Source organism: Nicotiana sylvestris, chromosome 11, assembly GCF_000393655.2.
Source record: "Nicotiana sylvestris chromosome 11, ASM39365v2, whole genome shotgun sequence".
In the NCBI taxonomy this organism is placed as follows: Eukaryota; Viridiplantae; Streptophyta; class Magnoliopsida; order Solanales; family Solanaceae; genus Nicotiana; species Nicotiana sylvestris.
Genome location: NC_091067.1, coordinates 81,519,508 through 81,591,596, shown reverse-complemented (window position 1 = coordinate 81,591,596; position 72,089 = coordinate 81,519,508). Strand labels below are relative to the sequence as shown.

At 39.5% G+C, this 72,089-nt stretch overlaps 2 protein-coding genes across 2 annotated transcripts; both read left to right on the top strand.

Moving 5' to 3' along the window:
• Positions 1 to 5,978: 5,978 nt before the first annotated feature.
• LOC138881233 (uncharacterized) lies at positions 5,979 to 27,503 on the top strand. Its single transcript, XM_070161442.1, has 2 exons — positions 5,979 to 6,080; positions 26,883 to 27,503. Exons 1-2 carry the CDS (start codon positions 5,979 to 5,981, stop codon positions 27,501 to 27,503), a joined length of 723 nt encoding a protein of 240 aa, XP_070017543.1.
• A 37,386-nt stretch (positions 27,504 to 64,889) lies between these two features.
• On the top strand, positions 64,890 to 71,691 carry LOC138881232 (uncharacterized). The gene is made up of 11 exons (XM_070161441.1): positions 64,890 to 64,980; positions 65,272 to 65,298; positions 65,661 to 66,065; positions 66,131 to 66,408; positions 66,481 to 66,660; positions 66,798 to 67,062; positions 68,372 to 68,486; positions 68,969 to 69,022; positions 70,088 to 70,605; positions 70,980 to 71,253; positions 71,478 to 71,691. Exons 1-11 carry the CDS (start codon positions 64,890 to 64,892, stop codon positions 71,689 to 71,691), a joined length of 2,421 nt encoding a protein of 806 aa, XP_070017542.1.
• The last annotated feature ends 398 nt before the right edge of the window (positions 71,692 to 72,089 follow it).

Here is a 72,089-nt window from a genome sequence, read left to right as displayed (position 1 = left end):
GGGCCACCAAAGCTAGTGAAAAGTTGGAATATCTATAATACAGTCTACTGAAATTGGAAGGAAAAGTGAGGAAGAGAGTCACCAACTGCCAGAACGCTGAAGGAAACGAAGGAGAACACCTAGCAAAGGCATTTTTACTGGTGAACCTATGCGAGCTGGAGGATTTGAACAACAAGAGCATTCAACCTGAGGAAGGTCCTTCTGGGACCAAATAGATAGGAATTTACATTTTCACTTTATGAATGTAATAAGGCCAATGGCCATTAGTGACTTTTATTTCTTGTTTATTGTCGTTTTGGGATTCGTCTATTTCTATCAATAAAATGAGGCATTTAGCATTCTAAGTTCTCCAAATCAATTTGTCGCTAGGGCTACCTCGGGAACAAAGAGGTTCCCAAATTAGGACACGTTTTACATTCCCGTACTATGTGTTTAAATATTGTAATACTTCTTATAATCGTCACTGACTTGTGTTTTTATTTTTGTTTTTTTATTCCCCGCCCCAAAGGTTAGTTCATGCACTCTGGCATCATCATCTTACTTCACAAGATCTAGGGGCCTCCACCCACTCCTCCTCTTAGTCCCATTAAAGGCAAGAACAAAGGCAAAATGGAATATTTAAACAACATCAAGAAGGAGAACACAACTGAACGGGTAGAGGCCACTGATGGCTAGGGTATTCGGGTTCCTAACGAGAATGTGTCACAACTTGAACATAAACTGTTGAAATTCTAGGAAGAACTCGATCAGGTTCGGAATCTGGCAAGCCTGTCATTTTCCCTCAGCACCCCAGATATCAACTTCCCCAACACTCAAAACCCTACGCCTCCTCAAAACATCCCAAAACATCAAAATCATCCCGCTCCTCACCATCACATTGCTCCACTAAAGAACTAATGTAACACCTGCCATACCCCAAATAACACTCCACTACTTATCCCAGAACCTCAGAACTCCACAAATGACCATTTACACACCCATACACCAGGCCACCATAACACTCTTATCTACGTGGAGACCAAGCCACACTCCACCCAACCTATCTCATGCACACTTGAGTTCGATGAAAAGGATTTGCTTATCAGGAGCTTTGTTGATGAACTTAAGAAACTGACCAGCCGGACTCAGGGCGTTGAGGGAAGCAAAGGAATTGAGAGGTTGAACTATGAAGACCTTTGCATACAGCCTGATGTCGAACTGCCTGAGGGGTAAAAACCTCCTAAGTTCGAAATGTTTGATGGTATGGGTGATCCAAGGGTCCATCTAAGGACATATTGCGACAAGCTGGTTGGAGTCGGGAAGGATGACAGAATCCACATGAAGCTGTTCATAAGGAGTTTGAAGTGAGATGCATTATCTTGGTACATCAGCCAAGATCCCAAAAAGTGGTCAAGCTAGGTAGGTATGGCATCTAACTTTATGGACAGTTTTAGGTTTAATACAGAGAACGCACCAGACGTGTTCTATATCCAGAATTTGAAGAAGAAGCCCATAGAGATTTTTCGCGAGTATGCTACTCGCTGGAGGTCCGAAGCTGCTAAGGTCAAACCCGCCTTAGAAGAGGAGCAAATGAACAAGTTCTTTGTCCGGGCTCAGGATCCGCAGTACTATGAACGGCTGATGATGATTGAGAACCACAAGTTTTCTGACATTATCAAACTGGGTGAAAGAATTGAAGAAGGTGTTAAAAGCGGTATGGTTACAAATTCAAGGCCTTGCAAGCTACAAACAAGGCTTTACAGTCCGGTGGTGTGTCCAAGAAAAGGGACGTAGGGGCCGTGATAGTTGCACAGAGGACCAAATCTCCCCTCAAATACCAAACTTATCCAACACCTCCATTCACATACCAGCTAACCCCAAATTACCAAGCACCCTCATCTTCATACCAAGCTCTGCCACCAACTTATCAGTCACCTCCACCTCCTACATACCAACCTACCTCACCCAGATACTCCCAACCCACTCATGTCAACCAAACTTATAATGCTCAACCATCCCATTATCAATCACCCCCTGCACGCCAAAATTTTCCTAGACCCCAACCTAATTTTGATCGCAGACCTCCAAAACAATATACCGCCATCGCTGAACCTATCGACCAGCTGTATGAGAGACTCAAAGTTGCTGGTTATATCACCCCCATCCCTATTGCAACCCCTGTGAATCCTTCTTAGTGGGTTAATCCAAACAAGTCCTATGCATACCACTCTGGTATGAAAGGGCACACCATCGATGAGTGTCGCTCCTTGAAAGATAAGATACAGTCTTTGATTGATAACAAGATCATTGTGGCAAAGGAACCCGCTCCAAATGTCCGCAACAACCCTCTGCCAGACCATAAGGGTGGGGATATCCACATGATAGAAATAGAAGATGACTGGGATCCCGAGGGATCAATTGGGCTGATCGCAGAAGGTGATGACCTGAAGAAACCGATAATTACCCTCAATCCGATGATAGTCCAGATCCAATCGTCCGAGGATGCTGAGGTGCATATGTCTATACCCCTTGGGTTTGAAGCAGCACCACCCGCAAAGACACTGGTACCAATTGAGGTTGAATTTGTGTCTCCGGCAAATGCACCTGCACCATTTGAGGTTGCAGTCTTGCCACCCAAGGCACATGTTCCATTCGAAGTGAGGATAGTCTCGCCGGTCCCAGTGGCGATGTCTACCATGACACCATTCTATACAAATGTTATACCATGGGACTATATAGCCGAGGTGAGAAGGAAAAACAAGGTCAGGATTGAAGAAACTGTCGCAGCATAGGGTATAACAAGAATTGGCAGAGTCTATACCCCTGAACATCTAGCTGAATCAAGCAAGCAAGCCTCCAACCAGCCGCCCCTCATTGAGATAGGTCCATATGACCTTTGGAGGAAAATACAGGCCAAGGAATATTCAGTCATCGACCGATTAAACAAGACGCCAGCACAAATATCCATTCTCTCCTTGCTGCAAAATTCTGAGACGCATAAGAATGCTTTGTTAAAGGTACTAAATGAAGTGTACGTACCAGGTAACATCACTAGTGGGGAAGTGGCTTAAATGGTAGGATAGGTGTTGGAAAGCCATATCATCACCTTTCATGAGGACAAGCTGCCACCTGAAGGGCTGGGGAACAACAAAGCACTGCACATCACCGTGCAATGCGAAGATCATTTCATCACCAGAATCCTAATCGATGGAGGTTCCAATCTTAACATTTCTCTGCAAGTAACACTCAAGAAGTTGGGTAAAGGGCTGCATGAGATTAATGATGGAGCAATCAATGTGAAAGCCTTCGATGGTTCTCAGAGGTCCACCATTGGTGAGATTATTCTATGCTTGCAGATGGGGCCAACCTGGTTCGAGGTCGATTTCTAGGTAATAGATGTACCAGTGTCTTACAACTTGCTGTTGGGACGGCCATGTATTCATGCTGCTGGGGCCGTAGCATCAACGCTGCATCAGGCAGTGAAGTTTGAATGGAATCACCAGGAAGTGATCATTCACGGCAATGGAAGCAACCCTATATAGAGTCACCAAACCATTCCGACGATCGAGGGAATAAGGAAGCTAGATGGAGAAACTTACCACCACATTGAGCGGGTCAATACTATCGACAACGACAAATGGTGGGATAGCAAAATCGAGAGTATACCAAGTTGGAGTGGGTACAAACCTGGCAAAGGGCTCGGCAAGAACCTCCAAGGAACCTCTAAACCCATAAAACTCAAGAAACATGGCACTAGAGCAGCCAATACCACATCTGGAGCAGACCTTCCAATATGCCGACATTATTTATGGGTTAGATGATGAAGAAGCACTTGCAATAGTAAAGAACCTATTTTTAGAGGACAATGATATGGAATGTTATATTATTCTTGAAGAGGAGGGGGAGGAAGGCCCTTCCATATAGGCTGTGAACAGAGGGGCACATCTTAAGAATTGGACCGTCAGGACAACCAAAGCCTGACAAGCCTCGGGGTAGCAAGGCTAAAACAAGCATTATTCACTGTTTTATTTACTAAATGATTTTCTTTTCGCACTTTTTAATTCCCGCAATAAGATCTTTGATGTTCAAAACAGTTATTCAATCTATCAAAATCATGTTTAATTTTTCTTATGAACTAATATTTATTGCTATCTCTCCTTACTTTACCTATACATCATTACTATTACTTATCTTGATGAACCAATGACTGTGACGTGCAATGAGACAACACAACAAATGGACATGGATTTAGAGGAAGATGACATACCTGACGAGATTGTCAAAGAAGTTGAGAATTTTGAGAATAGACCTAAGTCCAACCTGGACGAGACCGAAATTGTCAACCTGGGAAATGCAGAAAACATCAAGGAAACACGAATCAACATTTACCTATCGCCATCAGAAAACAAAAAGAATACACAGAATTTCTGAAAGAGTATGAGGACATATTCGCCTGGTCGTATGATGACATGACTAGTCTAAGTATGTCCATTGTGGCTTACAAGCTGCCAACCGATCCAATGTGTCCACCAGTAAAGCAAAAGCTCAGAAAGTTCAAGCCTGATATGGGTCTAAAAATCAAGGAAGAAGTCAACAAGCAGATCAAAGCTAAGGTTCTCAGGGTAGTAGAATACCCGACATGGTCATTGTGCCACTACCAAAGAAGGATGGGAAGGTCAGAGTCTGTGTCGACTATCGGGATCTCAACCGGGCCAGTCCGAAATATGACTTCCCTTTGCCAAATGTATCACATCCTGATTGACAATTGCGCCAAGCATGAGCTACAGTCATTTGTAGATTGCTTCGTTGGTTATCATTAAATCTGGAAGGATGAGCAACATGTTGAGAAAATGGCTTTCATTATGCCGTGGGGAGTGTACTGCTACAAGATGATGTTGTTCAGCCTGAAGAATGCAGGGGCCACCTATGTGAGGGCCATGACTACTATCTTCCATGATATGATACACAAGGAGATAGAGGTATATCTGGATGATGTTATTATCAAATCCAAGAACGTATCTAACCACATGGAAGATCTGAGGAAGTTCTTCAATAGACTGCAGAGATACAACCTGAAACTAAACCCCGCAAAGTGCGCATTTGGGGTTTCTGCTGGGAAATTGCTTGGGTTTATTGTAAGTCGTCGAGGAACAGAACTGGATCTATCGAAAGTCAAAGCTATTCAGGAACCGCCACAGCCAAAGAACAAAAAGGATGTGTTGAGTTTCTTGGGAAGGCTTAACTATATTAGCCAATTCATAGCGCAGTCTACAGTTATCTGTGAGCCAATCTTTAAGATGTTAAAGAAGGACGCTGCCACCGAATGGACCGATGACTGCCAAAAGGCATTCGACAGAATCAAGGAGTACCTGTCAACACCAGCAGTCTTAGTCCCGCCCAAGCTAGGTAGACTCTTATTACTCTACCTTGCAGTGTTAGATGGAGCTTTCGGTTGCTTTCTGGGGCAGCATGATGAAACGGGAAGTAAGGAGCAAGTCATCTATTATCTTAGTAAGAAGTTCACCCCGTATGAGGCCCGGTATTCTCTATTGAAACGCACCTGCAGTGCTTTGACTTGGGTAGTTTAGAAGCTGAGACATTACTTCTGTTCCTATACTACATATCTTATATTAAGGATGGGTCCCTTGAAGTACATCTTTCAGAAGCCCATTACCACCGGCAAGCTAGCCAAGTGGAAAATCCTGTTGAGTGAGTTCAACATTATGTACGTAACTCAGAAAGCGGTCAAGGGACAGGCACTAGCAGACCACCTTGCTAAAAACCTCGTGGATGGAAGATACAAACCCCTGAAAACGTATTTTCCTGATGAAGAGTTATCATTCATAGGATAAGACATTGTGGAATCCTATGACGGTTAGAGAATGTTCTTTGACGGAGCATCAAACTTCAAAGGAGTTGGCATATGAGCAGTCCTAATATCAGAAATCGGTCAGCAAAATCCGGTGTCTACCAAACTCAGGTTCCCCTACACCAACAATATGGCGGAGTATGAAGCCTATATTTTAGGACTCAAAATGGCCATTGACAGGAACATTCAAGAGCTTCTAGTGATTGGAGATTCAAACTTACTTATACATCAGGTACGAGAAGAATGGACGACCAAGAACTCCAAGATACTCCCGTATCTGCATCATGTACAAGAACTAAGAAAGAGGTTCACGAAGACGGAATTCCAGCATGTTCCTAGAATCCAGAATGAGTTCGCCGATGCATTGGCTACCCTATCATCTATGATACAGCATCCCGACAAGAATTTCATTGATCCCATTCCAGTGAAAATCCATAATCAGCCAGCTTACTGTGCCCATGTCAAAGAGGAAGCAGACGGAAAACCTTGGTTTCAAGATATCAAGGAATATTTGGCAAAAGGAGAGTACCCGGAGCTTGCAAATCCTACTCAGAAATGCACACTTCGGAGGTTGTCCAACAACTTCTTTCACAACTGAGGAATCCTGTATAGAAGGACTCCCAATTTGGGATTATTGAGATATGTTGACGCAAAGGAAGTATCCAGGCTACTAGAGGAAATTCATTTTGGGAACTTCGGTCCACATATGAACGGTTTTGTCTTATCAAAAAAGATATTCCGGACTAGTTAATTTTGGATGACTATGGAAATGGACTACATCTAGTAGGTCCGAAAATGCCACCGCTGTTAGATACATGCAGACATGATAAAGGTACCTCCAAGCGAGCTTCACACAACAAGATCACCGTGGTCGTTCGCCGCATGGGGAATGGACGTTATTGGTCTAGTTGAGTCTACCGCTTCTAATGGACAAAAGTTTATCCTGGTAGCCATCGACTATTTCACCAAATGGGTCAAAGTAGCATCTTACAAAACAGTGACTAAGAAAGTCGTGGCAGACTTTGTCTGTGACCGCATTGTTTGTCAATTCGGAATTCCAGAATCCATCATTACTGATAATGGCTCCATTCTCAACAGCGACTTGATGAAAGCCATGTGCGAAACTTTCAAGATCAGACACAAGAATTTCACAGCCTACAAACCTCAGATGAATAGAGCTGTAGAAGCCTCAAACAAGAATATCAAGAAGATATTGAGGAATATGATAGAGAAACATAAACAGTGGCACGAGAAGTTGTCATATGCTCTACAGGGGTATCGCACCACAGTCCGCACATCAACCGGGCCAACCCCATATATGTTGATTTACGGTACAGAGGCTGTCAGTCCCGCTGAGGTAGAAATTCCTTCCCTAAGGATCATATAAGAAGCTAAGCTCGACAATGCTGAATGGGTAAAAAGTCATTATAAGAACCTAGCGCTTATAGACCGAATGAGAATGAATGCAGTTTGCCATGGTCAACTCTATCAGAACAGAATGTCAAGATCCTTCAACAAAAGAGTCAAGCCAAGACATTTCACACCGGGGCAGCTGGTGTTAAAGAAATTTTTTTCTAATCATGATGAAGCCAAAGGGAAGTTCTCTCCCAACTGGTAGGGTCCATGCATAGTTCACCGGGTTTTGACAGGAGGAGCCCTCATACTTGCAGAAATGGACGGATAAGTCTGGCCAAAGCCGATTATTCAGATACAGTCAAGCGTTACTATGTATAATCTTTATGCTTTCCTTATATGATGTAAATTGAACTACGCCTGACTTGATTCCCGTTTAAGAGGGAATACATAGGCAGCCCTATGGGTTCTGTCACAATTCAATAAAAATTTCATTCCCCTCTCCCCCCGCAATTGAAAACTGGGCAGAATTTTGAGGAGGACCCTCAAAATTCCCAAGTAATTTCAGCCAATCGCCACGTGAGCAGTAGTTAGAAACATCAACCCATCAAACTAGGGTAGAATTTTGAGGAGGACCCTCAAAGTCTGTAGCAGGAGAGGTTGCAATGTCCTGAACTATGTCACAGTTGTTGGTTCATCTAAAAGATATTTTTAATTATACATTTATGCCATACTTTTAAAAAATCATGCATGGTTGTTATTGAAACTTCTTTGTTTAGCAACGCTACCCCAGTAATATAGACTGTATCACCAGATCAAAGCCAAACGAGTCAAACAAAGCCAGTGGGGATGCGAACTAACCTTCCCTTTACAAAACTCACAATTTTTATTTGGATGTAGGTACTAGGATTGTGAAATCATTAGACATATTGTACGCCCACAGGACAAACATTGTTCAAAATACGATTCTCAGAACTGTTGCACTTACCAACATTTGCTATCAGCATACACAAGTAATGATCCGTAGTAAAAATGCTCCCAGTAATCACAATGACGTAATCTGTTATCAGCTAAGAAAACTCTATTGTCATTCATTATTTTATTTCTGCATTTGCATCTTTGCATAAGGCTACCATTCTGCCTTCCGAGACTAAACGCTATCTCCATCTGCATTTCTGCATAAGGCTACCATTCTACCTTCCGAGGTTAAGCTCTACATCCATGTGCATTCGCATCTTTGCATAAGGCTACCATTCTACCTTCTGAGACTAAACGTTGTCTCCTTTTGCATTTGCATTGCATAAGACTACCATTCTTCCTTCCGAGGTTAAGCTCTACCTCCATATGCATTCGCATCTTTGCATAAGGCTACCATTCCGCCTTCCGAGGCTGAATGCTATCTCCATCTACATCTGCATTGCATAAGGCTATTATTCTGCCTTCCAATCTTACATAAGGCTACTATTCTGCCTTTCAATCTTGCATAAGGCTACCATTCCGCCTTCCGAGACTAAACACTGTCTCCATCTGCATTTGCATTGCATAAGGCTACTATTCTGCCTTTCAATCTTGCATAAGGCTACTATACTGCCTTCCGAGACTAAACGCTGTCTCCATCTACATCTGCATTGCATAAGGCTATCATTCTGCCTTCCGAGGCTAAGCTCTACCTCTAATTTTCTTCGAAACTAAGCGCTATCTCAACTACTATTCATCTCATTTTTACGGGCTAAGCTCGGCCCTTCAATTCGCAAGACTAAACTCTTTCTTATCTGTATCATATTACTGTATCCTTCATGGGTTGAAATATCGCCAACCTATCCAAAGTCGTATTCCTTCAGAGGCACCATCCTTATAGCCTGAGACCACCATGTCATGGATTGAGGGTCCCTTTCAATCTTTTGCATATCATTATTCAAAGGCGTCATGGTTCGGAGGCACCATCCTCATAGGCCGAGAGCATCATTTCATGGCCTGCGAATCCTTTATCATACACTTCATGGCCCAGGACATCATGGTCTAAAGACGTCATCCTCACCGCCCAAAGACAACATTCATGGTCCAATGGGAATTTGCATCATGTTTAAATTTATGCACAATATGTGCTTGAATTGTTTCTAATTGCAAGTAAACCGGCAAGCAACGACCATCTCGGCAGGAGCGATTCCGCTCCAGTTCCCGCAGCCATATCAAACCTAACCATTCTTGTAAAGATATCACTCACCCGGCCCTAAATATTGCATCCGTTCTTGAAAAGTCTTCATCGGCATACTCCGCCGATGGATCCTGAACTACATACGACCTAGTTCCTGTAAAACTAGGGATATGTAGGCAGCTCATAAGCCAAGGTGTAGGACATCATGGTCTAAGGACATCATCCTCATCTTCCGAAGACAACATTCATGGTCCAACAGGAATTTGCATCATGTTTAAATTTATGCACATTATATGTTTGTATTGCTTATTTGCAGGTAAGCCGGAAAGCAACGGCCACCCCTAACAGGAGTGATTCCACTCTAGTTTCTTCAGCCATATCAAACCTAACCATTCCCGTAAACCGTTCACTCACCCAGCCCTAGATATAACGTCCGCTCTTGAAATATCTTCATTGGCGTACTCCGCAGGTGAATCCTGAACTACATACGACATGATTCCTGTGAAACTAGGGATATGGAGGCAGCTCAGAAGCTAGGGTGCGGCCTAAACCTCTTCAAACCATTTCGCTCGGTTAAAATTGGCCATCATTTCTTTACCCGAAAACACTTTCTTCCTTCCCGGGCAAAGAGGGGCAGCTGTTGATACCCAATTTTTCCCTGTATATTTTCAATATGCAAAATACCTTCAAAATACCATATATGCATATATAAGCATGTCCAAGGTTTTTATTATTTTATCTATAATTTTAAGGTTTTAAATTGATTCATTTTCTCCCTTTTTATCCATAAAATCCCCAATAATTATTTCCAACATTATTGTTTTGATAATTCATCTATTGGATTTCTATATTTATGCCAAAATATGGCTAAGTTAATTTTTACATATTTGTATAATTACATTTAGTATTTTTAAAGCTAAATTGCACATAATTACAATATTAGCCCTTTTAAGATTTAATTATGTTTTATATGCATAAAATTGGATCCGGTTTCTTTAAATTTCTAATTATGTATTATAAATCATTTTAGCATTTTTAAATTAGAAATTATCTACTATTTTCTATAAATTAAATAGGAAAAAACTGGTTATTTAACTTATAGCCAAAATTGGCTTTCAATTTTAGCCTAAATCAAACGGACCCCAACCCAATTGAAAAACCCACCAGACCCAAGCCCAAACCCAAGCCATACCTGACCCACCTACCCCATTCAATCTTGACCATTGATCATTTAGATCAACGGTCCCTATTCCCCTTTCCTAAATTAAACCCAAACGACCCCCCCAAACCTTCTCATTCTTCATTCACTCAACCGACTCTCATATCTCTCTCTCTCTCTATCTATGGCTCTCTATAGAACCTTCTCCCCTCCCCTCCTCTCCTATGAACCTCATCCACCTTCTCCGGTCATCTCCTTGCTTGAATCCATGGTGGTCTCACCACCTACCAGCCTTATGGCTCCCTCTTGAACATGTGTCATCGTTTTGAGGCCTTCAAGTGAACCAAAGGTAGTTCACTTGCCTCCCATGGGTTCCCATGCCATTTTCCGGCCATCCATGGTCGTTCGAGTAATATCTGTGACTTTTCCGGCTAAACCGGTAACTTTTCAAGGTCTTCTCACCTTCTCTGGGTTCTCCGAAACCCTAACTTTAAAGATTTTCCGATTTTGTTTCAGATCTCTCTTAGATCTATGTATATTATGAACCTTTTGGTGTTTTCCTCAAAGGTTTTTCCGATTTTTTCAAAGTGACTCTCTATCTTCAAGATTAGGGTTTATTAACCTCTTTTAAAAGACTTCTCCTCTGATTTACAGTATTGTCATATGATTTTACTATATTTAAACGGTTTATTTATGTTTTCTTCTACCTGCTTCATCACGATGAAAACCCTATCTATTTTGGTTCTATCTGGGGTTTTGGAACTATCTTTGTTTATTTGATTTGTATGTATACCTGTTTCGATTGAGTTCTTTATGGTTAGATCCTTTTATTTGTTTATCTTAACTGATTCTGAGTTCTCACTTCTTTTTAACTCAACTCTGTTAAAACCCTAATTTCTTAAAGATTTTTCCACTTGTTACTGTGAGTTTTAAAGACTCTTTTTACTTGTTTCTGTGTGTTAGCCTGATCTTCTTTACCCGTTAGGTTGGTGTTTCACTCTGGTTCTATGTATTAGCCATGAGTACTTGACTTTGTTGATTTTGATGCTCCAAGTGGGTTCTTTTTACTACTGAGTCCTTAGCCTACTCATGCCACGTCTGTATGTTTGTGTTTATCTAGGTTGCCTCTTTTGTTAATATGGCTGACCTTGAATGTATGATAAGCCTGTTCATTCTTCTCTATTTATATGTCGAAGTGCAGAATCATGACTCCCTCTTGATTGATCCTTCTTTCCATAAGTTACGATTTGATTGCAAGGTTTTGTCATAAACCCCTAAATTTTACTTGTTTGTTTAAGTTGATTGATTCCATTCATTTATTTGTTGTGATGCTTCATTCTTGCTGAATCCTTTTCCGAAATTAGTGTATTATGTACTTAGACTCAATCATATGCCCTATATTTTTACTACCCCTTATATTGTAAAAACCAATCTTTCTCAAAACTGATTTTCTTTCCTTAATTATCCCTGTTAGTATCCATTTGAGCTGTAATTCCTTGATTAAAGAGAAGTACTTGTATTAATTGGATTCTAATTGTGATTACTTCCATAATTGTCTTAAACCTTTACTTGTTACCTTATTTTCTACTTTTTTTAAAAGCTATAAATACCCTAAGTCTTTCATTAACAAGACACAAACTTGGCTTTCAAAAACCCCACTCTCTTACTTAAAAATTCTGTGTTATTTTACCACTACTGGCCGGCTGCAAGCAAAGGCTAATTATTTGTAAGCCTTAGTTCTTTCATTTGTTTACCTCTATCTTCACTGGTATGTCCTAGTTCAATTTAAAGCCTCAACAACAATATGTTTCTATTCCTGCTTTAGTTTCTTTTACTTCTGGCCTGCTTTTACTTGTGGTCTTGTTGTGAAGCATGCTGACATGACTCCCCTCCCTTTAAATTCATATGATTCAAGTATGCCTAGATGATTGCATTTTCTTACCTACTGTGTACTTAGCATCTTGTGAATCCCAAATCCCATATCCATATTCTATATGTTTTATGGCTAGTTTGTGATTATGCTAGTGTCAAACTATCTCTGAGCATGTCCCTACCAGTCCTAATATTCCTGATAAGGTCAAGTGTCTGTAGTCAATATATATGTATCCCCAAATCTCCTTTTACCCCGTATATGATTACTAAATTCATTCATTTGCTGTGTGTGGTCTTACCTTGAAGTGTTTGACCTCTGTCTTATTAATACAACTTCTTTTAACCATTTCTGTTACTGATTGCTTTCAAAATGGAGCTATCAGTCCAGTTTTTAAACAAACTCCTTTCAAACATGTATACTGCACTTTCACTATACTTTTAGACTACTAGGTTCTGCCCCTTTTGTGTGAGCCTTGCCTTGGGACCCTTGAGCGCCCTCTGAATGTGGACACATGAAAGTTGGTCTATCTACACTACACTTACTCTGTCTTAGCTATGAAATCTGGGTGTGAGCATTGCCTAGGATCCCTTGAGGTCCTTAGGGAACTCTGACACACTTAGATGTGAGGAAAAGTTATGAAACAATCTTGGCACTTGGGGTGATTGATTATATAACTCTGAGAGGAAGTCCTAATCAGGCTTCCTATAGTGTAACTTCTTATTTTTATTATGTAATTCATTTCAATGCTGGTCTGTAATAACTTGTTGTAAATCAGTATTGGGGTTTTCTAGTGAAAAAGGATGGGGTAGATATGCATGCTATAGTCGTTAAGGGTAGAAAACATGTTATTAGGTTTATGTTCCTAATTGCACTATAGAAACCATGCTTAGGGCTCATATATTCATTAGAAATCATGCTCTTAGGTCTCTTGTTTATTGTTTCAGTATGTGCACCCTTACAAAATCATGTGCTAAAGTCTGCTAATATTTAGCACTTTACTATTATGTTCTACGCTGCCATGTGCATTTAGAAATCCTGCTCTTAGGAAATTCTGCAATCCTGCCATGTTCATTTAGAAATCCTGCTCTAGGAATTCTACATCATGAGTTTTATACATGCATCTTAAATACCATGTTTTATGATCTCATTCGCACTTGCATTCACACTTAGTGTAAATTGCTGATTATAAAAGAGGTAAAAAAAATAGCTTCACACTTGATTATCTTGTTTAAAATAATTGTGGATAACCTCTACATTCGTATCAACTAGAACCACATGCTCTTAGGGTAAAATAATTTCCACTCTTTTAATAACTCGGAATAACTGATGTACATCACTTTACACCTAGGCAAGCCCTAGGTAACTGCTTATATAAAAACAGAATTGTCCTTGTTTAACTGCCAGTATGTTAAAATCAGTAGGCAATCTTGACTCGGACTTCTTTTCTGAGTCATGTATTAAATCTAGTTCTATTGTAGTCACTTAGATACCATGCTTTAGAATTCTGAATTTAGACCTTATCTGTGTATGAGTCATGTTGTCTATATGCACTATCTGTGGAGGTATACTTGAGCCTTTTGTTTGCCTTCCATGCTCCCTTTAAATACAATCCTATGTGTTCTTGTTTGTCGCCTAGCATTTTGCATTTAAACTTGAGGATCTGCCTAGAACCTCCCTCATAGGATAGAAATCCTAAATTCCTCCAGGACTGATAGGAAGGGACGGGTAACAGCATGCAATAGGGGTCGATACCAACCCTCGCTTTAATCACCTTCACAGGACGGGAAAGGGTAGATATGAATATAATGACCGGTGCGTTAATACCACGTGTATCCCCTCTTTGAGGAGTATCATACTGGGTATTGCATTGACGTGATCCATATTACAAGCAAACATAGGACACCCCTTCACATTCATAAGCATGCTTTAGATTGTAATTCTTTTCAAAAAAATTCCTTTGGCTAATTGTTTTTCAAACACTTGTGTATTTAAACTTAAATCCCCTACTATTTGAGTCATACTTGTTTATTTGCTAATTGCACAAATTCACAAAAAACTGTCTGGCCGGGAACCACACTAGTGGATCCTGAGGGGTGCCTAACACCTTCCCCTTAGGATAATTTCCAGCCCTTACCCTATCTCTAATTACCAAACATAGTTATGAATGAACCACATAGCTGACCTAACGCACCTTAAAAATCATTAGGTGGCGACTCTCCAAAAATGCAAACCCCCTTCCCAAAAGTAAAGAGTTGTCCCATACCAAAATGTCACGAACTCGATTTACGCGGAAGGAAAAAGGGGGACACGATAATTATTATATTCCGTGTTATATAATTAGATTATGTTTCCCGTGACATGTTGGCATATGGAGACTTGAAAAGATTGATGATTGATGTGGGCCATTAATCCATGTTGTGATTTATGTTGGATCGGGTTGCACGCCACAACGCTTATATTAATAATGAGGTGGCATATATGCCAGGTCCCACGTTGGTCTAAGTGTTACCGATTTTGAGGATACGCATGCACTATGCCCAACTATTGGGCTATATGATTATGATTAGCGCTTGGGCAGGATTCGCCCCTTCGAAGTCTGATATACTAGTAGTGGGCACATGCACAGTTTTTTATATACGTGCTTTAGTGATGGGAATTTATGCTAGGTGCCCGTACAATGCTAAGTGTTCCTGTGTGTGATGGTGAGGGCCTTGTGCCAAGAACCGTGAGAGTGCTAAGTGTGGTTATTCTTGATGGTTTCACTCTGATGATATTGAGTTGGCATGAATATTTGTCAAGTAGGCATAGAGATGCATTTTTTATCGTGCTAGATGGTAATATGACATATGATGATTTGACATGTATCTTTGACATATATGCATAGAGATATATATTTCTCATGCTAGACAGTATATGATAATTGATGACTTGACATGTATATTGACATGTAGGCATCCAGATGTACTTTTCTCATGCTAATTGGTAAACAAAAATTCTTATCTGGTGTTGTGAATTGAATAATACAGTTCTTTTGATAAACTCATATTTAGTTGACTTCGGTGGTGAGATTTAGGCTTTGACTATCATACCGGAAAAGCATTTCTATTTCCCCGTAACTATGATCAAGTTCAGCATAATATTTATTTGAGTTGTTTACTATTTTTGGCGTTATCATATCTCATGTTACTATCGACTATTGATGCTGGACTCTGACTATCTTCCGAGCTCATCACTGCTTTTAACCTGAGGTTAAGTTTATTAATATATTGAGTACATAGGGTCAGTTGTACTCATACTACAATTCTGCACCTTGCGTGCAGATCTTAGAGTTGATGTTGTTGTGTATGGCGAGAGATGGAATTGAGGATGTACCAGCTTTTTGAATATAGCTGCCACTTGTCTTTGGTAGCTTTAGATTTTCAAATCTGTTTATGTACACTTTTGAATAGATGATGTATTCATTTCGTACCAATTTTGTAACTTTTAAGTATTAGAAACTCATGATTTGTACTACTAAAGTTTGGAATTTTGTACAGAAGTTCAGTTATTTTATTCATTAACTCCTATATTTCTCATTTGTGTTGTGTTGACTGTTATTTGGCTTACCTAGCCGGTTGTATTAGGTGCAATCACGACTAGCCAAATTTTGGATCATGGCAAGTTGGTATAAGAGCTTTATGTTCATAGGTTCTACGAGTCATGAGGAAGCGTCTAGTAGAGTCTTGCAGATTGCTATGATGAAGTCCATACCTATCTTCGAGAGGGTACATGACATCTAGGATAAACTTCTCATCTTTCTTTCCTTATCGTGCATCATTGATTCAGCTTGAAGCGTATCTCTTTAAATTCCTTCCAGTCACTCATACGTGATATTGAGCACTTAGTATCATCTGTGTGCTAACGGCTTTGGATATCATGGATGAGGTCTGAGATGTGTTATTTATAGAGGGGTTAGGTAGGTCTGGAGGACTTGATACAAGGTTCAGACTGCAGCCTGGGCTTGGTGCTTTTGGTTGAGTGAGTATGTGCTTTTGGACTTATATGTACGATAGTATCCCTAGGAGCGGGATTGATGGCTAAGTGAGTGGTTGGATGGCTTTATGATGAGTATGATGTGACTGAAAACTATGCTTAGGTGATTTTGATGTAATGAGAAGAGTTTTATTTGGATCTTAAAAGGACTATGGATGCATGCTTTCTGTCCTTATGTGTTGTACAACCACGAGTTATGAGTGTGTAGAGGGCTCTTTCATGTTGCTCATTTGTAGAATGAGGTAGATTATTATGCTTTGTTGAAGATCTTTGAATCAGGAGGATTTAGAGATTGCATGATGGATGTGACCAGGATGAGGTCATAGAGAGATGTCGGTTTGAGGCTGAGTAGGTTAATTATCACATGCGGGGTAGTCTACGAATGTGTTATTCACGAGGATGAATGTGAGCTTAACAGATGATTTGAGGTATTTTATGATTTGTGTTACATGAGCTTATGAAGAATTTGGTTGAATTACAATGCGAGATTTTGGCATTAATGGAGTAAGAGTATTGTGGGTTATCGAATGTTGTGTTATGTGGCTTTGAGCCAAGTGGGGGAGTCTGCTATCGACGATCAGGTTGCATGGTTATGTGCAACTTTAGTTTCAGCCTAAGGCATATCTGTAGATCAGTTATGACTTGAAGAGGTTGGTTTTGAGGATGACTTGAGCAAAAATATTTTTGGATGCATGATGTATTACATTTTATAGATATATGGAAATCTTGGAATGATTTAGGTTTGTTATTCGTGATGGATGTAATATGCTAAGAAAAGGGAGTCACTTGATTGCGTTAAGGTGGGGTTACTTCTTTGGGTGTTGTTGTGCGGATGGGGCGCAGGTCGTTCGGCTTGTTTGGGCGGTGAATTTGAGATTAGGATAGGGTGGATGACTCTCGAGAAAGTTCTAGTGAGTTCTAGATTTACATGTGGTATTTGAGGAGTTTTTTTGGATTTCTATATATGGCTAAGATCTGAGATTTGTATTGGGTGGTGTCGAAACTTATGGTATTTTTGCATTGTTATGAATTATACATTTCAGTATCAGAGAGGTTAAGGAAACAACTTCAGATTCACAGAAGATATCTTTAGAGTGGGCATTTTCATTGTGGTACATTTGGGATTCTTAAGAGGGAATACAATAACTTATATGCTTTAGGACAACGTAATTTCATGCTAGGACCTCTTGTGGTGAGCTTTGGGTTAAGGATTATGGTGTACTACTAAAGAGAAAAATTGAAGGCAATTTGGAAAGAACTCTGAGAAATAGGATAGCTTAGTAGTAGGATGGATCAGCATGGTAATGGATATGATCGGTTTTTTTGGTTCTTTTGATGTGGTGAGGCTTTGTAGGTGTTTTATGGAAATACTCTTGGGCTTGGCAACTGCATGACTTGGTTGAGTTAGAGGAATTCAGTTATGATGGCTTGGTTATGTATAAATGGGCTTTGAAGAGCTCTCGATAATTTCTACCATGGCTTGGGATGGATGTCTTCTACAGGAATGAGGAGTATGTTGCGTGTTGTGATCTTCTCCTGGATAGGGTCAAATGGATGTATCTTGCTTGTGATGCAGAGTTGATAATGGGGTTCTCGTGTTTTCGTATGATGGAATGATAGATGCGGTGCGACGTGTGGGGTTGGCATTTGTATGTACAAGTTAGTGGTTTGGTTTTGAAGAGAACGTCATGAGTTCTAGACAGCATGGACGAGTTCAGATGTTTAGAAGAATGCTAGTACTATCTGGTTTCACCTAAGAAGGGTGCGCATTTCAGAAGGCACACCGTGTTTTGACTTGTGAATTCTTGACTAGTATCACGGTAATCGCCTGGTTGGTCAACTATTGATTTTCAGATTTTGCTATGTGGCATGGAATAATTAAGGAAGTATTTATTCTGAGATAATTTTTCTTAAGACATGTGTCAGTTATTTGGGTGGTCGAGTCGGGATCGAATATTGATATTTTTGTATTCTTATGATGTGGAAACTAGGTGTCACGACCCAAAATTCTCACCTTATGATGTTGTGATGGTACCTAGTCTCTAAGACTAGGTAAGCCTAACACACATTGTGAATTTAGCTGAAATAACAACTAAGATATTAAATTAAACTAATAAAATGTCATAATAAGCTAGAACGGAGCAACAGCCAAATAATCCCTAAAACCGGTGGAACTGAGTCATAAGCTCCACTAAAATATACTAAGAATCTCTAATACAATATTATTCGAAAACAAAAGATATAGTAGCATAAAATCTCTAGAAGGTGAGTCCAAGGCCTGCGAGCGTCAAGCAGGAATACCTTAAAGTCTCCACAAAATCTAAGTCAACTCACTAGCATCCAACACGAGCAGAAGTACCTGGATCTACATAAAAATATGCAGAAGCGTAGCATAAGTACACCACAATGGTACCTAGTAAGTGTCAAGTCTAACCTCGGTAGAGTAGTAACGAGGTCAGGTCAAGACACCTACGAGACATAGAAACCCGTACAGAATATTAATATAATCTACCAACGAAAAATTAAAGGCAATTTATCAATACAAGGCCAACAATGGAAATAAAAGTAACAAATGTCAACAAAGAAAGTACAAATGATAATGACAACAAGTAACCAATTACAATAAAAATACAAATGGAATGGGGTAAGGAAACAAAACAATAACCGTTCAAATCAGCAAGCCTTTACAACATAAAATGTACAACAAGAATCACATCGAGGTACCACACCTCATATCCACGTTTCACAAGTCATAATCACAATCTTCCTTATATCGTCGCGTGAGCCTTGCATATATTTTTACTAATATTTTTTCCGAAATAGCTTCACGCGCTTTAGCCCCCTTATATCACCGCGTGGCTTCAATTAATTCCCTTACTAGAAACACCTGTATAAATCCCACCTTATCTTGCCGCATGCGCATCAATACCCACCCTTATACATGCACATAAATATCACAACACAATAATCAATTCGCACCACATGTGCTCATATGCCACAACATTTCCAAAAATGAATATTACCAATGTCACCACAACACATAGCCCACAGCTCAACCACAATGTGGACAAGAATCTCAATAATAACAAATGAACGAGAAATAACTCAACAAGGAAAGGTCCAATAATTTCACCCACAAATGTGTTAATAGCTCTCAACAACTACAACTTCAATAACTTAACAATGAAAGTATTTCCATGAAATGACAACTTCAAATTCTAATACATAGCATAATCTTAATAATGAAAGAGATAGAATGAAATAACAACTACGATTAAATGCATGAGAATAACTCCACAATGGAAAGAATAGCATGTAAAAAGAAATACTAATAAATGTATAATAGAATGACCTCGACAATGGAAATTAGATCATGTAATAACAACTTCAATTAAAGCATGTAAGAATAAACTGGACAAGGAAAGATAGGACAATTAATAACAACTTCAATAAAAAATTTATAAGTAACCTAAGAGTATAAACCAATCAATTTCTATATATAAGCCCGTATACACACTCGTCACCTCATGTACATGTCTTCCACATAGTTGAAATAGTAAAATCAACCCCGAATCCAAAGGGGTAGTACCCCAACACAAAGTTCGACAAGATACTTACCTCAAACAAGCTAAATTAATCCACTAATAAGCCTTTCCTGTGCAAATCCAACATCGGACGGCTCGAATCTAGCCAAAATAACTTAATATCATAAATAAAAGCCATAAGAAGCAATTCTAGATAATAAAGATTCGATCTTTAATGAAATAAAAAACTCAACTCAAAAAGTCAACTCAAAATGCCAACCTTGGGCCCGTACGTCAGAACCCAATCAAACTCACAAATATCGAACACCTATTCCGATACGAGTCCAACCATACCAAAATCATCTATTTCCGACCTTAAATCGGCCCTCAAATCCAATATTTATGTTTTAAAAATATTTTTACAAAAATTCCCATTTTCTCCAATTCAAATCACCAATTAAATGATAAAAACAAAGATGGAATCATGAATAATGGACAAGTCCAAGTAAAAACACTTACCCCAATCCAAATCGTGAAAATTTTCTCCAAAATCGCCCAAAACTGAGCTCTCTAACTCAATATGTGATATAATAACTCAAAGCCTTGAAATAGAGTACTATGTAATCTTCCCAGGTGTTATACACCACGATCGCGAAGAATAAAAAGCCCAGCTACCAAAAACTCTTACGCAAATGCGACATTCAGTCACGAATGCGATGACCAACTGCTCAAAGGTACGTGATCACGGTCTAGCCCTAGCGACTTCGATGAACAAATGTGTTCCACCCCTCAGCCTTACCTTCCTTCTATGTGAATGCGGATCTCCGCTTGCGTTCGCGATGCATAACCTCCCTAAAGCTTGGAAAACGCATCTCTCTATTTGTGAATGCGATGGACAAATCTCACCTGCCACCAAATAGAACTAGACGAACACGGCTTCCTTTTCGTGATCGGGACAAAGGAAAACAGACATCAACTGACAACAATCAAAATATAGAGAAATGGTCTGAAACCCATATGAAACACATCCGAGGACCTCGAGATCCCTTCCAATTACACCAACTAATCCAAAAACACAACACAAACCTAGTCGAGGCCTTAAATCACACCAAACAACATCAAAAGTACGAACCACACCCCAATTCAAGCCTAATGAACTAATGAACACTTTCAAATTCAAAACTTATGCCGAACAAGCCTAAACAACTTTGAATGAACTCAAATTTAGCATGCAAGTCCCAAATGACACAAAGGACCTATACCAACTTTCGGAATCACAATCTGAGCTCGATATCAATAAAGTCAACTCTCGATCAAATCTCTCAACCTTTCAAATCTTCAACTTTCTAACTTTTTCCAAAAGCACAAAATCAACCTACGGACCTCCAAATAAACATCCAGACATATTCCTAAGTCCAAAATCACCATACAAATTCAATTGGAACCATCAAAACTCCATTTCAGAGTCATCTACACATAAGTCAAACTACGATCAACTTTTTCAACTTAAGCTTCCAACCTTGTGACTAAGTATCTCAATTCACTCTGAAACCTTCCCGACACCAATAAAATCATCTTGAAAAGTTACATAACCATAAATAAAAATATAAGAAGCAATAAATAGGTAAACAAGGCTAAAATATACAAAATGATTGGCTGGGTCGTTACACTGGAGTCTTAGAGGTGGAATATTCCTTGGTTGTGGATTATGAAGATATGGCCAGAGTTAGGCAGTTGAAGATATATGTTATAGATAAGTTTAAATGGATCTTTGGTAAGTTGATCTACCTATTTTAGGAGGATTGGAATCGATTCGAAGTCCATTGATAGGCATAATAAGAACGTATATTCTACATTGGGTCAGATTTATTTTCTCAACAAAACTATTGTTGAGGTGTCTATCATCAGTTAGAGTTGATCTTATTCGTGTCTATTATGTTCTTTATGTTATTCTCCTATGCTACGATGGGTTGGGAGACTATTGACTGTTTACGCACATGATGCGTATTTGTTTTGGCCTAGTGACAGAATTCGAGCAAGATGGCTCTTAGGGTGTTGAATGGTTGGTGGCGCTTTGGTTATGGTCTTCCTATTAGTGGTATATTATGCTATCTGTTTCTCCACGGTTATGGTCATATCCTTCTTGTGTTTGTTTTTGATATGTATCTGGTTGTTGATTGTGAACATCATGGCTCAAGGTATTCCATGTGGACTGATGTTTAGATTAGGTCACGCATCGCGATAGAGTTATGTTGGGATATGATCCTTTGTGATTATTTCATTTGTTTTATTCCTCCCTTGTGTGATGGGATCATAGCATTTCTCTTTGCGATAGTATCTGTTGAGCTTGCGGGGCGGTTCTCTCATCTAATTATCTTTCCATCACTAGGTACATTTGGGTTGTTGCCTCTTTGGTGCACGAATTGCATGATATATGGATCAAGGTGGTACTGGTGTGGCATGTCAGTCAAGCATCTTGTACTAGATAAAATGAGGTTATTGGACCTGAAATGAGTGCTATCGGATTTGATTAAGGTATGTTTAGGAGAATAATGTCTCTAGTCCGCTTAGAATTTGGCTATGGTTCTTGTCGGACGAGAGAACTCTATGAATTATTGATCTGATGAGTGGTTATGAGTTTCTGTGTGTTTATTTCATCATTGGTAGTGTACAAAGGGTTAGAATAAGGTTTTATTCTATATGAGGTTTATTACCAATATCGAGTTTGTTATTGAGCAACTATTATGGTTAGAAGCTATTGCTTAGAGTATTGGAGTTACGTTGTATATCATGTGATTATGTTTTGGAATGTGGTTAAGGATTGTTACAGCTTGTTTAAATTTATACAGAGTGTACATATAAGATTTAGGCCTTGTAATGAATTTAGGATGATAAAAATCGGGGTTCTAAGGTTTATAGACTAAGGTTGAAGTAAAGATCTTCAGATATGTTATGCTATCAAGTTATGTAGTTTGGAGTGACGTGGGATCACCCATGGGTATGTTCATGGTGACTTTATATAGTGATTTCATGGCTTTAGAACGACTCTTGGCACATTCGGGGATGAACATATGTTTAAGTGAGGGAGAATATAACGACCCGACCGGTCATTTTTGAGAATTTGCATTCCGTTCAATGGTTTGAGGGCATTAGTAGCTTCGTATGATGTATTATGACTTGTGTGTATCTTCGATTTTGGTTTCGGGTGATTCCTGATTGATTTAGAAGAATGATACTCAACTAGATAACTTTAAATTGGAAGGGTTGACACAGTTTGACTTTGGATCAGAGTTTTGGTTATTCCATTAGGTCCGGATGGTGATTTTGGAATTGGGCATAACTGAATTATCATTCGGATGTTTCTAAGAGGTTTTGGCTCTAATTAGCGAAAGTTGGCAATTTGAAGGTTTGAAAAGTTAATAGATTTGATCGAAAGTTAACTTTGATGTTATCGGGTTCACATTATTGTTCTGAGAGTTGGAATATAGGTTCAGGGTTATTAAAAGCCTGTGTGCAAAATTTGAGGTGATTCTGAGTTGTTTAGACATGATCGGCGTGAGTTTGGAATTTGAAATAGTTAATAAGCTTGACTTCCAGGTACAATTCGTGGTTTTGATGTTGTTTTGCATGATTTGAGGCCTTGAGCAGATCCGCATTATGTTTAGGGACTTTTTGGAATGTTCGGACAGGGTCCCGAGAGGCTCGAGTGAGTTTCAGGCAACTTTTACACCATTTTGGCTCTGTTGATTTCTGCTGATTTCTGGTGCATCATTTGTTCTTCGCAGTCGCGAGGATGGATCCACGATTGTGTAGAGTTAGGAGCTGGTCTTCTTCAAGTTCTCACTGAAGATATCGTGTTCGCGATGGTTGAGGCTTTAATCTTTCGTGTTTGCATTAGGGTTTATGCATCTGCATAGTGTTAACCTAGGTTGGGCAGTCGCGATGGGTTCTTCTTCGTTTTTTTGTTGTTCGAGCAGGTCCGAGTTATATTTTGGGACTTTTTGGAATGTTCGAATAGGGTCCCGAGGGGATCGGGTGAATTTCTGACAGGTTTCAGACCATTTTGGCACTGCTGGTTTTTGTTGATTTCTGCTGCATCATTTGCTCTTCGCGATCGCAAGGATGGAGCCACAATTGCATAGAGTTAGTGGATGGTCTTCTTCAAGTTCTCGCTGAAGGGATCGTGTTTGCAATGGTTGAGGCTTTTATCTTTCGCATTAGTGTTAGGGTTTATGCGTTCGCGTAGTGTTAAGCTATGCTAGGCAGTCACGATGGGTTCTTCTTCGCGTTTGCATTGCTCTGTCTGCGTTCGCGGGGGTCTGGCAGGTGTGTGCATTGCATTCATGAGGGATCTGGCGCGAACACGTAGTGTAAATTGTGGAAATGTGATTTTTGTACATTGGGGTCGCGAGGGTACAACTGCGATCGCGTAGGGTACCACTAGGCAGTGCATATAAGTGCTCTATTTCGGACCTTGAGCTTATTTTATCATATTTTGAATTGGGGTGCTCGGATTTGGGGTGATTTTGGAGAGGATTTTCACACATGGATTGGGATAAGTATTCTTTACTCTGTTTTAACAATACTTCATGATTCCATCTTCGATTTTTGCATTTGATTGATGATTTTAAAAGATAAATTGGGGGATTTTTGCCTAAAACTTTCCTTCAGTGAACTATTAAGTTTTAAACATCGATTCGAAGTTGGATTTGAGTGAAATTAGTATGATTGGACTCGTAATTGAATTAGTTGTAGAATTTATGAGTTTTGTCAGATTCGAGGTGCAGCCCAGGTTTTCTTTGAGTTTTTTATTAAAGGTTCGACCTTTATCACTTGAGTTTGTTTCCTATGGTATTATTTGATGTTTTTGAGTTGCTTTTGACTAGTTTCGAGACGTTCGGAGGTTAATTCACACGAGATAGCATTTCTAGAGTATTGTTTGGCTTACTCGGTATTTTATTTGTCTTGCTTGAGGTAAGTAGCATATATAAACTTTGATTTGAGGGTAATTATCCTTGAGAACTAGCATATTTGAGATGGGTTGGGGGTGACACACGTGCTAGGTGATGGGCATGTATGGCTGCACCAAGGTATTCATGATCCTGTTAGTTCTTAGGCTATTATGTGCCTTGTTTTGTTTTCATGCTTTATTGATATCATGTTTTCTTCATTTATATGACTACGTGAGATATTATTCATGATAGAAATCATATCTAGGTCACTTGCTTAATTGTTTGAGACATGATAAGGCGATTTTTGCCATGTTGAGGTATTTTCCATAACCGTAGTCATATTGTTTAGTAATGATATGTCTGCATGTTATATCTTTGTGTCTATGCACTTTAATATGTTGTCTCATATGTTAGTGGTGTCCTTGTCCGTGACACGAATTTGAGCTGCAATTGTGGTACTTTATGATATTCTGTGCTTTATAACTGAATTATGTTTCCCATAAGATATTAGCATATGGAGACTTGAGCAGATTGATAATTTATGTGGGCCATTGAGCCATGTTATGAGTTATGTTGGATCGGATTGCACACCGCGATGGTTATATTGATATGGAGGTGGCGCGTATTTCAAGCCCCACATTGGGCTAAGTGTTACTGATTTTAAGGCTACGTGTGCACCATGCCCTACTATTGGGCTATGTGATTATGATTAGCGCTTTGGCAGGATCCGTCCCTCCAAAGTCTGACATACCAGCAGTGGGCACTCGCAAATGCACATTATTTTATTAATATGCTTTAGTGATGGGCATTTATGCCAGGAACCCCTACAGTGCGAAGTGTTACTGTGTGTGACGGTGAGGGCCTTGTGCCAGGAACCGTGATCATGCTAAGTGTGGCTATTCTTGATGGTTTCACTATGATGATATTGAGTAGGCATGACTATTTGGGATGAATTTTTCCTCATGCTAGATGGTGATATAAGATTTGGTGATTTGTCATGTATATTTGACATATGTGCATAGAGATGTATATTTCTCATACTAGGCGGTATATGCTAATTAATGACTTGACATGTATATTGACATGTAGGCATATGTACTTTCTCATGCTATTGGTTCTCAAAAATTCTTATCTAGTGTTGTGAATTGGAAAATATAGCTCTTTTGATAAACTCATGTTTATTTTATTTCAGTGGTGAGATTTGGACTTTGACTGTCATACTTGAAAAGCATGTCTATTTCCCGTAACACTAATCAAGCTGAGCATAATATTTTCTTGAGTAGTTCATTATTTTTGGCATTATCATATCTTATGTTACTATCGATTATAGATGTTGGACTTTGACTATCTTCTGAGCTCACTAATGCTTTCAACCTAAGGTTAGGTTTGTTAATTATTGAGTACATGGGGTCAGTTGTACTCATAGTACACTACTACACCTTGTGTGTAGATTTTGGAGTTGATGTTGCTGTGTATAGCGGGAACTGGCGTTGAAGATGTACCTTCTTTTCGGATATAGCTGCCACTTGTCTATGGTAGCTTTAGATTTGAAAATCGATTTATGTATATTTCGAACATATGATGTATTTATTTTGTACCAACTTTGTAAATTCTATGTCTAGAAGATCCTGACTTGTACTACTAATTCTTGGATTTTTTTGTAGAAGTTCGGTTATTTTATTCATTGACTCCTATATTTCCTATTTGTCTTGTGTTGATTGTTATTTGGCTTACCTAGTGGTTGGGGTTAGACGCCATCACGACTAGCCATATTTTGGGTCGTGACAACTTCCTAACTGCTGAGGACTATGAACTATGGATAATAGTAAATCGAGGGCCATTGACTCTCACCAAGAAAAATTGATAAAATGAGATTTTTCCTAAGGTACCTTCAAAATTTGTAGCAGCTGATTTCAGGATGATAGAAAAGAATGCCAAGGCTAAGAAAATTTGATTTGTGGATTTGGTCTTGATAAATACAACAAGATATCTGCTTGTTCAAATGCGAAAGAAATTTGGGATGCTATTCAAATTACTCATGAAGGGACAAATCAGGTAAAGAGATCAAGAATTGAAATGCTAAGGAGAAACTATGAGCTCTTCTCAATAAAGGACTCTGAGCCTATTCAGGAGATGTTTATCTGGTTCACTATTATAACTAATGAGCTAAAGTCACTAAGCAAGGTGTTAACTTCTGAAGAATTGGTTAGCAAAGTCTTGAGGATTCTTCCTGCCTCATGGAAAACAAAAGTCACAGCCATTCAGGAAGCGGAGGAGCTGGACAAAATCTCACTAGACGAGTTGATTGGGTATCTAAAAACTCATGAAATGAGAAAGTTGGAAATATGCAAGGAAGAACCAAAAACATATAAGGTATTCATTCGCAATGTTATATATGACGATAAGTCTGATGATGATGATCTAGATATTGCACTGTTTGCTACATTCAAAATATTCATGATGAATTCCACAAATGGACCAAAGAGAGAAAATAATGGCAAACCTAACCATGCTGACAAATCCTCACACGATGGATGCTACAAGTGTAACAAGTTGGATCACATGGTCAAAGATTGTCCAATTTGGGAAGTTAAATGGAAGAAATAAAGATTTGAGAAAGTGAAAAGGGAAGTTAAAGAAAAGTGATCCAAACAAAAACAAAGCTATAGGCTAAGAATTCACTGAGGCCATGAAACAAGCCTTCCTAGCAGCGTATGAATATAGTGGAAGTTAAAATGAGGAGGTAAAGAAGGATGACACTATAAGCCTGCATGTTGTGATTGAATCTGAAGATTACAATAAGGCTAAATATCATGTACATCTAGGAATACGCGTTAGGAGACCCCCTCTTTTTGATGGACATCACCATGATGAATGGAAGATGCGTATGGAAGTGTTCCTTCAAGATACTGATTATGAGTTGTGAGAAATTGTTAACCATTGTCCGATCATACCTATGAAAGTGAACAATAATGGAGACAAGAGCATAAAAATGAGGAAGAATATAATATTGAAGATCGCCAAATCATTCAGAAAAATGTCAAAGCAAAGGACATTCTCTACATGAGCCTTCCAAGGAATGTTCTCTAGATGTTATCCTCGTGCTCCTCTACCAAAGACATATGGAAGACCTCGGAGGATGAATATGAAATAAAAATATTTAACTAGCACTGATGGCAATTAAAGAAAATAACTCAGAAGAGGAAGTGATAGGGATGATGGCCACGAGTAATTCAGAGGCCGAAGATGATCCAAGTCAGGTAAGTATCTCTCATCTGAAAGAGTTCATGATATGTCTAATAAATAACTAATGGTCATAATAGTAACTATGATGAGTGAAGCTGGCAGGTTAAGTATTGAAAATGACCATTTAGTAAGTAATCTTTCTTGTGTCAAACTTGATTTAAAAAATCTTGAAACAAATAAAATTGTCCTTGAAAAATAGATTAAGAGTCTTAAGTACCAAGCTCTTGAACTCACAGACCAGCAACAAGCTTCTAAAAATGGAAAGGCAATAATCAGTGATTTGCAAAGTAACCTTGGAAAGGAACTAAGCAAACTTAAGGATAGGTTATATGATGCTGATAGCAGGAATATGACTCTTTAAGAGAATGTTGAAAAGACAACTTATGAGCTATCCAGGATAAGTAAGTGGCATAGATCATCTGATGCATTGAAATGGCTGAATGATAATTACAACAAAAATATGTCAGGTATTGGCTACAAGAAACTTGTACCAAGATTTGATCCTATGTATGTAGGAATCTCTGATAATAAAATGTGCACTCATTGTGGAAAAGTTGAACATTTTAAAGATAGTTATCATGTTTTAATTCATGCTTAGTTTAAGAATACCTTTGGTTCACCAAAGCATGTGGTAGTGAAAGATAAAACCAAGATCACTCCATCTATGTAGTCTAAATGGTTAAGGTTAATAAGAATGTGACATCAATACCCTACCCTTCTAGGGAAAAAGGGATTTGATTTATCCTATGTTTCCATAAAAAGAACCCAAGCTTGTCTGGGTTCCTAAAGCTAACTTATAATTTCTGTTGAGGGCTAAAGCGAGAGGAAGCAATCAAGAATAGTATCTGGACAATGGTTGCTCGATACATATGACTAGTGAAAAGAAGAATGTTCTCTCACTACAGTCTTCCAAGGAGGGAGTGTATCCTTTGCAAATAGAAAGGAAGGATTAATAACTAGAATTAGTAAAGTCAGTAAATCACTCTCTCATGCTATAGAATATGTTTACTATGTGGTTGGACTCAAGCATAATCTCCTTAGTATATCTCAAATGTGTGACAACGATAATAAGGTAAAATTCAATTTAATGATCTGTGCTATCACAAATAAAACGGTTCTGAAAGGTAAGAGACTAACAATGTCTACTAGATATCAATTATGTCTCTTCCTCAAAATGAACACAAATGCCTAAGTGTAGTGGTAGATGATCCATTGTTGTGGCATATAAGACTGGGCCATGCCGGTCTATCTCAACTCAATAAGTTGGTAACAAAGTACCTAGTCCTTGGGTTACCAAAAATTAAGTTTACTTATGATAAGGTCTGTGATGCATGTATTAGGGGTAAGCATGCAAGATCCTTGTTCAAATCAAAGAAAGTTGTTAGCACCTCAAGACCTCTTGAATTTATCCATATGGATCTGTGTGGACCTATGAGAGTAAAGTGCATGGGAGAAAAGATGTTTGTGCTGGTAATTGTTGATGACTTATCTAGACACATATGGACCCTATTTTTAGCATCTAAGGATGAAACTTTTGATGTGTTGTGTGTATTTGTCAAAATGGTTCATTAGAAACTAGGAAATCTTGTGTCATGCTTTAAAATAGATCATGGGAATGAGTTTAAATACCCTAAGTTCCTTGGGTTTTGTAGCACTCTTTGGATTGAACATAACTTCTCAGCACCTATAATTCCACAGCAAAATGTGTTGTGGAAAGAAAGAACAAATCTTTAGAAGATATGGGGAGGACTATTTTGATTGCAAGTGGACTGCCTAAATGTTTCTAGATAAAGGCTATCAATCTTGTTTGTTATCTGTTAAATAGATATGTGGTCAGACCTATTTTTGAGAAAAATCCCTATAAGTTACTTTGAGGAAGAAATCCCAACACCACTCACCTAAGAGCTTTTGGATGTAAATGTTCTATGCATAATAATAGTAAAAAAAGATCTAGATAAGTTTGATGATAAAAGTGATGATCGAGTGTTCTTGAGTTATTCACCACGTAGTAAATCATATAAAATATTTAATAAAAGAACTATGTGTGCAGAAGAAATATTCGTGTCATATTTGATGAATCTAACAATATGGTTGAGAAAGGTTTGCATGATGAGAATCATGATATTAGGCTCATAGAGGAAAGGAATCTTGAGACTAAAAAAGAATTAGAAAAGCAGTCGGAAGGATTATCATGTAATCAAGAAGGAGATGCAAGTGATCATGAAGTATATGAGAAAGGGGGAACAATTCTAATAGATAATCAACATGTTAAATATAAACCTACTATCCCTTGATCTCTAGCCAACTCCTTTGATGAATCATCTCAAGGCCTACAAGTTAGGCCATGGAAACACCAAACCTCTCATCCTCTTGAAAATATCATTATTGATCCAACTGTAGGATTTCAAACAAGTTCATCTATGAGAAATTTGTATGCACTTACTGCCTTCTTGTCCCAAATAAGAGCCAAAAACATAAATGAAGCTCTAAAAGATCCAGACTAATAATTGCTATGCAATATGAGCTAAATCAATTTGAATGAAGCAAGTACGGACATCTGCTACAAAAGCCCAAAAATAGAATTGTTATAGGAACTAGATGGGTGTTTAGAAACAAATTGGATAAGGAAGGAAATATCACAAGGAATAAGGCCAGATTGGTGGTTCAGGGATACAATCAAGAAAAAAGAATTGACTATGATAAAACATTTACTTCAATGGCACGAATAAAAGCCATCAGGATGTTCATAGCATTTGTTACATATATGGAGTTCAAACAGCAGCTAGTTTTAAAGTAAAGAATTTCCTGATCATGTATTCAAGTTAGACATGGCTATGTATGAACTAAAGTAGGCTCCAAGATATTGGCATGAAAGATTATCAAAGTTCCCTCTAACTAATAACTTTCTCATAGGGATGGTAGACAACAACTTATTTATGAAAAACAGAGGAAAAATCCTTTTGATTGTACATGTATAAGTGGATGATATCATTTTCGGAGCCACTAATGAGACATTGTGTAAAAAATTTGCTGAAATAATAAGTAGTGAGTTTATGATGAGAATGATGGGTGAGTTGAACTTCTTTCTTAGATTACAGATCTGTCATACCCCAAACCTGGGGGTGAGACCGGCACCCGGTGCCTCACCTATCCTTGCGTACCAACTTGCGACTAAAGGAATCTAAACATATAATGCTATACTTTGGCCATGGACCACATTACAAGATAATTTGTGGATCAAAATATAAAACTGAATTGAAAGTAATGCTGACTAAATATCAATATAAAGATGGGCCGAGCCATCATAACTGCTATAACTGACAAACCAACAAAATATATATACAAGGCCTACAAGCCCAACATACTGCACTAACTGATAGGATATGTCAACAAGCCTCTACTGATGGATGTACCATGATCGAAACTAGGCCCCGACCTACCCATAAACTATATACATATATAGACAAGATGTACACAAAACTTCTAGACTCGGCAACTCTGAAGGACGTGGAGCTTACTGATAAAGTTGAAATCGGGCAACACCTATTGAGCAGATCTACCCGTCTGTTTGTCAGAACCTGCACGCATGAAATGCAACGTCCCCAGAAAAAGGGACGTTAGTACGAAATAATGTACCAAATATGCAAGGAAATAAAATAATTGAAAGCTAAAATTGAACTGATAATATAAAAAGCTAACTCATAGTAAGCTCCCTCATAAGCGCTCCGCCACAGTAGGATCGGTATATAACTTACCATATGATTTGAGATTGCCCAATAGGGTCCTGCCCAGAGATTATAGATTGATTGTGGTGAAAATACTGTAATACTATATATATATATATATATATATATATCGACTGGAAAAAGACAATGCTCAATTGAATATAAAGTCACAATAAGGAAAAATACTGTAATTTATGAGACTAGGATAATGTACATAAGTTCAGGAGTACGAACTTCTCTTTATGCCTTGTTATCAAATTCATGTAGTTACGAGATCATGACAAAATGAAGGAAGGTCTTAGCCTTAACATACTTGAGTCGATTCTCTTGACAATCCCTCTAACACACATTAATTGCAAAATATGTGACGGCAAGATTGGAGTAGGGAAAAATCCGTATGATATTCTTGAGAAAGATTGCAGCATACTCCCTTGTAATTGCAATGAATCACATTGCTTAAGATTCTATGAAATCGTGTTGAATTGCCATGAAATCTTGTTGAATTTGTTGAAGATGCTAAAATTCTCATGTTACTAAGTTAGAGAGGCCTTCTAATTAAGTTGAAATTGGAAGATCTTCACGTTACTTAGAATGTCTCTTAAGTTTTGATATATCTTATATATGGATGTGGGTCCCACTTTATGTGGTGGCTTAACCACATAATCCATAATGACATAACCTTGCTACCTAATTTGTAATGGCTTAAGAGTCATAAGGTTTGGGGTGTCGCGCCCCCTTTTTCCTTCTTATGCAATCGGGAGATCGGGTTTATGACATTTTTGGGTGTAGGACAACTCATTTCTTTTAGGAACTGGGTTTTGCATTTTAAGAGTCGCCACCTAATAATTTAAGGTGCATTAGGACACCAATAAGGGTTCACTTCTAAGTTTGTTTGATAACCAGAGATAGGGTAAGGGCTTGAAATTATCCCAAGGGGAAGGTGTTACGCACCCCTCAAGATCCACTAGTGTGGTTCTCGATCAAATAGTTTCTTGTGAATTTGTGAAATTTAGCAAATAGACAAGTATAGGCTCAAATAGTAGGGGATATAAATTTAAACACATAAGAGTTTGAAAGAACAATTAAAAGAAGAGTTTTGAAAAGAAATTTGCAAATAAAAGGGGAAGGGGGTCCTAGATTTATATTTAATATGGATCACATCAATGCGATAGCCGGTATGACACTCCTCAAAAGAGGGGATACACGTGGTATAAGCGCACAGATCATCATATCCATATCTACCCTTCCCACCACGTCAAGTTATTAAAGCGCGGATTGGTTTCGATCTCTATTGCATGCTATTACCCGTCCTATTCGTATCAGTCCCAGAGGAACTTAGGACTACTATTCCTAAAGGGGAGGGATATTAGGCTGACTTGGATTTCAAAAAGTAAAAATCTAAGGCGACTTAAAAAACACATAATATTGCACGTTAGGGGAAGCATGTAAACAAATAAAAGGCTCATGTATACCTCCTCAAACAAACACGTAAATAGCATGGCTTGAACATACATTTAGGGTCTGAAGTTTAAAATACTAAGGCAAAAGGGGAGTTCCAATTGTTGAGGCAGACCAATTTATTACATAACTCAGATAAGAAGTCTGAATCAGGCATGCCAGCTGGTTGTAGAAATTACTACTTAATAGAGACGGATTTCATTTTTTTATTATCATCTAAAGCTTGCCTAAGCATTTGGGATGAGATTCTATGAACATGGTATCTACTATTGATTCAGCATGTGGCAAAGTAATAACAATTTTAAAAGAACGATTTGGAAATCTTATAGGCATGCTCTTTAAACTGCGTTAAATACAGGAGTGAGGTCGTTAAAAACTGGTTCAGAGTCGAACTAATTTTAAATAGTTTCAGATCCTATAGGCAGGATATCTAATATTGCTCATTTTATTCCTATAGACATGATTTCTTAAAAAAGGGTAGTGGTTCTTAGCCTTATGGACATGATATCTGAATTTAACCATTTAGATCCTAAGAACATGGTGTCTAAATGTGAGAATAACATGCAGAATTTAAGCAATTCCTATAGGCAGGTTCCCTAGAAGTAGAACATATAGAATTTTAGTAAAAACAGGTCTTATGGACTTGGTATCTAAATGCAGAATTAAACATGCGTAATTTAAAAAAATGGATCTTATAGGCATGATACCTAAGTGCAGGGTTAAACATGCAGAATTTAAACAATAGCTCTTATAGGCATGATTCCTACCCTTAAGCATGCATAATTACCCATCCCTTTTCACTAGACAACCCCAATATTTATTACAAATTATTACAAAATGAATCACATCAAGGACGTATAAAAGAAAAGTTACAACCAAAGGAAGCCTGATTCTTGACTTCCTCTATGAGTTATGGAATAAACTACCTCAAATGTCATTGTTTCAAAGCCTTTCTCAGACTTGAGTGTGTCAAAGTTCCCTAAGGGTCTCAAGGGGACCCCGGGCAGCGCTCACACCCAAGTTGTATAACCAGATAGAGATGAGTGCAGTGTCGAAGGGCCAACCCTTATGTGTCCAAGTTCAGAGGGAGCTCATGGGTCCCAAGGCAAGGCTCAGATAAGGGAGGCAGTTAAGTCTAAAAATATGGTGGAAGTGCAGGAGTAGAGATTTAAAACTGAGTGGAAAATGTAGAGGGGAGAAGGGTAGTTTGGAAAGCTGTAGTAGTAAAAGCTAAAATTATACAGCATCAGTAATAGTACAAAAGGGGCAGGGGTTTGGGAATACATTGCAGGTGGCTTATGACCCTAAGAGGGGTCAAAAATCTGGACATGCCCAGCAATAAGTGATGCTGGTATGCCCATAAACCAGCCAGAGGATACACACATAAAGAGGATATGAAGTATGTGATCAGGGAGGGTCATGCATAGTAATGTCTAATGTTGGAATGCCCTAAAACTAACCAGGGAATACAAACACATAGGGGATATGGGCAATTTGGGGTTCATAAGTGACTGATAGAGTTCATACATAGGGGAAACATAAATTCAGAAAAGGAAGGGGCAGGTTACATCATGCTTAACAATGCAACTTGATTAAAACACAAACAGAAATAGGCAAGAGTGAGGGAAATAGCAAAGAAAATATGTTGTTGTTAATGCTGGAAAGTTAATTAGAACATACCAGTAAAGAAGCAAATGTAGAAAGAAAAGTGAGCAAGTTCCCACAGCCTAGCCTTGGCTTTTAGCCGGCTAGACAAGGCAGCAACACAAGCAATAACAGAGAAAAAGAGAGAGAGAGTTTGAGTGAAGTGTGTGTTCTGAACTCCAATAGTTCGTGTCTTTGAAAGAAGAGGGGTGCAAGGGTATTTATAGCGTTTTGAAAACATGTGAGAAATAAGGTAATAAGTAAATTTCAATACAAATATGGAAATAATCAACAGTCAGAATCAATCAACCAAGTGATTTCCCTTTAATTGAGGAATCACAGGAATCACTTGTTTAACGGGGCTAACAGATTCAAATTAGGGAAAGCAAATCAATTTGTAGGCAGACTGATTATTTCCATGAAAGAAGTAGTAAAATATTAAGTAAGCAATCGAGTCTAAGTACAGAAATACACTTATTTCGGGAAAAAGATTTAGTAAAGTAAAATAAGTAAAGAATCAATTAACTTTAACAGGCGAGTGAAATTAGAGTTCACAAAAGAAAGTTTGAAATCAGCCCCAAGATTGAAGATCAATCAATGAAGGAACCTCAGCATATAAATAGAATGAACAAACCAGACATGCGAGGCCAAACCCATTGGCAAAAGAAACAGCACACAGAAATAGGCATAAGGTTCAGTAGTAAAGCAGACATTCAAAGCATAGTAGTCAAGTAGGTCAAGTCACATTGAATTGATAGTGGAGGAAAAAAAGTATCAGAAACATGTGAAGGTCTCACAGTAACAGACGAGAAAAATATTTTGAAAAGTTAGGGTTTCAAGCATAGTCGAGTTTTAAAGATAAAAAAAACCCAGAATTAGAGGAATCACATAAAAAAGGGATTTAGAAACAAGGAACCTCAAGTCGAGTCAGGTATCCAAACGAACAGTTTCAAATCCAAAGACATAGGTTCCTTCAACAATAATCAAGCTTAAAAGATGACAATCAAATAAATCGAACAAGAACTTAACCAGACAAACACTTATCCAACAAATAGTTTTAGAACTCGAATGAACCCAAAGTAACTAGGGTTTTCAATATGCTAACTCAGATAGGAGAATAACATGAAGAAAACATAGTAAAACCACAGACACATTAAAATTAGAGAAAGCGATTTTGAAAAGAAAACTTGAAGGAAAAATCCTAATCAGAAAAGATGAAGAGTTTTATTTATTTTTTGAAAGTAAAGTTAAAGAAGATTTGAAAAGATGTTTAAAAACTTATGGCAAGTATGGATATAAGGTAGATCTGAAAGATGTCGAAAAGGTCTTAGAGATTAGGACTTCAGAAGAACCCAAAAGCAACGAGAAAGGCCTTGAAAGTTACCGATCTAACCATGAGAGTCAAAGGTCTGACTTGAATGGCCATGGCTGGCCAGAGAAAGGTCAGGTATGACCGGAGAAGGGTCATCGAGCAAAGACTGGGCCAAATCCATACAGAGTCTGGTCATGAGACCACAGAACCAAACACGTAGAAGCCTTGGAAGGCTGGTATAGGTCTCCGATCACCTCAGAAGGCCATGAATTAGGGTGGATTAGGGTGGTGGTGACTAGGGTTTGAGGGTGTTATAAAGAGTATTTGGGAGAGGAGTGATTCAGAGGCAGTGTATGGTAAAGGGTTTGGGGGGTAGTTTGGAATTAATTAAGGCAAGGGTGATTATTGGCCGTTGATCTGAATGATCAACGGCCCGGATTAAAACGGGTAAGTGGGTGGTTTAATGAAACTGGGTTTGGGTCGGTTTAAATTAAAATTGGGTCGGGGTTCAATTGAGGTAGAATTAGGCTGCAATTGAAATGAAATCTGGCTAGATTTGAAATGGCCATTTTTCCCATTTATTTTATAAAAATAGTAAATTAAATTATGCAAATAAATTGAAAGTACTAAAATGATTGTAACACATAATTATCAATTTAAAAATGCTGGACTTAATTTTTATAAATATAAACGCAATTAAATCTTAAAAGGAGCTAATATTGCAATTATGTGCAATTTAGCTTTAAAAATACTAAATAAATTTGTAAAAATATGCAAAAAATATCTTAACTATATTTTAGTATAAATATGAGAATCCAATAAATGAATCACCAAAATTATAATTTTGGGAATTATTATTTGGTTTTTATGAATAAATAGGGGAATAAATTTGTTTAAAAAATCTTTAAAAATTAAGGAAAAATAATAAAACATTTGGACATACTTATATATGCATACATATTCTATTTTGAAAGTATTTTGCATATTAAAAATATATAGGGAAATATTGGGTATCAATAGTTGCCCCTCTTTACCCGGGAAGGATGAAAGAGTTGTCGGGTAAAGATATGATGGCATATTTTGACCGAGCAAAATAGTTCAAAGAGGTTTAGGCCACGCCCTGGATTCTGAGCTACCTACATATCCCTAGATCTACAGTAATCAGGCTACATGTAGCTCAGGATCTGTCGGCAGAGGATGCCGATGGAGACTTTCCAAAAATGGGCGCAATATCCAGGATGAGGTGAATGGTTAAGGTATGATATGGCTGCGGGAACTGGAGCAGGATCACTCCTGCTGAGATGGCCGTTGCTTGCCGGTTTACCTGCAAATAAGCAATAAAAGCATATATTGTGTGTAAATTTAAGCATGATGCAAATTCCCGTCGGACCTTGAAGGTTGTCTTTGGACGGTTAGGATGACATCCTTAGACCATGATGTCCTATGCCATGAAGCGTGCAATAAAGGATTCACAGGCCATGAAATGGTGTTCTCATGCTAATGAGGATGGTGCCTCCGAACGATGACGTCTTTGCATAATGATATGCGAAATTAAAAGGGATCCTCAGGACATGGCATGGTGTTCTCGGGCTATGAAAATGGTGACGCCTTTGGATAATTTGGCGATATTTCAGCCCATGAGATACAGTATTTCGCGATCTTTCAGCCTATACATATGAAGTATATAGCTATCATTCAGCCATGCAGATGTAGTATGAGGTGATCTTTCAGCCATGCAGATGTAGTATGAGACTATCTTTCAGCCGTGCAGATGTAGTATGAGGCAATCTTTTAGCCATGCAGATGTAGATGTGGCGGTCTTTCTGCCATGCAGATGTAGATGTGGCGATCTTTCAGCCATGCAATGTAGTAGGTGGCAATCTTTCTGATGGAGGTAGAGCTTAACCTCGGAAGGCAAAATGGTAGCCTTATGCAATGCAAAAATGCAGATGGAGACAACGTTTAGTCTTGGAAGGTAGAATAGTAGCCTTATGCAAAGCAGAAATGCAGATGGAGACAGCGTTTAGTCTTGGAAGGCAGAATAGTAGCCTTATGCAATGCAGAAATGCAGATGGAGACAACGTTTAGTCTCGAAAGGTAGAATGGTAGCCTTATGCAATGCAGAAATGCAGATGAAGACAGCGTTTAGTCTCAAAAGGCAGAATGGTAGCCTTATGCAATGCAAAAATGCTGATGGAGACAGCGTTTAGTCTCGGAAGGCAGAATAGTAGCCTTATGCAATGCAAAAATGCGGATGGAGATAGTGTTTAGTCTTGGAAGGAAGAATAATAGCCATATGCAAGAAATAAAATGGTAGATGGTAAAGGAGCTTTCTTAGCTGATAGCAAATTGTGATATTGTGACTTCTAGGACATTGTCACACACGGAATGTCACTGGTGTATGGATAGCAAATGTTGGTAAATGCAACAGTTCTGGGAGTTGTATTCCTGAACAATGTTTGTCTCGTGAGTGTATAGTATGTTTGGTGATTTCGCAATCCAAGTGCCTGCATCCAAGGAAAAATAGTGAGTTTTGCAAAGGGGGGAAGTTAGTTCGTATCCCCGCTAGCTCTACTTGACCTGCTCAGCTTTGATCTGGTGTTACTGCATGTATCATTGGGGTAGCATTGCCAAACATGGCAGTTTCAGTAATAAACATGCATGATTTCATAAAAATATGACATAAGTATATAATTAAGAATAACTTTTAGATGAACCGATGACTATGACGCAGTTCGGGACATTGCAACCTCTCTTGCTACGGAATTTTAAGGGTCCTCCTCAAAATTCTGCCCTAGTTTCCAATTGCGGGGGAAATGAAAGTTTTATTTAATTATGACCGAACCCATAGGGATGCCTATGTATCCCCTCTTAAACAGGAATTAGGTCAGGCGTAGTTCAATTTACATCATACAAAGAAAGCATAAGATTATACATAGTAACACTTGACTGCATCTGAATTGATTGGTTTAGGGCAAACTTCTCCGTCCTTTTCTGCAAGTATGAGGGCTCCTCCTGTCAGACGGTGAACCATGTATGGACCCTGCTTATTGGGAGAGAACTATCCTTTGGCTTCATCTTGATATGGGAAAATTTTCTTTAATACCAGTTGTCCCGATGTGAACTGTCTTGGCTTGACCCTTTTATTGAAGGCTCTGGACATTCTGTTCTGATAGAGTTGGCCATGGCAAACTGCGTTCATTCTCTTTCCGTCTATAAGGGCTAGTTTCTCATAATAACTTTTTACCTACTCTGCGTCGTCGAGCTCAACTTCTTGTATGATCCTTAGGGAAGGAATTTCTACCACAACGGGAATGACTGCTTTTGTACCATAAACCAGCATATAGGGGGGTCGCCCCAGTTGATGTGCGTACTGTGGTGCGATATCCCAATAAAGCAAATGATAACTTCTCATGCCATTGTTTATGCTTCTCTATCATTTTCCTCTATATTCTGGATATTATTATTGGCGGCTTTTATGGCTCCATTCATCTAGGGTCTGTAGGCTGTGGAATTCTTGTGTTTGATCTTAAAGGTTTCACACATAGCTTTCATCAAGTCACTATTGAGGTTGGATTAATTATCAGTGATGATTGACTCTGGAATTCCGAATCGACAAACAATGTGGTCGCGGACAAAGTCTGTCGCGACTTTCTTAGTCACTGCTTTGTAAGATGCTGCTTCGACCCATTTGGTGAAATAATAGATTGCTACTAAGATAAACATGTGTCCATTGGATATAGTAGGTTCAATTGGTTCAATAATATCCATTCCCCTGGCGGCGAACGGCCAGGATGAGCTTGTTGCATTAAGCTCATTTGGAGGCACCTTTATCATGTCTGCATGTACCTGACAGCAGTGGCATTTTCGGACATACTAGATGCAGTCTGATTACATAGTCATCCAAAAGTAACCATCCTGGAGTATCTTCTTGGCTAAGACAAAACCGTACATATGTGAACCGCAGGTCCCAGCGTGAACTTCCTCTAGTAGCCTGGATGCTTCCTTTGCGTCGACACACCTTAATAATCCCAGATCAGGAGTCCTCCTATATAGGATTCCTCCGCTGTGAAAGAAATTATTGTACAACTTCCGATGTGCGCGTTTTTGAGTAGGGTTTGCATGTTCTGGGTACTCGCCTTTTGCCAAATATTCCTTGATGTCATGAAACCAAGGCTTTCCGTCTGCTTCTTCTTCAACATGGGCAAAATAAGCTAGGTGATCATGGATCTTTACTAGAATGGGATCAATGAAATTCTTGTCTAGATGTTGTATCATAGATGACAAGGTAGCCAACGCAATGGCGAACTAATTCTGGATTTTGGGAACATGCTGGAATTCTGTCTTTGTGAACCTTTCTCAATTCCTGTACGTGATGCAGATACAGGAGTATTTTCGAGTTCTTGGTTGCCAATTCTTCTCGAACCTGATGTATAAGTAGGTCCGAATCTCCAATCACTAGCAACTCTTGAATGTTCATGTAAATGGCCATTTTGAGCCCTGGGATGCAAGCTTCATACTCGGCCAAGTTGTTGGTGCATGAAAACCTAAGTTTGGTAGACACCAGATAATGCTGACCAGTTCCTGATACTAGGACTGCTCCTATTCCAACTCCTTTGAAATTTGCCGCCCCATCGAAGAACATTCTCCAACCGTCATAGGATTTTGCAATGTCTTCTCCTGTGAATGATACCTCTTTATCAGGAAAATACATTTTCAGGGGTTCGTATTCTCTATCCATGGGATTTTCAGCAAGGTAATCCGTTAGTGCCTGTCCCTTGATTGCTTTCTGAGTCACGTAGACAATGTCAAACACACTCAACAGGATTTGCCACTTGGCTAGCTTGCCAGTGAGCATGAACTTCTAAAAGATGTACTTCAAAGGATCCATCCTTGATATGAAATATGTAGTATAGGCACAGAAATAGTGCCTCAGCTTTTGAGCTATCCAAGTCAACACACAACAGGTGCGCTCTAACAGAGAATACCGGGCCTCGTACGGGGTGAACTTCTTACTGAGATAATAGATGGTTTTCTCCTTCCTCCCCATTTCATCATGCTTCCCCAGAACGCAACCAAAAGCTCCATCCAAGACTGCAAGGTAGAGTAATAAGGGTCTACCTGGCTCAGGTGGGACCAAGACTGGTGGTGTTGACAGGTACTCCTTGTTTCTGTGGAAGGCTTTTCGGCATTCATCCAAGACTGCAACTGTAGATTGTGCTATGAACCGGCTGATGTAGTTGAGTCTCCCCAGGAAAATCATCACGTCTTTCTTGTTCTTTGGCGGTGGTAGTTCCTGAATGGCTTTGACTTTTGATGGATCCATTTCTATTCCTCGATGACTCACAATAAACCCAAGCTATTTTCCAACAGGAACCCCAAACGCGCACTTTGCGGGTTTTAGTTTCAGATTGTACCTCCACAGTCTATTGAAGAACTTCCTCAAATCTTCCATGTGATCAGTGGCCTTCTTGGACTTTATGATAACAACATCTACATATACCTCTATCTCCTTGTGTATCGTGTCATGGAAAATGGTAGTCATGACCCTTATGTAGGTGGCCCCTGCATTCTTCAGGCCGAACGGCATCATCTTGTAAGAGTACATTCCCCACGGCGTAATGAAATTCATTTTTTCAGCATCTTCTTCATCTATCCAGATCTAATGATAACCAGCGAAGCAATCTACAAATGACTGCAGCTCATGCTTGGCACAATTATCAATCAGGATGTGTATGTTCAGCAAAGGGAAGTTGTCTGGACTGGCCTGGTTGAGATCCCGATAGTCGACACAGACTCTGACCTTCACATCCTTTTTTGGCACTGGCACGATGTTGGCTAACTATGTTGGGTATTCTACTACCCTGAGAACTTTAGCTTTGACCTGCTTAGTGACTTCCTCCTTGATTTTAAAACTCATATCAAGCTTGAACTTTCTAAGCTTCTGCTTTACCGGAGGACATGTTGGATTGGTTGGCAGTTTGTGAGCTACAATAGACGTACACAAACCAGTCATGTCATCGTACGACTAGCGGATAGTAAGGACCGCGCTATGGTGGCGACCAGTTATTGAATTCTTCCCAGGTGTACTCATATCCCAAACCGAAATTGGTGCCATGTTTCTTGAGTTTTATGGGCTTAGCAATTCCTTGGAGGTTCTTTCTGAGTCCCTTGCCAGGTTCGTACCCACTCCAATTCAATATGCTCTCGATTTTGTTATCCCACCATTTGTCTCTGTCAACAGCATTCACCCGTTCAATGTGGTGGTAAGTCTCTCCACCTAGCTTCCTTCTTCCTTCGATTGACGGAATGGTATGGCGGATGTATATAGGGTTGCTATCGTCGCCATGAATGATCATCTCCTGGTGGTTTCATTCACACTTTACGGCCTGATGCAGTGTTGATGCTACGACCCCAACAGCATGAATCCATGGCCGTCCCAATAGCAGATTGTAGGATCCTAGCACATCTATTACCTGGAAATCAACGTCGAACTAGGTTGGTCCCATTTGCAAGCATAGGCTGATCTCCCCAATAGTGGACTTTTAGGAGTCGTCGAAGGCTTTCACATTGATGGCTCCGTCCTTTATCTCGTGTAGTCCTTTAACCAGCTTCTTGAGTATTACCAGTGGACAAATGTTGAGACTTGAACCCCCGTCGATTAGGATCCTGGTGATGAAGTAGTCCTCGCATTGCATAGTGATGTGCAGTGCTTTGTTGTGTCCCAACCCTTCAAGTGGTAGCTCGTCCTCATGAAATGTGATCTTATGACTCTCCAGCACTTGTCCTACCATGTTAGCCATTTCTCCACTAGTGATGTTGCTTGGTACTTATGCCTTACTCAGTACCCTTAACAGAGAATTCTTGTGTGCCTCGGAATTTTGTAACAAAGCAAGAATGGATATTTGCACCGGTGTTTTATTCAACTGGTCGATGACTGAGTATTCCTTGGCCTGTATCTTTCTCCAAAGACTGTCCGGACCTTTCTCAATGATGGGTGACCGATTGGAAGCCTGCTTACTTGACTCAGCCAGATATTCTGGGGTATAAACTCTACCAGTTCTTGCCATACCCTGTGTCGCAATAGTCTTTTCAAACCTAACCCTGCCTTTCCTTCGTGCCTTGGCTGTATAGTCCCATAGTATAGCCTTTGTATGGAATGGTGTCATGGCCTACATCGCCACTAGGATTGGCGTGGTCGTCCTTACTCCGAACGGAGCATGTGCCTTGGGTGGTAAAACTACGACTTCAAACGGTGTGGGTGCATTTGCTAGAGACACGAATTCGACCTCAATTGGTGCTGGTGTTTTTGTAGATGACGTTGCTTCAAACTCAAGTGGCACAGACATATTGTCCCCAGATGGCTGAATTTGGACTATGATTGGATTAAGAGTAACTATTGGCTTCTTTGGGTCATCGCCTTCTACGATCAACCCGATTGATCCCTCAGGATCCCAATCATCCTCTGTTTCAATCATGTGAATACCTCCTCCCTTATGATCAGTTAGAGGATTGTTGCGGATATTTTGAGCGGGTTCCTTTGCCACAATAATCTTGTTATCAATTAAAGTCTGGATCTTGTCTTTCAAGGAACGACATTCGTCGATGGTGTGCCTTTTCATACCGGAGTGGTATGCATAGGATTTGTTTAGGTTAACCCACTAAGAAGGGTTCTCAAGAGTTGCAGCAGGGATAGGGGTGACATAACTAGTAGTTTTGAGTCTCTCGTACAACTGGTCAATAGGCTCAGTGATAGCTGTATATTGTTTCGGAGGTCTGCGATCAAAATTTGGCTGGGGTCGAGGGAAGTTTGATAGGTGAGAGGTGACTGATAGTGGGATGGTTGAGCATTGTAAGTTTGGTAGACGTGTGTGGGTTGGGAATATCTGGGCGAAGTAGGCTGATATGTAGGAGGTGGAGGTGGTGGTGATTGATAAAGTGGTGGTGGAGCTTAGTAAGAGGGTGAGGGTGCTTGGTAGTTCGGAGTAGGCTAATATGCGAGTGGAGGTGTTGGGTAAGTTTGGTATTTGATAGGAGATTTGGTCCTTTATGCAACCATCACTGCTCCTACGTCCCTTTTCTTGGACACACCACCAGACTACAAGGCCTTATTTGTAGTTTGCAAGGCCTCGAAGTTTGTAACCATTCCGCTTTTGATACCCTCTTCAATCCTTCACCCAGTTTTATAATGTCGGAGAATTTGTGGCTCTCGATCATCATTAGTCATTCATAATACTGTGGATCCTGAGCTCGGACAAAGAATTTGTTCATCTGTTCTTCCTCTAAGGTAGGTCTGACCTTAGCAGCTTCGGACCTCCAGCGAGTAGCATACTCGTGAAAGTTTATGTAGGCTTCTTCTTTAGATTCTGAATATATAACACGTCTAGCGCATTCTCTATGTTAAACCTGAACCTATCCATAAAGTCAGACGGCATGCTTACCCAACTTGACCACTTCTTTGGATCTTGGCTAATATACCAGGACAACGCATCTCTTTTCATACTCATCATGAACAGCTTCATGCGGATTCTCTCGTCCTTCCCTACTCCAACCAGCTTATCACATTACATTCTCAAATGGACCCTTGGATCCCCTGTACTATCAAATATTTCAAACTTCGGAGGTTTGTAACCCTCGAGCAGTTCGACATCCGGTTGTATGCAAAGATCTTCATAGTTCAGCCCCTTGATTCCTTTGCTTCCCTCAACGCCCTGAATTCGGCTAGTCAATTTCTTAAGTTCCTCATCCAGGTTTCTAATAAGTAGATCCTTTTCATTAGACTCAGGTGTGCTTGAGATATGTTGGGTGGAGTGTGGCATAGTCTCCACATAAATAGGGGTGTTATGGTAGGTGTAAAAGTGGTCATTTGTGGAGTTTTGGAGTTCCGGGATGAGTAGCAGGGTGTTGTTTGGGGTATGGAAGGTGTTGCATTGGGTCTTTGGTGGAATAGTGTGAGGAGCGGGATGATTCTATTGCTTCGGGATGTTTTGAGGTGTTGTAGGGTTTTGAGTATTGGGAAAGGTGATATCTAGGGTGCTGAGGGAAAATGACAAGCTTGCTAGATTCCGAACTTGATCGAGTTCTTCCTGGAATTTCAGCAATTTCTGTTCAAGTTGGGATACATTTTCCTTAAGAGCCTGAGTACCATGACCATTGGTGGCCTCTACCCGTTCGGTTGCATTCTCTTTTCTGACGTTGTTCAAATCTTCCATCTTCCCTTTGTTCTTGTTTGTGACAGGACTAAGAGGAGGAGTGGGTGGAGGGCCCTTGTATCTCGTGGAATAGGATGATGTTGCCAGAGTATACGAACTAACCTTTGGGGAGGGGAATAATAAACAAAAAACAAAAAGGTAACAATTTAGTGAGGACCATAATAAGGGTTGCAATATTTAAACACATAGTTTGGAATGTAAGATGTGTCCTAATTTGGGAACCTCTTTGTGCCCGATGTAGGCCTAGCGACAAATTTATTTGGAGAACTTAGGATGCTAAATGCCTCATTTCATTGGTAAAAAGTAGACGAATCCCAAATTGACACCAAATAAACAGGAAATAAAAATCACTAATGGCCATTGGCCTTATTACATTTAATAAAGCGGAAAGAGAAAACTCATATCTACTTGGTCCTAGAAGGACCTTCCCCAGATTCAGCATCGTTGGCTCCGTCGAACAGCTTCCCCAACTCGCGATGTCCCAACAATAGGTAGGCTCTGGCTAGATGTCCGCCTTCATTTCCTTCAGCATTTTGGTAGTTTTCGACCCTCTTGAGAAACTTCCTTTCCAACTCCACTATGCTTCGCTCCAAGTATCCCAGTCGTTTGTTGTCACTGACAGCCATGTCCTTCCATTCCTCAATTAGCTTCTAGTTGGACTCTTGTATCTCGCGGTGTTCGCTTTCGTACTCCCGGATCCTTTTGCGTAGTTGGTTGTATTTGACCTGCGCCTCGGCCCTTTCATCTATAATCCTGTGACCTCGAACAAACCCATATTGAAATAGACCATCATGATTATCCTCCAACCAACCTGAATAGTAGGAAGTACAACCACCGTGGTATTTGTCGGGCTCGATGGTATCCCTCCCCATGACGATCTTGCAGTGCCACATATGTTGAGCTTGGCACTTGTAAGGGTTGTCATCATTCTGGAAGTCAGCCCGGAAATGACTCATTTTGTCAACCCTAGGTACAACCTGCTTCCTACCAGCTTGCCTCATGACTCGGAGAAGGACGTAAGCGTATGTTCCCCTCAGATCGATCAATATCAGGAAAGGTGTATCTCTGGATCGGGCGATGAATTCCTTGGTTGGAAACCACTCGAGTATCCATTGTACCTGGTCCTCAGTCAGACTTTCAAAGAGCTCGACCCATTCTTTAGCATTCTCTGGCTGGGCGAACATACTGGGCATGTAATTCATTCGCTTCGGATGATGGAAAGCGATGTGATCATCCCAGTCCCTTCTTTGAATCTCTTGTCGGTATTCACCCTTTTGGAGATGCTCTATGAGCCAGAGTTAGAGTAATAAATTGCAGCCTTCGAAGTGTTTTGCTCCTCGCTGACACTTCTTCAAGGCTCGATATATGTCAGTAATGATCATGGGCACAATGTTGAATGGTTGCCCACCAATTCCTTCCATTAAGGTCTTAGTCACCATAGCTAGCCTGGTATGGATTCTTGCTTTCTTCATCAGAAACACAATCAACCCCAGGAAACAAAGCATGAATACAAAGTTCCTTCGATGAATGTGCCCTAATGATGTGATGGCAAACTCGTCAGGATAAGTACAGTAGGATTTGATGTGACCGTACCTTTCATACAAATAGTCGAAAGGGATGTAGGATTCTTTCATACATGTCAATTTTGGATTCTTCTTTAAACCCACCATTTTGAGGAAACCCCTGCCTTTACGGTTCTCGGGCATCAGCAGGCCTGGAGTTTCCCATACTAACCCAGCCAATCCTCTTATCTCCTCTAGCAAGGATGTCATTTTAATGTCCCCAAAGCGGAATACAGCCTTTTCACAATCCTAGAACAAAGTAGCAGCTTCTATGGTCTTGTTGTTAGGTTGGATTTCCAGGAGGGAAGGTAGATTCCCCAAATATTTTCGGACAAGGGTTTGATCACTAGAGTGAAGATCTTTCCACCAACTTAGCAGTCTTGGTTGGATGTTGGTGACCATGCCAAATCTAGGGACTTCATGCCTCATATTTCTGCAAGACAAATAAGGTTAGACCCTTACCCCCACCAGACTCGACTATTTAATACCAACAATTACCATGAAGCATTTAGTCCTCGAAATAAATGCACAGAACGTGGTGATGTCCGTTTGAGTTTAGGGAAACCCAATGGACTTTGGACAAGGCTATCTTAAAGGATCATTATGTGTACAACATAACTGACCCGGAAAGATTTGACCATGATGCATGCACAATTTGAATAGAGTAAGGTTTTCATGGGGTTCTAAACTGGTACCCTTGAGCGGACAATTCAAGGGGGAAAGGCACGGAACTGCTGATCGACTAGTTTTACCGCAAATATGCCTTTCCGGATTTAGGGGTGATAATATAGGAAGAGCACAACAACTCATTATAAGCGTTGCTATGGTATTTGTTTGGCACGAGTGGAGTATGATGTTGAGCATGGTTATGCAATAATTAAAAGCATATTGACATGTATTTGCACATTAAGAAAGCAGTAAATAAAGCAGTTTCGTATTTTAAAGCAGTAGTAAAGGAAAGAAACAAAGAAGATAAGTCAGTTTTGTAGTTGAAAAGGAAATTGAATGCTTAAAGGAATTAAACAAGTAATTGCACATAAAGGAGGGTACAAATTCACAAGAACAATCTGAAATGGTAAAAGCCTAAAAGTCCCCAGCGGAGTCGCCATGCTATCGCGGCCCCTTTTTCCCTCTTATGTAATCAGGATATCAGGTTTATGACATTTTTGGTTGTAGGATAACTCATTCCTTTTAGGAACTGGGTTTTGCATTTGAAGAGTCGCCACCTAATGATTTAAGGTGCATTAGGACACCTATAAGGGTTCACTTCTATGTTTGTTTGATAATCAAATATAGGGTAAGGTCTTGAAATTATCCCAAGGGGAAGGTATTAGGAACCCCTTAGGATCCACTAGTGTGGTTCCCGGCCAGATAGTTTCTTGTGAATTTGTGCAATTTAGCAAATAGACAAGTATAGGCTCAAATAGTAGGGGATTTAAATTTAAACACATAAGAGTTCGAAAGAACAATTAAAAGAAGAGTTTTGAAAATAAATTTGCAAATAAAAGGGGAAGGGGGTCCTAGGTTTATATTTAATATGGATCACATCAATGTGATATCCGGTATGACACTCCTCAAAAGAGGGGATACACTTGGTATTAGCGCACCGGTCATCATATCCATGTCTACCCTTCCCACCCTGTCAAGGTATTAAAGCACGGATTGATCTCGAACTCTATTGCATGCTATTACCCGTCCCATTCCAATCAGTCCTAGAGGAACTTAGGACTACTATTCCTAAAGGGGAGGGATATTAGGCTGACTTGGATTTCGAAAGGTAAAAATCTAAGGCGACATACAAAACACATAATACTGCACGTTAGGGGAAGCATGTAAACAAATAAAAGGCTCATGTATACCTCCTCAAACAAACACGTAAATAGCATCGATTGAACATACATTTAGGGTCTGAAATTTAAAATACTAAGGCAAAAGGGGAGTTCCAATTGTTGAGGCAGACCAATTTATTACATAACTCAGATAAGAAGTCTAAATCAGGCATGCCAGCTGGTTGTAGCAATTACTACTTAACAGAGACGGATTTCATTTTTTTATTATCACCTAAAGCTTGCCTAAGCATTTGGGGTGAGATTCTATGAACATGGTATCTACTATTGATTCACCATATTGCAAAGTAATATTAGTTTTAAAAGAACGATTTGGAAATCTTATAGGCATGCTCTCTAAACTACGTTAAAAAAAGGAGTAAGGTCGTTAAAACATGGTTCAAAGTCGAACTGATTTTAAATAGTTTCAGATCCTCTAGGCAGGATATCTAATATTGCTCCTTTTATTCCTACAGACATGATTTCTAAAAAAAAGGTACTGGTTCTTAGCCTTATGGACATGATATCTAATTTTGACCATTTAGATCCTAAGAACATGGTGACTAAATATGACAATAACATGCATAATTTAAGCAAGTCCTATAGGCAGGTTCCCTAGAAGTAGAACATGTAGAATTTTAGTGAAAACAGGTCTTATGGACATGGTATCTAAATGCAGAATTAAACATGCATAATTTAAACAAACAGATCTTATAGGCATGATACCTAAGTGCAGGGTTAACCATGCAGAATTTAAGCAACAAAAGATTTTATAGGCATGATTTCTACCCTTAAGCATGCATAATTACTCAATCCTTTTCACTAGCCAACCCCAATGTGTATTACAAATTATTACAAAATGAATCACATCAAGGAAGTATAAAAGAAAAGTTACAACCAGAGGAAACCTGATTCTTGACTTCCTCTTTGAGTTATGGAATAAACCACCTCAAAGGCCATTATTTCAAAGCCTTTCTCTGACTTGAGTGTGTCAAAGTTCCCTAAGGGTCTCAAGGGGACCTCGAGCAGTGCTCACACCCAAGTTGCATAACCAGATAGAGATGAGTGCAGTGTGGTAGGGCCAGCCCTTATGTGTCCAATAGGTCCCAACGCAAGGCTCACATAAGAGGGGCAGAACTTAAGTCTAAGAATATGGTAGAAGTGCAGGAGCAGAGATTTAAAATTGAGTAGAGAATGTAGAGGGGGAGAGGGGGAGTTTAGAAAGAAGTAGTAGTAAAAGCTAGAATTATACAACATCAGTAATCGCACAAAGGGGGCAGGGATTTGGGAATACATTGCAAGTGTTTTATGACCCTAAGAGGGGTCAAAAATCTGGACATGCCCAGCAATAAGTGATGCTGGTATGCCCATAAACCAGCCAGAGGATACACATATAAAGAGGATATGAAGTATGTGATTAGGAGGGTTAGGCTTGGGTCATGCATAGTAATGTCTAATGCTGGCATGCCCTCAAACCAACCAAGGAATACAAACACATAGGGGATATGGGGGGTTTGGGGTTCATAAGTGACTGATAGAGTTCAAACATAGGGGAAACATGAATTCAGAAAAGGAAGGGGCAGGTTACAACATGCTTAGCAATGCAACTTGATTAAAACACAAACAGAAATAGGTAAGAGTGAGGGAAATAGCAAAGAAAATATGTTGATGTTAATGTTGGAAAGTTAATTAGAACATACCAGTAAATAAGCAAATGTAGAAAGAAAAGTGAGCAAGTTCCCACAGCCCAGCCTTGGCTTTCAGCCGGTTAGACAAGGCAGCAACACAAGCAGTAACAGAGAAAAAAAGAGAGAGAGTTTGAGTGAAGTGTGTGTTCTGAACTCAAGTAGTTCATGTCTTTGAAAGAAGAGAGGTGCAAGGGTATTTATAGGCTTTTGAAAACATGTGAGAAATAAGGTAATAAGTAAAGTTCAACACAAATATGGAAATAATTAATAGTCAGAATCAATCAACCAAGTGATTTTCCTTTAATTAAGGAATCACTTTTTTAATGGGGCTAACTGATTCAAAATAAGGAAAGCAAATCAGTTTGTAGGCAGACTGATTATTGCCATAAAAGAAGTAGTAAACCATTAAGTAATCAATCGAGTCTAAGTACAGAAATACACTTATTTCGGGAAAAAGATTCAGTAAAGCAAAATAAGGAAAGAATCAAATAACTTTAATAGGCGAGTGAAATTAGAGTTCATAAAAGAAAAGTTTGAAATCAGCCCCAAGATTGAAGATCAATCAAAGAAGGAACCTCAGCATACAAATAGAATGGACAAACCAAACATGCAAGGCCAAACCCATTGACAAAAGAAACAGCATACAGAAATAGGCATAAGGTTCAGTAGTAAAGCAGACATTCGAAGCATAGTAGTCAAGTAGGTCAAGTCACATTGAATTGATAGTGGAGAAAACAAAGTATCAGAAACATGCGAAGGTCTCATAGTAGCAGACAAGAAAAACCTTTTGAAAAGTTAGGGTTTCAAGCATAGTCGAGTTTTAAAGATAATAAAACCCCAGAATTAGAGGAATCACATAAAGAAAAGAGATTCAGAAACAAGGAACCTCAAGTCGACTCAGGTATCCAAACGAACAGTTTCAAACCCAATGAACCTACGTTCCTTCAACAATAATCAAGCTTAAAAGATGATAATCAAATAAATCGAACAAGAACTTAACCAGACAAACACTTATCCAACAAACAGTTCCAGAACTTGAATGAACCCAGAGTAACTAGGGTTTTCAATATGTTAACTCAGATAGGAGAATAACATGAACAAAACATAGTAAATCCACAGACACATTAAAATCAGAGAAAAAGATTTTGAAAAGAAAACTTGAAGGAAAAATCCTAATCGGAAAAGATGAAGAGTCTTTTTTTAAAGCAAAGTTAAAGAAGCTTCGAAAAAATGTTTAAAAACTCATGGCAAGCATGGATCTAAGGTAGATCTGAAAGAAATCGAAAAGGTCTTAGAGATTAGGACTTCAGAAGAACCCAAAAGCAACGAGAAAGGCCTTGAAAGTTACCGATCTAACCAGGAGAGTCAAAGGTCTTACTTGAATGGCCATGGCTGGCCGAAGAAAGGTCAGGGATGACCGGAGAAGGGTCATCGAGCAAAGACTAGGCCAAATCCCTTCAGAGTCTGGTCATGAGACCACAGAACCAAACACATAGAAACCCTGGAAGGCTGGTATATGTCTCCAATAACCTCGGAAAGCCATGGATTAGGGTGGATTAGGGTGGTGGTGGCTAGGGTTTAAGGGTGTTTTAAAGAGGATTTGGGAGAGGAGGGATTCAGAGGCGGCGTATGGTAACAAATGAAAGGGTTTGGGGGGTAGTTCGGAATTAATTAAGGCAAGGGTGATTATTAGCCGTTGAACTAAATGATCAACGGTCCGGATTAAAATGAGTAAGTGGATGGTTTAATGAAACAGAGTTTGGGTCGATTTAAATTGAAATTGGGTCGGGGTTCAATAGAGGGAGAATTAGGCTACAATTGAAATGATTTCTGGCTAGATTTTAAATAGCTAATTTTTCCCATTTATTTTATAAAAAATAGTAAATTAAATTCTGAAAATAAATTGAAAGTACTAAAATGATTTGTAACACATAATTATCAATTTAAAAATACTGGACTTAATTTTTATAAATATAAACGCAATTAAATCTTAAAAGGGGATAATATTGCAATTATATGCAACTTAGCTTTAAAAATACTAAATAAATTTTTAAAAATACGCAAAAAAATATATTAGCTATATTTTAGTATAAATATGAGAATCCAATAAATAAATCACCAAAATGATAATTTTGAGAATTATTATTGGGTTTTTATGAATAAATAGGGGAATAAATTGGTTTAACAAATCTTTAAAAATTAAGGAAAAATAATAAAACATTTGAACATACTTATATATGCATAAATATGCTATTTTGAAAGTATTTTGCATATTAAAAATATATAAGGAAAAATTAGGTATCAACATGGGGTGGCTTGCTGCCACGTGGGGTTCTATTTATACAAAGATTTTAATTAATCTCTCACAAAAAAATTTTAATTACCTAATTATCAACATAATTAAGAATTATCTCAAATTACTTAAAATAATACTCACTTTTAGCATACTTTATGTATCCTATTATCGTGGTTATGAGGTACCTTGTATGACACTAGTTCATAAATACCAGGTATTGTAGCCTGGACCGTATTTTATCCCAAATTGACAATCTTCAATGAAACTCATTTTCTTTGATTCATTTACCCTTCATCTTTCACGGCACTTACTTATTACTTGTTATAAATAGCATAAATGCTTATAATCTAAAGAAAATCCCATCTCCAAGTCTACGTCAATTAACTGAAGACGAAACTTTAACGTACCAAAACATGAGATGTAACATCCTTCTCCCCTTAGAAGCATTCGTCCTTGAATGTTTACTCTTAGAGACTTTGGGAAAATTTTTCCAATGTCTCCGCCGTACAGTAGACTAAAACCAACATGTACGCAGCCAGAAACTATACTATACATGCCACACATGGACAATATATATATATATAGCAACACTTGGCCTCACACAGTTGTCCATTATAAATTCTAAAAGTTAAAAATAATAGCTTACCTGATGACCTACTGGCCTGAATAGAGTTGTGTTGAGGTATCCCACCTCGAGCCATATCTTCAGTTTGAAATAGGTGGGGTATTTAGACTTCATTTCTTCCTTGCTTCCCACGTCATCTCTTCCACATTTTTGATTCTTCATAAAATCTTCACGGAGGCTACCTCCTTATTTCGTAGCTTACAAATTTGTCGGATTAGGATGGCAACTAGAATTTCCTCATATTGCTAGTCTTCCGTAATCTGAACATCATCTGTGGGCACCACTCAGGTAGGGTCGCCAATGCACTTCCGTAACATAGATACGTGAAAACCGGATGGACAAGCTCCAATTCTGAGGGCAATTCTAACTCATAAGCTACTTGGCCCACTCTCTGAATGATCCTATAAGGCCTAATATATCGTGGGCTAAGCCTGTCTTTCTTGCCAAACCTCATCACTCCCTTCATAGGTGACACCTTTAAGAATACCTAGCCATTAACCCCGAACTCTAAGTCTCGTCGTCGCACGTCAGAATATGACTTCTGACGACTCTGGGCTATCAATAGTGGCTCCCAGATAAGCTTTACTTTCTTTACGGCCTTCTGAACCAGGGACGACCCATGTAACCCAGATTCTCCAACATCAAACCACCCTATAGGAGATCTGCACTTACACCCATACAAAACCTCGTACGGAGCCCTCTGGATACTGGAGTGGTAACTATTATTATATGCAAACTCAATAAGAGGTAAATGTGTATCCCAACTTCTTTTAAAATCCAACACACATGCTAGTAACATATCCTTGAGCATCTAAATTGTGTGTTCGGCTTGTCCATCAGTTTGTGGATGAAAAGTTATGTTGAGATTCACTTGAGTCCCTAGACCTCTCTGAAATGACCTCCAAAAATGTGACTAGGCCTCATAGTTAGATATAATAGATACTGGTACTCCATGTAGCTGCACTATCTCTTTAATATATAACTTTGCATAATTTTCTGCTGTATATATAGATCTGACCTGTAGGAAATGACCTGATTTCGTGAGCCTATCGACTATCACACATATAGAATCAAACTTACGATGAGAACGAGGTAAACCCATGACAAAGTTCATGTTTATCTCCTCCCATTTCCACGTTGGGATTTCTATAGTCTGCATTATCCCTCTAGGCTTCTGGTGCTCTACCTTCACCTGCTAGCAACTAGGACACTGAGCAACAAACTCAGCAATGTTCTTCTTCATATCGTCCCACTAGTACACATCATCAATGCCATGGTACATCTTCGTCGACCCAGGATGAATGGAGTACCACTAATAATGTGCCTCTGACATAATCCTGTCTCGTAGACCTGCTACATCTAGAACACACAGACAACCCCTATATCTGAGAGACCAATCTCCCTTAAGCTCTAACAACGGCTTCTTTTGCTGTGGAACTTGCTCTCTCAACTTGACCAAATCTGGGTCCTCATACTGCCTGTCCTTTACTTCAGCTATGAAAGATGATTTTGCAGTATTTTGGAGTACAACTCCACCATTGCCAGAGTCTACTAACCAAACCCCCAAACAAGCCAATTGATGAAGCTCTCTAGTCAATTGTCTTTTCTCGGCCTCTACGTGTGCTAAGATACCCATAGATCGGCGACTTAAGGCATCTGCTACAATATTAGCTTTCTCTAGATGGTAGAGAATGTTAACATCGCAATCTTTCAATAACTCAAGCCACGCCTCTGTCGCAAATTCAACTCTTTTTTCATGAAGATATATTGCAGGCTTTTATGATCTGTGAATACATCAACATGAACATCATATAAATAATGCTGTCATATCTTAAGTGCAAGGACAACCGCAGCTAACTCGAGATCGTGGGTCGGATAATTCCGCTCGTGCTTCCTTAACTACCTTGAAGCATACGCAATTACCTTCCCATGTTGCATCTGGACACATCCTAACCCGACACCTTAGGCATCACAATACATGGCATAACCATCAGGACCTTCTGGAAGTGTTAGAACTAGTGCTGAGTTCAACCTGTTCTTAAGCTCTTGAAAAATCTGCTCGCAAGCCTCTGTCCACTAAAACTTAGTTGCTTTCTGCGTCAACTTCGTCAATGGTGCCGAAAGGGAAGAAAAACACTCTACAAACCTCCGGTAGTATCCTGCTAAGCCTAGAAAGCTACGAACCTCTATCGGAGTGGTAGGTCTAGGCTAGGATTTCACAGCCTCAATCTTCTGAGTGGCTACCTTTATACCTCCATCGAATACAATGTGCCCCAAGAATGCTACAGACTTTTACCAAAACTCACATTTAGAAAACTTAGCATATAATTTACTATCACGGTGGGTTTGGAGTATCGCTCGTAGGTGGTCCGCATGCTCATCCTCTGAACGTGAATAAACCATAATATCATCAATAAATACTATCACGAATAGATATAAAAATGGCCTGAATAGGCTATTCATCAAGTCCATGAATACGACAGGTGCATTTGTCAACCCGAAAGACATGACAAGGAACTCGAACTGGTCATATCGGGTCCTGAAGGCTGTCTTGAGAATATCTTTCTCCCGAACTCTGACCTGGGGGTACGCCGACCTCAAATCTATCTTTGAAAAACATCTAGCTCCCAGCAATAGATCAAACAAGTCATTTATCCTTGGAAGTGGATACATATTCTTAATAGCTACCTTGTTCAGCTGCATATAATCGATACACATCCTTAGCGAGCCATCTTTCTTGCGTACAAATAGTACCGATGCACCCCAAGGTGAGGTACTGGGCCTGATGAAACCTTTCTTCAGCAAATCTTTTAACTACTCTTTCAACTCCTTCAATTCAGCAGGTGCTATTCTATACGGACGATGGATATTGGTTGAGTTCCCGAAATAAAATCGATGCCAAAATCAATCTCTCGCTTTGGAGGAATACCTGGAAATACATCTGCATACTCTTTGACTACTAGAATAGACTGAAGTGTAGGTATCTCAGCATCTGCATCTCTAACTCGCACAATATGATAAATGCACCCTTTTGAGATCATTTTCCTCGCCTTCAGATAGAAAATAAACATACCTCTGGGTGTCACTATATAACCTACCCATTCAAGGACTAGCTCACCCAGAAAATAAAATCTTGCTATCTTTGCTCAATAATCAATTGTGCAATAGCATGCTGCCAACCAGTCCATGCCCATGATAGCATCAAAATCCAACATCTCTAGCTCAACTAGGTCGACTGAGGTGTGATGACCAAAACTATCACCGTACAACCTCGGTAAACCCGTTTAGCAATAATTGATTCTCTGACCGGTGTAGATACCACAAAAAGGATCACTTAGTATTTCAGCCACTATACCAAACTTCCTCGCGACAAATGGGTAATACACGACAAAGTAGATCCTAGGTCTATCAAGGCAAAAGCATCATGAGAGGAAATGGTCAACATACCTATCACAATGTCTGGTGAAGACTCCTGGTCATGTCGACCCGCTAAACCATCTCTACGATTCTGGTTACCACTTGAGCTGGAACCTCTACCTTTGCCTCGACCTCTACCAGTCGAAGACTAAGACTCGAACCCTAAATGATGCGCGGATGTAGATGATCTTGTTTCTGAATTCGCTGGTTGTGCCATACCCCTAGAATCTCTATTTGGGCAATCCTGTATCATATGCCCCGAAAGTCCACATGTATAACAAGCATCGGAACCGACTCGGCATTGGCCCAAGTGTCCTCTACCACAGATGTCACACCACGACCGAAATGACCTTGTCTTCCCTGAACCTTGTTGTCCCTATAAACACGACGCCCGTAAGCTATCACCTGGTCCTGACTGAGTATAGCATGCATACCTGTAACTGAGGTGGCAAAGTCCTAGGTGTCCTGACTCAATCCTCTCTCTATAAAGGGCCGACACCTACCACTTTCTATATTCTGGGCGAATGCCTGAATCCGGGAGATATCCATACTATCCTGCAATGCGGCGGTGGAATATTCCTCAGTCAACTCTGGGGCTAACCCTTCTATAAACCTATGAATCCAGTCTCGTATAGTAGTAACTATGGATGGTGCATATCTGGCCAATAAGTCAAAATGAAGACTATACTCTCAAACACTCATATTGCCCTACTTGAGGGCTAGAAACTGATCGATTTGAGCCTGTCAGATCTCCCGCGGTAAGTACTGGCCAAGGAACGCATCCCAAAAATTCTCCCAAATAGCTGGAAGTGCATCACATCCCCTGGAACTCTACCATCCCTCGTACCAAAGGATGGCTATATCTCAGAGTCGAAAAGCTGCTAGCTCAACTGCCTTTTTCTCCATGAAATGCATAACTCGAAAGATCCTGTGAAGCTAATTTATGAAATCCTGTGGTTCCTCCCTCTAATCTATCCACGTGAACTCTGGGGGACTCAAAGCAATAAATTCTCGAATCCTTGAATTCCCAGACCCCTCAAAAGGTCCTGCACTAGCGGATGCCCTAGCCTGTTGCTGGATAGCTACCAATTGTGTCAACAAATGCACCGCACTCCTCAAGTCCTAATTTGATGGAAGTAGAGGGGGAATTGGATGTACGGTCTCCCTAGGAATCTCCTCAGGTGGTGGAGAAACCGGTAATGAATAAGCAGAGTTCTCTCCCTAGGCCTCATATTGGGCCCCATCTACTGGGGGTACCATGCTAGTCCCTTTACCTACAGTTGTATCTCTCTTCTGGCTAGCCGTAGTCTTCCTATTCACCGTTGTCTATGCATGCAAATGCCAACACGTAAGTTTAACTCAAATTTCCTATAACTCAGGTCTACAGCACGATTTTGATTTGAAAGAAGGGTAACCAACTCCTAAATGCCCTATAGTCCCCTGCTTGTGGTGCACCAAACATCTATAAACAATACCTTACTAGACATGACTTGTAAACTACCTAGGACAGAACTACTCTGATACCACTTTTTTCACGCCCCAAACCTAGGGGGAGAGACTGGCACTCAGTGTCTTACCTATCCTTGTGTAACAACTTGCGACTAAGGGACTCTGAACATAAAATGCCATACTTTTGACATGGGCCATATTGCAAGACAATTTACGAAGAAAAATATAAAACTGAATGGAAACTAACACTGACTAAACATCAATATAAAGTTGGGTCGGCAAAGCCATCATAACTACTACAACTGATAAACCAACAAAAAATATATACAAGTCCTGCAAGCCTAACATACTGCACTAACTGATAGGATATGTCTACAATCCTCTATTGATGGATGTGCCATGATCGGAATAGGTCCCCGACCTACCCATAACCTATATACATATATGATGGGTTTTCAATGTTTTAGTCTTATGTTTTGATGATCTAACAAACTTACTCTCAAGAACCAGATAGAGAACCTGACACACTTAGTCTACATTGCAAATCAACAGACTCCAGCTAAATGTGAACTTCTATAGCTTCAGGAGATAGAGATCCAAACAAAGGACCTGATACCCTTATGGTTCCCTCACAATAGTACAAATTCAATTGGGCATAGCTGGAAAGTGATGTGACTGCCTGCACTCTTCTGCCTGCACTGCATTGTTTCAAGCGGTCAATTGTCCTTTGACAAACCAAGTGCGTACATCATTCAAGTGATGTCATCAAGGTATATTAACAAAAGCATTATAACAAAACATCACTTGAACACTTGGGATTCACTTCAAGCATTCAAGCCTTCTGCAAAATAGTGAACTTAATTCTTAAGAGCTTGAAGAACAAAGTTAAACGCTACTACGTACTAGTTCCTAAATCTAGTATTTTTTTGTCCTTAGTTGAGTTGTAACTTTGTGATTGTTTTTATTGTAATTTCTAAATTGCTTAGCTAGAAGCGTTGATTAGGAACCCCCTTGTAATACCATAAACTCTCTGAGTTTTTGTTGTGACTAAAGTTAGTCATAAGTTAAAGTCTTTGTGACTAGTGAGTGACAAAGTGGCTTGTGGTAAGAGTATCACAAGTTAGTTGATTTGAAGTCTTTGTAATAGAGTTATTACAAAGTGGCTTGTAATAGTGTGTTTACAAGTTAGTAAAGTTAAAAGCCTACAAGTGTAGGTCGTGGTTTTTGTCCCCTTGAGTTGGGACTTTTCCACATAAAAATACCGTGTCTAATTTACTTACTATTTCATTAGCATTCTCAGTAAAAACTCATAAAGGACCAGGTACTCTATAGTTTGGTGAACTCATATAAACTAACAATTGGTATTAGAGCGGGTTCCTCCTATCAGGCTAACACCTAGGAAGGATCTGTATGGTTACTCCACAAAATTTTGAAGAAGGTCAATCTACATACAGACCACCCATGTTCAATGGGCAACACTATGGGTGGTGGAAGACAAGAATGCATGATTTTATCATGACTGAGGATTCTGAATTATGGGATGTCATATGTAGCGGTCCTTACGTCCAAACAAAGGTACTTGAAGAACTTCCATTCTCAATGCCAAAAACCAGAAAAGAATACACCACCGCAGACAGGAAAGCTGTGGAGAAGATCTTTCGTGCCAAGAAGATTTTGGTATGTGGAATAGGACCTGATGGATACAATAGAATCTCTGCTTGTGAAACTTCTAAGGAGATATGGGAAGCTTTGCAAACAGCTCATGAGGGAACCACTCAAGTAAAACAATCTAAGATTTATATGCTCACTACCGAGTATGAACTCTTTAGGATGAAGGATGATGAATCTATTCAAGATATGTACACAAGATTCACTTCCATCATATATGAGTTACACTCACTTGGTGAAACCATTCCTAGGAACAAGCTAGTGAGGAAAATCCTTAGTATCCTGCCTAGGTCTTGGGAAAGCAAGGTGAATGCTATTACTAAAGCAAAGGACCTACAAGAGTTGACCATAGACGAGCTGGTTGGAAATCTGAAGACCTACGAGATGAAGAGGAAGATAGACAGTGAAAGAAGAGAACCAAAGAAAGAAACGAACCTGGTACTCAAAGCTGATAGCAATGACTCGAGTGAGGATGACAGTGACATGGCTTAAACCAAAAGATTTCAGATGGTCAGAAGAAATGGAGGAATGTTAAAAAGGGGTAGCTCTAGCAAACCAAAGAACTATGATCTCTGTCATGTGTGGAAAGCATGGGCACTTCATCAAAGACTGTCCTCTCCTGAAGTAAGAGTTCTCCAAGTACAACCCTGAGAAAGCAGCTAAGAGGAACCCGATTCTTGACAAGGACTTCAAAAGGAAGAGATCTGCTAACAATGTGGTGAAACGGGCTCTTGCAGCATAGGGAGACTCCTCTAGTGAATATGAAGATGAAACTGATGCTGGTGACTGCTCTATGATGGTAGTTGAAAGCGAGGAAAATGAATATGATTCAACTTTTGCTTTGATGGCCCAATCAGATAATGATGAAGACGATGACAACAATAAGGTAAATTTTAGGGAGGTTTAGAGAAATCTAAAATCCTACTCTCCTAAGAAATTATGTCTTTAGCTAATGTATTGATTGATGCCTATCATAGTCTTGTGGGGGATAAGGATGTCTTGACCTTACAACTAGGGGAAGCTGAACAAACCAGAGATGATTTGGTAGTGTGTGTAGTGGATCTGAAGGAAACCATCTATGAGTTGGAAAAGGAAAAAAGTGTCTTAACCAAAAGAATTGCCAACATAGAGCATGAAAAGATGACTTAGTGGTTGTAGTTGTTGACTATAAGGAAACCATTGAGAACTTCAGTAAAGAAAAGGAGGCCCTAGTGAAAGAGTGACTGGGATTGAGGAAGAAAGAGATGATCTCTTGGTAGTAGTTGTAAACCTGAGGGAAACAATAGAGGAACTAGGAACTGAGTCTAAATCCGAAAATACTGGAAAAGGAAAAGAGGTAGCTAGTGAGGAACACATTAGGCTTGAAAATGAGTTGAAAGCTGTGAGAACTAGGTTGTGTGTTGAAACAGAGGAAAAAAAACACCTCTAAACTGAACTGGAAAGAGTAAAAAATGATCTTGAAAAGTCCCTAAAGTGGGCTTGGTCCTCAGAAGCTATCACTGCCATGTACGCTAATAATGGTGGAAATAGACAGGGAATAGGGTTCCAAAGGGAGAAAACCCCTTACAACCCACATAGCAAGTATGTGACTGTACCAGACAACTGGTTGTGTACCCACTGTGGGAACGATGGACATTTTAAGGAAAATTTCCAAGCTAGGGTCCAGTCCATTCAGAAAAACAAAGTGTTTGTTGAAAATATAACTACTAAAAAGGGACCAGGTTCCACCCATAAAAAACGCATATTACCTACATAGACTAAGAGAGCTCTTATTTATCCTCTTGCCTACTACAAGGGACCCAAACTTGCTTGGGTTCCTAAAACTAACTCTTGATCTCCTTATGCAGGGAACATTGAAAGGAAGCGGTCAACAATGGTTCATGGATAGTGGATGTTCAAAGCACATGACTGGGAACAGCATGGACTATCTTTCACTAAAAGCCCTACAAGGAGGGAGTGTATCCTTTGGTAATGGGAAAAATGGGTACATTCTTGGATTTGGAAAAGTCGGGAAATCATTCACTCACTTTATTGAGAATGTGTACTATGTCAATGGTCTTAAGTACAGTCTCTTGAGTGTCTCTCAGATTTGTGATAAAGGAAACAAAGCGGAGTTCTTGTCCAAGACATGTACAATTACTAATCTGGTAATTGGTGAAGTGGTACTTGTGGCCAAAAGATACAAGAACATCTATGTTGCTAATTTTGAGTCCTTACAAAGTGGTGATCTGAGTTGTCTGAAAGCTGTTGATGATGATGTTGAACTCTAGCACAGAATATTGGGATACGCAAGCTTCTCTCTTCTGAACAAACTAATTCAGAAGGACCTGGTCCATGGTCTGCCCATGTCAAAGTTCAAAGTACATAAAGTCTGTGATGCCTGTGCTAGAGTAAAGCATGTAAAGTCCTTTTTTAAGTCTAAAAAGGATGTAAGCACCTCAAAGCCACTTGATCTTCTGCATATGGACCTATGTGGCCCTATAAGAGTGCAAAGCAGGGGAGGAAAAAGATACATTTTTTTGATAGTGGATGACTACTCCAGATTTACATGGACTCTATTTCTTAGAATTAAAAATGAAACCTTTGAGGTGTTTGTGGCTTTTGTGAAGAAAATCCAGGTGAAGATGGAGTCTACAGTCGCATGTATTAGATCAGATCATGGAACAGAATTTGACAATGCCAAATTTGATGAGTTCTGCAATGAAAATAGCATCACTCACAACTTCTCAGCTCCTAGAACCCCCTAGAAAAATGGAGTAGTGGAAAGAAATAGAACTCTTGAAGAAATTAGCAAGAACAATGTTGATCGACAATGGAATTGCAAAGAACTTTTAGCTGAAGCGGTCAACACTGCTTGCTACTTGGTGAACAGGTGAATGATCAGATCACTCTTGAACAAAACCCACTATGAGTTGCTGAATGGAAGAAAACCCAAGCTGACTCACCTAAGAACATTTGGGTGCAAATGTTATGTTCTCAACAATGGAAAGGATCAGCTTGGTAAATTTGATGCCAAGAGTGATGAAGGAATATTTTTGGGCTACTCTTCTCAAAGAAAAGCTTACAAGATATACAACAAGCGGACTCAATGTGTTGGGGAAATTGTTAATGTTATTTTTGATGAGTCTTATCCCTCCTGTGAGATGAGTGCTGAAGAGGATCAAGATGGAGAACCCTTACTAGTCCCTAGTGAAATTATTGACATGACAAATGGAAAGGCAGATATGATGAGCCAAGTAAAAGAGTCGAGTGAAGACAATGCTACCTCTTCTTCAATGGAACCAGGTACCTCAATTAAAACCACTGAAGCTGAAGAAAGAGTGGTTGATGCATTCCAGGGTACTCCACTAGTACCTGAGGGAAGAACACAAGAGAACAAGTTAAATATACCCATCTCCTCTACAAATGAACCCCAGATGTCTAACTGGAAACACAAAAGTTCCCATCCTCTTGGCAACATAATTACTCCCCTAGATTCTGGAGTAAAAACCAGGTCAAAAGACAAAAATTCACTTGCCTTCTCAACCTTTCTCTCTCAAATAAAGCCCAAAAATATTAAGGAAGCCCTAAAAGATACATATTGGATTAAAGCCATGCAAGATGAGTTGCATCAGTTTGAAAGGAACAATGTCAGGCACCTGGTACCTAGACCCTCAGATCGAAAAATTATAGGAACCAGGTGGGTATTCAGGAACAAGCTTGATGAGCATAGAAACTCCACAAAGAACAAGGCCAGGCTAGTGGTTCAAGGCTACAATGAGGAGGATGGGATTGATTATGATGAAACGTTTGCTCCGGCCGCTCGCATGGAAGCTATTAGAATCCCAATCGCTTTTGCATCTCATATGGAATTCACCTTGTTCCAAATGGATGTCAAAAGTGCATTTCTGAATGGACTTCTTATGGAAGAAATTTATGTGAAGCAACCTCTAGGATTTGAATATCATGAACACCCTGAATATGTGTTTAAACTGGACAAAAGAAAGTATGGGTTGAAGCAAGATCCTCGAGCTTGGTATGAAAGGCTGTCAAAGTTCCTCTTAGAAAATGGTTTTAAAAGAGGGAAAATTGACAACACCGTGTTCCTAAAGAAACGGGGATGGAACCTGCTCATTGTTCAGGTCTATGTTGATGATATTATTTTTGGGGCAACAGCTGATTCTCTTTGTGAAGAATTTGCAAAACTCATGTGAAGTGAGTTTGAAATGAGCATGATGAGGGAGCTGAATTTCTTCTTAGGTCTTCAAGTAAAGCAGCCCTCAAAGGTTACATTCATTTGTTAGCAGAAATACATTAGGGAGCTCTTGAAGACATTTGACATGGAAGCATCAAAGTTGATAGACACTACCATTGCTACGGCCACTTGACTGGACATGGATAAAACTGGATCTCCTGTGAATCAAACTATGTATAGAGGCATTATTGGGTCTCTTCTCTATCTCACTGCCAGCAAACCTGATATTGTCTTCAGTGTGGGGCCATATGCAAGGTTTCAATCAAATCCTAAGGAATCTCATTTGAAGGCTACCAAAAGAATTTTGAGATACCTTAAGGGAACACAAGACTTGGTCCTATATTAACCCTCAGGTGACAGTTTTAATCTCATTGGATATGCTGATGCTGACTATGTAGGTTATCTTGTGGATAGGAAAAGCACTTTTCGAATGGCTCACTTCCTAGGTTCATGTCTTATCTCTTGGGGCACAAGAAAGCAAAATTCAATGGCTCTTTCAACAGCTGAAGCAGAATATATAGCTGCAGCATCCTGATGTGCTCAACTCCTATGGATTAAGCAGCAACTAGAGGATTTTGGGGTAATTACTGAGAGTGTTCCCCTTCTATGTGATAACACCAGTGCACTCAACATGGCCAAGAATCTAGTTCAACAAAAAAGGACCAACAATATTGATGTGAGGCACCATTTTCTGAGGGACAATATGGAGAAAAGTTTGATCTGTATGAAGTTCTAGAGTACAGAAGACCAAATTGCAGATATCTTCACCAAAGCATTGAGCAGGGAACATTTTAAAAGAAACGAGGTGAATCTAGGGCTTTTGAAGCCCAATTGAGAACCTGATTCCTCATCAATTGGCTATGAAAATCACCTTCAGGTAAAACTAGCTAAAGTGTTTTCTGGCCAAGTCTAACTCACTTCAATACCGTTGTAGGTAAACACGCATGATGAGTATAGAAGCTGTAGATGCAGTGCATGGATGATAAAAGATGATTGATGTTTTCAAATAACAGGTCAAGAACCTGGTTCTTGTACCAAAGGTTAGTAGTTCTGTGCATTCTTTAATACATGTCTTGAAAAGGTACAAAAATCAACTACAATGGCATCCACCTTTTTAGACCCTGTTGTCACGTCTCTTCACTTCAAATTGTTCCATCTCCCTCTAAAACATTGCACTTCTCCAAGCACAACCACCGTTTCAGAACCGGTTCCTATCTCTCCCTTCATAATTATCCACTTTTAATAAAACCCTTCTCTTTTCTCCACAAACCATAAGTCCTCCATTAGAACTTCTCCAAAGCACCTTCTCTCCGTCTCTTCAATGGCTGACACCAACTCCGAAATCCCTACCTCGGTCGTCTTTAATACTGAAAAGCCTATGGAGTCCTCCGTCCCCACTGAGCTTCTGTAACCACTCCTGCTCTCACTGCTAAAATAACACCTAACCCAAATTCCCCGTCACTCTCCATCCCTGAAACCCCTAAAATTATTGATCCATCATCTCTTTCTTCTAAGGTTCCCATTGATCAAAGAAAAAGTGGAGAACAAGGCCAAGGTCTTGAGTTTGCAGAGAGTTTTGCCATTGTTGCTACAGATTACGTGGTGGCAGTGGAGCCTATTGAGAAAGAAAATATCGTAACCATATTTGTGGTATCTGCTGACGATGTCCTGCATGAGATAATTTCTCAGAGAAATGAGATACAGGGTATGGGGGAAGAAGGAGCCATAGTGACTGTTGAGGGCTCTGCACTAGCAGAAACTACTGGGCCCTCACATGAGGAACCTGACCCCTCTCCGGAGGACCTAGGTTAGGGTTCTCACTCCCAAGCCAGTTCTGCTCCTCATTTGCTGTTGCACCCTTGGACATCCAAGCTCCTGAGATGAGGTCTAGTGATGAGGAGGATTTAGACAACCTGGCTCTTGATGCTTTCATAGTCAAGCGAAGGGTGGTGTCCACTCCTGAGTCTTCTACCAAGCGACTTACTACCAGGTTGCAAGCAAAGGTAGCCTATGACTCTGCCCTTCAAAAGAGCAGAAAAAGTAGTAAGAAGCAAATGAGAAGATTGGTGAAAGACAATATGCCAGTGTGTGATAAGGTTGTTCCAGTGGTGGAGGTTGAAGCGGAAACAACTAAGGAACCTAGTTCCCTAGTAAGAAGGTCCCACTAGAAGAAGGGCTCTACTTCCATAGAAAATGTTAAAACCACTAGTTCCAAGTTGAAGGATGTCGAAAGTGAGCTCTTCATTTCTGATGAGGATGTGTTAGTCAAGTCTAAGGGAAAAGCAAAATCAAGTGGTGTTAACTATGGAAAACGTAAGTCTGAAACTGTTAAGGAACCTAATTCTATGAAAAAACTGAGGAGTGAAAGTAGTTCTACTTCAGAACGCCTAAGGCACCAAAAGGTTCTGCTGGGTCGTACTTGTGACCCGTTGATACTGACCATATCTGTGCCTTGGTGAATAATGTGGACATTGTGTTTGATGTGAGTTTGCTTGGGGATATTCTCAAAGTCCCAACGGATGTTGTGTCTATTGTGAAGGATGCATGTCAGTATAATTTTCGGAATGTCGTGGTAAAGGACAATGCGAACCAAAAATGGGACCAGATCCACAAAAAGGCATTACTCCCTGTTTATCAGTTGCTCTTCAAATTGGTAAACAAAGTTTTGTTGCCTTGTGTTGAGAGGAGGTCCATGACCTCTAAGTCTGACCTGTTTTTGATGGAGCAACTGGATAGATTTAATCCTGTCAGCCTGCCTGTTATTATGATCGAACACATGCAAAAAGTAGCAACCTTCAAGGATGGTAATCATGGTCTTTCATACGGGTTTCTGCTTACACAAGTGTTTAAGTTTTTTGAGGTGCTGCTGGGGCAAGGCAATGTACGAACCAAGAAGCAGACTTTCTCACAAACAACATTGGAAGAATGCGAGTGCATAGAAAAGAATGGGGGGTAGGCAGTACATCAACCATCTCACAGCTCATTAATGCTCAAAATAGTGCAACTGAGGAGATGGAAGGTTGAAGGCTAGGAATTCTATCTTGGAAGTTCAGTAAGCCCAAGGGGCTCCGTAGTCAAATGATGAAGTGGCTCGTTTGACAAAAGAGAATGTTGATCTCAGGGCACAAGTAGAGAATATGAAAGTAGAACTGCTCAATCAGCAAAAGTCGGCCAATGCCCGATTAGACCTAGTTCTCCAAACTCTTGATGTAGCTTCCAAGCCCTCTACTCCTAGTGCCCCCTAAGTAACCCCTTCAGTGACCAGTTTCTGGATTGTCTCTTTTTTGGCAGTTGTTTTGTTTCATTTTTTATGTGATTGGGATGTAACAATACTTCTCCCATTTTTAACAGTCCAATTCTGCTTGTTTTAACAGGCATATGTTATATATATATATATATAATCTATCCTCTTTTATTGTCTCATTGCATGTACTCTCTGTTTCTCTTCTCTATCATATTGTGTGCACATATGTGGCATGGTGTAGCTTGGCTAGACTTCATTTGTTGTTTGCCTGCTTGAGTATTTTTAATGATGCCAAAAGGGGGAAGTTTAATTGAATCAGAGATCTGATAAAGGGGGAAGCATAAAGTTAGGGGGAACTTGTGAAGTTCCCATTACATCATCTGGTTCTTTTTGCTCTAAATACATGTTATCAATGTCTAAGTGTGTCATCATAAAAAAGGGGTAAATTGATGGGTTTTTTTAGTTTTATGTTTTGATGATCAAACAAACTTGCTCTCAAGAACCAGATAGGGAACCTGACACACTTGGTCTACAATGCAAATCAACGGACTGCATCTAAATGTGAACTGCTATAGCTTCGGGAGATAGAGACCCAAAAAAGGAAATTATACCCTTATGGTTCCCTCACAACAGTATGAAGTCAATTGGGCATAGCTTGATTGGATCATTTTAGTATCTTACTGCAAGCAGATCTGATAATATGTTTAGTGTAGGTCTGTGTGCAAGGTTTCAGGAACACCCCAAGTAATCTCATCTAAAGGCAGTCAAAAGAAGTCTCATATACCTTAAAGGAACCCTTGATTTATGTTTGTAATATCCAAGGGGATATAATTTTAGCTTAGTTTGTTATGTTAATTATAACTATGCAGGTTTTCATGTTAACAGCAAAAACACATCTGGAATAGCTCACTTTTTACCTTCTTGCCTTGTGTCCTGGAGAACAAAGAAGCAAAACTCAGTGGTCCTAGCTACAACTGAAATAGAGTATGTGGCAGCAACATCATTTTGTACACAATTGCTATAAATAAGGTAGTATCTCGGGGACTATAGCATCTTTGTTGATTGTGTTTCCATTTTTTGTAAAAACACTAGTGCCACAAATATTGCTAAGAATACATGCCAGCATAAGAGAACCAAACATATTGACATCAGATGTTATTTTCTCAAAGACAATGTAGAAAAGGGAAACATCTCAATAAATTTCTGTAATACTGAAGATCAAATTACTAATATTTTTACTAAGGGACTGGGTAGGGATCATTTTGAAAGGAACAAGCGGGAACTAGGATTAATTAAATCTTCCTACTAAGTTGAACCTCAATGCTTGGCTAGAAAAAGTAATATAGCTGCAGATGTTTGAGTAATTAATACTTGGTTTGATTTCATACTTTGTTTAGTATACATAGTTGTCTTGAGAATCTAAATAATGTTGATATCTTATAATATTACCCTTATTGTGTCTGAAGCTTTACTATGAGAAGGACTAAGGAGTTGCAAAAGGAGTTGGTTTTTCAACTCAAGTATGTTCCATCTTACCAAAACTGTATTAAAATTGAATAACAGAAATACTGCTATAATCAGACTTCCAACTTCTAGTAGGACTCAAAGTTATCCATTATAAGAGTCAAAGTTCAAGGGGGGAATAGTTTTTTGTTATTAGTCCTATTGATTCCAAAACTCCGGTTGGGAAATATATACGTTATAGGAGTCCCATTAGAACTCAAATTAATACCCTCTCTCTCTCTCTTCTAGTCAAATCAGGGAATCAAATCAGGAATCCTCCCCTATAAACCTTCTCATGTTTTCATGCTTCTTCACAATCCATTGTTCTCACTCAAATTCTATGCTACAGTATTGATCTTCTTGTCTCTGCTTCACCATGACAAAGACCAGTCAGACACCCTCAAAATTGAAATCATCTTTCAAACCTGGTTCTACGTCTAAAAGTGAGAAAGATAAACAAAAGAAAAATGTGAATCCTTTGTTGTTTATGAACCATCACCTATTGTTCCTCCACCTCCATCCTCTAATGTCTCAACACCACCACCCATTATTGCTCTACCGCCTCCATCTACCATAGGTTCCCCTCATTCATCTCCCAAAACAGCTACTCAATCCACTTTATTTGCACTATAAATTACCTTCAACCCACAAAGGTCAAGGCCATTTCACAAATGTCAGTAAAAGGTATGAAACAAGTTGACAGTTCTAGTACTAAGCGGAACCTATGATGAATGATCCTACTACTCGAGGGGGAAGCTGTAACTAACAAGGATTCTCAGGTAAACCCCTCTCCGTCAAACTTGATGAACTGGCTTCTTCTATAGATATTTCTCCTCTAGATGTAGTTGAACCATTGAGGAAGACATTACATGCAAAAAAATCCTATAATTGAGAAAGTAGCTATAGAATAACATGTGAGTGAAAAAGTGGTTGTATAGAAGTTTGAGGTAGAGTGGGAAGAAGAATGAAAATAGGGGACGATGAGAGTTTTGAAGAAAGTACTTATAGCTGGATTGGTGATGAGGAAGATGAGGAAAATAACAAAGAAGTATAAATGGAAGGTAAGAAAGAACACCAATCAGAAGAGAAGAAAGTGGGAATGAAGGAGAATCGGGACAGGAAAAAGGAGAGCACGAGGAAGAATTAGAAAAGGAAAAAGAAACTCAGGGTAAAGGTGGTTCTAGTAAGGAAAGTACTCATGAAGGGGTAGGTGAGGATGAGAAAGGGGGTGAGGTAGAAAATTCTGAGTTAGAAAGTGAAGAAGAGAATAGTGAAGACTTTGCAGGCTCTATGACTATTGGAGATACAGCCATGGCCCATTTGGACAATGTTAATGTGGAAGAGACTTCTGAGGAACCAAGGCCTTCATTATCTCCTTTCCTGGGAGATAAAGATATTGAAAGTAATGAGGATGACTTACCACTCTCTGAAATGGGGAAAAAGAAGAAAAATAGAACAAAATCTGAAAATATGGCTTCCCTACAGAGTGATGAAGTCCAACTTACCAAGAGAAAGAAGGTTATGGTTCCTCTTGCTAGAACTCCCCTCATCAGGAGTAAAAGAAAGTTTGAAGATGAGCAACTAAATAAGGAAGCTAGAAGTTAAAAAAATGACAAGGAAATAAGTTGTATCTACTAAGACTGTTATTGAATTGAATGTTAATGAGGAAACTGCCTCTTCCCATAAGGGCAAGAAATCATCAGTTAAAAGAGCTACTGTCAAGCCTGTCAAAGCAACAACCTCTTCATCTCAGAAGAAGATCATAGGGAAAAAACTGCTAAGTTAGAAGTAGTACAAGGTGGCTGAGTTCAAGAGTTGAAGGTTCTGAATGGGAAGATTTTGGCCAACACTGATGAAAAGGAAATGGCTTAGTTGGTGGAGAAGCTTGACATGCAAGGCTAGAGACACATATTTGTGAAACCTTTTCCCCATGTTTGTGTACCTGCAGTGGTTGAATTCTATGCAAACTTTCAGTTTGGAGCTCTCTCATAGATTTTGAGTTAGAACTTGATGATAAAGAATTGGGATTACTGCTGAATATTCCTTCCCTGGGGTTTGAAAAGTATCAGAAGATGAAGTGGCTACCAATTGATAATAATGTGGATACAGGGGTTCTGGTTACCAGCAAATTTTCTCAGAAGTTTGAGCTGGATGCCCTTGAAAGGGTGTATAAGACAGATATGATACCTTTTCACAAATTGTTGTTTCACTTTGTGAATTCTTGTAATCTGCAAAGGTTTGAGAGGAGGTATTAGGCCACTTTGCATGACATGGATGTGATGGAACTATTGAATATTGGGAAGGCCATAAATCTTCCCAGCTTGATGATTCAACATATGGCCGGGATTGCTGGGACTTCAAAACCTAGGCATGTTATGCCCTATGGTTTCATGTTGATTGAGTTGTTTGACAAGCTCAACATCTCCTTGCCTGAGTTAAAGTTTGGAAATCACAATGATATACTGGATGCAGTCACACTCAAAATAGTATGGTTATGGTGAGATCAAGCTGGGGGTCCAACTGGTACACTATTTTGCTTGGAAGCGGCAGGGCTGCTGAACTCGCTAAGAGATTGGAGTTAGACTTGGAGGAGAATGCAAAACTCAAGAAAGATAATAATGAGCTCGGGAAGGAATCCAAGAAGCTTAGGGAAGAGTTAATAAAGGACGGAGAAGCCCATTCTTAGCAAATTGCAACTCTTGTGAAGGCCTTGACCTCGTCCACCTCTCACCCCTTAACTTAGTCCTTATCCTCTGGTGTCTTGTTTTTTTTGTGTCTAGTTTCAGGATTAGTTTGCATGAATGTCTAAACTATTTGGTTTTAATACTTTTTTATCAAGGCCTTTGGTTTAAATTGAAACTGTCTAATGCATATTCTTGTGTTATTATCCCGCTTCTCACATGGCTAATATTATCAGATTAATTCTATTTTTGTCATGATTTCTCTAGTGCTTGTTATGTAGCCCAGTGTTCATGAATCTTGTATTACATTTGGATTACTCAGTTTATCTCATAGCTATCATGTTTTTCGTTGATGCCAAAAGAGGGAAGATAGAGTGGGGGGAATGGGGTTCATCTGTTAGTT

Bases quoted from the DNA above. Each gene is read 5' to 3' on its own strand.
- LOC138881232 (XM_070161441.1), top strand. From the start codon at position 64,890: ATGGCCAAGAATCTAGTTCAACAAAAAAGGACCAACAATATTGATGTG. The intron at 68,487-68,968 runs GTATGTGGCAGC...TTGTGTCTGAAG, and splicing joins CTAGCTACAACTGAAATAGA to CTTTACTATGAGAAGGACTA. The intron at 71,254-71,477 runs GTATTAGGCCAC...TACTGGATGCAG, and splicing joins CTGCAAAGGTTTGAGAGGAG to TCACACTCAAAATAGTATGG.
- LOC138881233 (XM_070161442.1), top strand. From the start codon at position 5,979: ATGGCGGAGTATGAAGCCTATATTTTAGGACTCAAAATGGCCATTGAC. The intron at 6,081-26,882 runs GTACGAGAAGAA...AAATACAACAAG, and splicing joins CAAACTTACTTATACATCAG to ATATCTGCTTGTTCAAATGC.